General features: G+C 38.7%; 1 protein-coding gene and 1 long non-coding RNA gene across 2 annotated transcripts; one reads left to right on the forward strand and one right to left on the reverse strand.

The window, feature by feature from the left end:
* The first annotated feature begins 5,367 nt into the window (after positions 1-5,367).
* wdr44.S (WD repeat domain 44 S homeolog) lies at positions 5,368-48,295 on the forward strand. Its single transcript, XM_018233113.2, has 20 exons — positions 5,368-5,647; positions 16,843-16,876; positions 22,693-22,761; positions 23,831-24,497; positions 26,381-26,511; positions 28,432-28,530; positions 28,948-29,084; positions 29,303-29,386; positions 31,452-31,558; positions 31,688-31,839; positions 31,926-32,064; positions 35,266-35,330; positions 36,519-36,635; positions 38,539-38,661; positions 41,360-41,551; positions 41,987-42,088; positions 43,689-43,804; positions 44,115-44,242; positions 45,450-45,572; positions 47,375-48,295. Exons 1-20 carry the CDS (start codon positions 5,574-5,576, stop codon positions 47,467-47,469), a joined length of 2,754 nt encoding a protein of 917 aa, XP_018088602.1. The 5' UTR covers positions 5,368-5,573; the 3' UTR covers positions 47,470-48,295.
* LOC121397740 lies at positions 46,514-58,025 on the reverse strand. The gene is made up of 3 exons (XR_005963887.1): positions 57,774-58,025; positions 57,549-57,660; positions 46,514-46,599 (listed from the first exon to the last, which is right to left on the reverse strand). It is a non-coding gene; the product is annotated as an uncharacterized LOC121397740 (long non-coding RNA).
* Between the last annotated feature and the right edge of the window lie 14,064 nt (positions 58,026-72,089).

Below are 72,089 nucleotides of genomic sequence, written 5' to 3' on the forward strand. Positions count from 1 at the left end.
TGCACTTTCAAAATGTACCACCGATTATAATCGGTGCTCAGTGATTTTTTCATGAAATGGGTTTATTAGAAAAAAAATAATATTCCCCCTATTGTAAAATATACGGAAATTAGAAGTCCCCTCAGAGTTCCATGGCCTGTACAAAATTACTCAGACTTGACCCTCACTATGTATAACCCAAAGCTAATGTTAAATGGTTAGCAGTCTGGTGTATTGCAGCTAGGGGAAAAGCCCCTTCCATTGCTTCCATAGGCTGGAAATGGCTAAAAACACAAGAATTATCAATGTTTGGCCTAGAATGGTCCAGGTGAGCATTGACAGGATAACAGTAGACACACCTGCACTTCTGTTCAAGTGAAAGGGAGCCATGGTGGTGATGAATGGTGCTTTTCCTACTGCCTAAAATATGCCAGCGTTTATGTCTGACATTAAAGGACTAAACCCTAAAAATGAATGGGCTAAAAATACCATATTTTATATACTGAACTTATTGCACCAGCCTAAAGTTTCAGCTTGTCAATAGCAGCAATGATCCAGGACTTCAAACTTGTCACAGGGGGTCACCATCTTGGAAAGTGTCTGCAACACTCACATGCTCAGTGGGCTCTGAGCAGCTGTTGAGAAGCTAAGCTTAGGGGTTGTCACTAATTATCAAGCAGAAAATGAGGTTGTCTGTAATATAAGCTGATGCTACAGGGCTGATTATTACATTCTGATGCTAATTGCACTGGTTTCTGTGCTGCCATGTAGTAATTATCTGTATTAATGACTAATCAGCCTTATATTGTGACATTTCTATTCTATGTGTACTGTATATTTCTCAGTAAGTGACAGCAGCACAGAGCATGTGCAGTGAATCAGCAGAAAAGAAGATGGAGAGCTACTGGGGCATCTTTGGAGACACAGATCTTTACTGCTAAAGGGATTTGGTTGCCTTCATGAAACTGTGTCATAAATTCGGTGGCAAAAAATTTGCTGTGACAAAAAAAATTATCGTGTGTCAAAATTGTCATGTGCATAAAAATTGACGGTCATCAAAATTGTTACAATGCCTACTGACTTTAATGCATTTGGACAAAGTAGTCACGCATATAAAAATTGACGCTTGTGTCAAAACTGTTGCACGTCAAAATTATTTTGATGCCCATTGACTTCAATGCGTTTTGCGAATTCGCCCATCACTACATTTGAGCATTCTTTGACCAAGATCCACTGTCAATGCTAGTGTCAGATGGATTCCATTTAAGTATCACGGCCTGCATAGCCAGGTTTGGGTGCTTCTTTACTAGCTGAAATACACTAGCAGAATATATGCCTGTGAGTAATGGGGCTAAAACTCCAATGAGCACAACAGACTGCTTGGGGTGTGATTTAAGGAAGAGATAGAAGGTGACTGAGGACAAAAGAGCAAGAAGTTAAAGCAGGCAGTTATCATGCATTTGTTTATGGACATTTGGAATTCTTTGAGTTTGCCCTTGAAACCTAGAATTTGAAACAGAAAGCCCCTTTGTCAGGGCCTGTGGTCCCAATGCGTTATAAGTCAATGGGCGATTTTTCTTGAGGCGACTTTTTTTCTTTGCTACTTTTTCTCCAAATGCATTAGTCAATGGGAGTTTTTCCTCACTCCAAATGCATTAAAATCAATAGCCATTTTTCCTGTGGCAATTTTTTTTCATGTCGGCAAATGTTTTTTCCATGAAAGCACTTTCATTTTTTGGTGTTACTGTTTCTTTAAGCCTATTACGTTTTGAAACAATAGTCTTTTCTCTTCCCTGCATCCTCAACCATGCAGGGCAGGACTGCTTCTTTTAATGGGTGTCAGAGAGGAGCTGTGTCAATGTGGAAGAATGCTGCGTTATAAAAATAGCTATAATCTCAACCATAAAGCAAGGATGGGCTGCTGCTTTTAATGGTTATGATGAGAGAGGAGCTGTGCCAATGTGATAGAAGTCTGTGTTATAAACATAGCTAGAATCTCAGCCATAAAGTATGGTACACAGGCAGAGAAGGGCACACAGGTAGGATCAGTACAAGGTTTTACAGGTGTGACCAATATATGTCTGAGTCTGGGATGTGAACAATGCAGGGGTCAATTAATCCCAGTACTGATACTTTTTAAAGATTACATGAGATAAGCAGTCACAGCAGCCAAACTTTCATGTGGGGCCGACTGGGCCAGATGTACAATTCAAAATGTGTTTTTTTGCATTGCACAGTAAATATAGTTGCTAACCTTGGACCCAGGCTGTTCTGTTTTGCTGAATGATGCTTGTACTTTTCCACTAAGATCCAAGCTTTCATATTCAAGATTTCCTAGGGATTCCTTGCGAATGTCCAGGACTGTTCACATGCACAGTATTTTTATATTTACAATGGTAAATAAATACCCCAGAGAGGCCAATCCAAACTTAGGGCTTTCCTCTTTCCACTCAGGCGCGTGTAGGCGCCGAACGCAGGTTCAGACGCAACATGCTGCATTTTTCCTGCGTTCGGTGCCTACACGCGCCTGAGTGAGTACAGCCCCATTTCAAATAATGACTTGCGTCTATTCCTGCGCTCCCCTGTGGCTGAACGCAAAAAAACGGAACGCAGGGGAGCGCAGGTCAGAACGCTCATGTGTAAGAGCCCTAAAAGGGATCAAATCCGGCCCCGCTGGCAATCTGTGGATCCTGGAAAATGACAGAGGGGCTGCTGTAAGATGCCAAAGAGTCATTATTTAGTTAACTTGTGGGGGCTGTTTGAGTCGCTGTGTATTTGAAATGCCAGGGCCTATTTTGAATCCCATTCCAGACCACATCCAGGTACACTGCCCCTCACTAAATGTCCCATTTCCTCCTCAACTCTGCCCTAATCCCCCAGGCCATGTACCCCAATTGTGCCTACTGCTCTGGCTGCTTCAGAGGACATTGTGGGTAAGCAAATTACGGACATGGGGTGACTGGGCTTTCACAGCAGGGGACTGCGTGGAGGTTTCAATCGGTGTGACTCCCGGCCTCACCAGTTGAGTTGACATGCTTGGTACCTTTGGCTGCTGGATTTTGCAGTGAAGAGGATCCAGGATCCAAGGTTACAGATTATATGTGCAAAACAAATTGCCCTCTCCCCAATGAATTGCACTTTCCTTGTCCTTTCAGAATAATGTGGTGGTTTAAAAAAATTCTGAAACTGGTTTAAAGTTGTTTACGAATTTCATGTTAGTGGAATATGTGACACAAGTAAACATTTTACTTCAGTTGAACTCAAATTTCAGGCTCCCTTCTCTTTCTGGAATTGATCCCGCCTAGATCAGTCAATAAATCATTTATTGGAATAAAAGACAACAAATATCCAAATCAAAGCCATCCATAAATAACAGAGTTGCCAGGTTGGCATTTTTCCAGCCAAATTGGGCTACTAATTTAAAGCCCAGGCTGGTTTTGAAAGTACAAACTAGCCAAGATACGGATTTGGGCTACTGTTTGGGTCTTTGGCTGGTTTGTACTTTGGAAACCAGCCAAAGTTTTTTCTTACCCTAAAGTGCCAAGCCTAAAGGTGGCAATACATGGGCCGATAAAAGCTGCCGACAGACCGAGTCGGCAGCTTATTGGCCCGTGTATGAGGCCCCCCTACGGGCTTCCCCAATCGAGATCTGGCCGAAAGTCAGCCAGATCTCGATCGGATGGGACAAAAAATCCCGTCGGATCGCGGCCGCATCTGTTCGTTGATGCGGCCCCACGATCCGACCGCTTGTTCCCATTCGTTAGGACCCGATCGGATCAGCCCGATATTGCCCACCTCAAGGTGTGCATATCGGAGAGAGATCCGCTCGTTTGGCGACAATGCCAAAGGAGCAGATCTCTCCGTGTATGGCCACCTTAAGTTACATAGTTACATAGTTAAATCGGGTTGAAAAAGTCCATCAAGTTCAACCCCTCCAACTGAAAACCCAGCATCCATACACACACCCCTCCCTACTCTCAGATAAATTATATATACCCATATCTATACTAACTATAGAATTTATCACAATAGCCTTTGATATTATGTCTGTCCAAGAAATCATCCAAGCCATTTTTAAAGGCATTAACTGAATCAGCATCACAACATCACCCGGCAGTGCATTCCACAACCTCACTGTCCTGACTGTGAAGAACCACCTACGTTGCTTCAAATTAAAGTTCTTTTCCTCTAGTCTGAAAGTCTCCCAGTGCATGTTGGGTAATGTAGTCTTTGTTTAACAATTTCCCAACTGCCAAGTTTAATGTAAGACTACAATACCCAGGAGGCAATGGGACTGACTCATGTAGAAGTCGGGAGTTACCGGATTTTGGGCTCTGTACCCCATTCTCCCATCGCTCTTTTCATATTTTCCAGTGAGTTTTCTCAATTTCAGACAATTTTGGGGCAAAAATCAGCTGCCCACCAAAATGTCTATAGATTGAGCTGTTTTACCAATATTTAATGAAATTGTATATGTATTAGGGTCTTATGGGGTCCCTATTCATTCTAGGCCCCCCTTCTGTAGTTATGTCGCAGGCAGGGGCGCTTCGCCAATGTGGCGAGCTGAGATGCTCGCCTCAGGCGGCAGCGCCAGAGAGGATTCCAGGGGCGGCAAAAAGCCGCTCCTGCACCTTTAAGAGCAGAATTTCCGGATTTTAAACCGGAAAATCGGCTGTACTATTGCGAGAGAGCGCAATTGCAATAGTGTTCCTGCCTCCCCTCCCAACAGGTAAGCCGGCGAGGGGGGCGGCATTGCATAGTCAGAAACGGCGCTGGTCCCAGGTGACTGACAAATCTGTCCCATTTTGCTTCATGGAAAAAAAATTTGTATTTTCACATATATTCATTTATTTCATTTTTTTGACTTTTTTTTCACTGCACATATTGTGCTATTTATGGGCTACTTTTGAAGTGCCTCTTGGCTTGTTTTGTAGGCGACTTTGGCTGGTTTTGAAAATTAGACTTGGCAACCATGGTAAATACTCTCCTGAGAACTAGACAGTATGGAATATGTAACCATCCACTGCTGGTGTTGTTTTACCTACAAGTTAGAAGTCTCCGTCCGCCCCCACCTGGTCTGTACGACTCCTACGCAAACTGAGGAGCTGTAGGAACAGCTGACGCCTGAGCAGCAGATATGGAAGCGCCAGACCTCACATAGAAATATGTTCACACTTTGGCAACAGGCGCATCCTTCACACACACCTTATGTGCAATAGACCGATATCTTTACGCAGGATGGTTGTTCCCTCACTTACACTGGCTTAAATATACATCCCATACCTACTGCCTTCATTTTTTCTATTTGTACATAGATATTTCAAGGGAATTATTACTATTTTACCGCCTCTTTCTCTGAGCCGTCTAATAGAGCCGTCTAATAGCCCCGCCCTATTCTCGCCCTGTCAGTGTGTAGTCTCGCGAGACAGCCCTGTGTTTGTGTACGCGCTGGCCCTCCTATTCCTCTGCTTTGGCCTGTCAGCGGGAGCCTGTAGCCTGAATGCTGGGCCGGCCAGTGCCCCCGAGGAGCAGCGCCCATTGAGGCTTCTCAGCCCGGTACTAAGAGTAGGCCGGATCCCATCTGCCACTAGCTCATGGCGTCCGACAGCGACACGGAGGAATTTTTTGATGCCCCGGAGGATGTGAACCTATCCTGTTCTCCTGCGGTGTGAGTAGCGCCCTGTGTTCCCTACATTACTTCCTATTAGTCTGACGTGAATGAAGTCAACTCAGTGAACTGACAGTTTCCCATTCTCGTACTTCTTTATTGGCCACATTTTCTCTCTTGTTTAACTTCTCCTCATCTTTCTGTCAGCGTGTATTGTCTACATTGTCTACTTACCTCTGCCTTTATATACTGACCCCCTATTGCCTTGTACCATTTCTTCTCCATAAAGTTTCATTTGTTTTCCTCTTGCTCCAGACATGTTTCTCCTGAAGCCTTTGTAGCTTTAGCCTTCAATATTTTAGGCTTTCCTGTAATCATTCTGCTATTGCCATCTGCTTGCCATTCTGTTGTTAGTGAAGGCTTCTATGTCCTCACCTTGAAAACCTGCAAAACCTAAATATCTTGTGTCCCACCCACACGTGTGCTTCCTGGTTATACCCTGTCACCCCCACAACATTACTTCTCTACCACCCACACCTCCTGCCCCAACATTACTTCTCTACCACCCACACCTCCTGCCCCAACATTACTTCTCTGCCAATACCCTTCCACCCAACTCTTTCTTTTCTAGGCTCTAATCCTCCCCCCCCGTTTGCTTCTTTAACTCTACTCCTTCCAACCTCATAGCATTACTTTTCTGGCTCTAACTGCGCCCCTCAATGTAACTTATCTAGCTCTACCCCCTCACTCCACTAAGCTTGCTTAGCAAACCCCCCCCCCAACTTGCATCTCTAGCTCTAACACCCCCTGACATGCACCTCATTCTGGCGCAAACATTTCCCCAAGCTTGCTTTTCGGACTCCTCCCCCTCTTATGTGACTCCTCCCCTCTTATGTGACTCCTCCCCTCTTGTGTGACTCCTCCCCCTTTTGTGTGACTCCTCCAACCCTACTTATTCTACTTACCCCTACTTCTTGTTGGGGATGCACTGAATCCACTATTTTGGATTCGGCCGAACCCGCAAATCTTTCGGGAAAGATTTGGCCGAACCGTATCCGAATCCTAATCCACATATGCAAATTAGGGAAGGGGAAAACCTTTTTTACTTCCTCGTTTTGTTACAAAAAGTCATGTGATTTCCCTCCCTGCCCCTAATTTGCATATGCAAATTCGGATTCGGTTCAGCGGGGCAGAAGGATTTACCTGAATCCTGCTGAAAAAGGCAGAATCCTGTCCAAATCCCGAACCGAATCCTGGATTCGGTGCATCCCTACTTCTCGGACCCTACTCTCAACCCCACCCCAGGCTTACTTCTCTGACTTTACTTCTCATCAAGCTTTCTTTCCTGACTCTACCCTCCACCCCCAAGCTTGCATCTCTACTTCTGTCCCAGCCCCAAACTCCCCTGCCCTGCATGGTCTTCCTGTTGGTGCTTGCTTTCTATATTTGTTTTATCTTCTTTTCTCATCTTTTCCCATTACCTTTTAGCATCAGTCTCTTTATAGTCTTTATTGAAGTCGACTTGTAATTGCATCCACTTTAATCAGAGCCTCATTGTACATCTCTGTTTTTTGTCTCATGTCAATCCTTGCTCTCGTATGGTCAGCATGCAGCGTTAAGGACCCTTAAACTTACTGCACTGTGTTTTTCTCTCTTCTGTTCACCTCTTAACACACCCACAATTCTGTGTCTTCCTTGTCAGTGTAAACTCTGTCATTAGCATAACCACTTTTTTAATGATTTTTAGTGCTCCTTCCATCTTCTGTTTTTCTGCCTTTCTGTCTGAAGATATCTGTGGATCCTTTTTTTTCTGCTGTTCTTTCCAAAGCAGTTTTTTTTTTTTTAATGTCATTTTGTTATAGACATTCTTTGGCAGCAGTTAGTTACTTTTGTTTAGTTCCTGTATGGCTTCAGGTATGGGATCTGTTATCCAGAATGCTCAGAATTACAGGATGGCCATCTCCCACAGACTCCATTTTATCCAAATAATCCAAATTTTTTAAACAATTACTCTTTTCTCTTTAATGATAAAACCGTGCCTTATACTTGATCCCAATATGTATTTAATCATTTGGAGGCAAAACAATACTATTTGGTTTAATGAATGTTTAAAAGTTGTTTTGGTAGAGAGAAAGACCCAGGACCCAAGTTTCTGGATAACAGATCTTATAATGCCTTGCTATTGTGGCACAATAGAAATATGCATCCACTGGAAGAAATGTCTGATAGTCTCTGTGCCATTTAGATGAATGGGAAGAGCCTGTCAACAGACTCAGACATTTTTATTGAGGCATTTCTCTCTTAGAGTACTGCTGTGATCCAAGTAATTTAGTGATAAACTTCAAAATAATATATTGTGTTTTTTCCTAAGCAACTGCATGCATAATGCATGCAAGTAGAAATTCTTTTTTCCTGTTTTCTTTAGTGGGTGGGCTTTTTATTTTATATATACACACAGGAGGAACTCAGGCTGGGCTTTAGTGGTTGCTACTAAAAATTAGATTAGGGTGGTCATTTTAAGAGCAGTGGAAGATATTGGTTGAATTGTAGGATGAACATATCTGCCCTCTTGTGATTATTTTAACAAATTTTAGTCTTTCTTGCTGTTGGATTCAGAGTAACACCAGACTAAAAGAGGGGTTTCCTGTGGGCACGCTTTTCATCAGAACATTTTTATTTTAACTATGGGAAAATATAAAATCCTATAATATTTGCTATGGGAGTATACCCAGGGTGTAACATTCTCTGGTGAACCCTGTGAGTCTAACAGAGATTTGATTCTTGGCTTGTTAATAACAAGTTAGAGAGTTAAGAAAAGGGTTGTTTAATAAGAAAACGTATTAAACAAAGCCCTCCCTTTTATTTGTTGCTCAGAAAGTGCCTAATACTTGCAGTTGTTTCTACCATTGCATTTTAACACAGCTGACTCCAAAGTTTAATCTTGCTCAGGTTGGTGTGTACCCAAATGCCTTTATTTGTTGTTATGATTACAGTTCAAATACAAAGTGTAATCGGGATACACAAACTGCACCTTCCAGGTTTATTATCACTACATGTCCCAGCATTATTTGTCAGTTGTTAGAGTTCAGTGCTGCAGCTAGCTGTCCTGTGTTAATGAAATATCTTAAATTTAGATACAGTGTGTTCTTCTCCAAAATGTTATTGGAGTAGTACAGAATTATACTGGCATCTACGATGTTGTTAAAAATATGTGGTTATAGAATCTAGGTTTTATTATTAGTATGTATACTTTATTATTGAAAGATCTTGTATCAGTGAAATGAAAGAAACAATTCTGTGTAGGTGTAGTGCCTATCCCAGTGCTAATATGTCAACGTTATAGTAAGTAATATACATAGGAAATAAAGGCATTCTGTTTCAACAAAAAGCAGTTTGGTCACTCCCTTCTTAAAGAGGAATTAAACCCTAAAAATGATTATGGCTATAAATGCCATATTATATATACTGATCTTATTGAACCATCCTAAATATTCAGCATATCTATAGTAGTAATGATTTATAAAGTTGTCACGGGAGTTTCCCATATTGGATTTTGTAAATGCTCAGTGTGCTTTGAGCAGCAACTAAGCTTAGGGGTCTTCGCAAATCATAAAGCAGAAAATTGGAGGCATAGATCTTCACTGCTAAAGGGCAGTGATTGCCTTGTACTGTTATAAAAGCCCAAAACCTGGCCATCATTTCTGCCCTACTTCTTTAGTTTAGCTTTATTTCTCTTGCCTTGCAGCGCTGGGCTCATCAATTCAGATCTGGCGTGGTCATTATCTGCACTGAAGTTTGTATGTTCCCCCTGTGTATGCATGGGTCTCCGCTGGTTACTCTGTTTTTCTAAAAAAAAAAAAAGAATAAAAAAAAGGGGGATGTGGGAGCACTCCAAGGCTAAGTAAAAATATATTTAATAGGGATGCACCGAATCCAGGATTCTGCCTTTTTCAGCAGGATTCGGTCAAATCCTTCTGCCTAGACGAACAGAATCAGAATCCTAATTTGCATATGTAAATTAGGGGTGGGGAGGGAAATCGCATAACTTTTTGTCACAAAACAAGGAAGTAAAAAATGTTTTCCCCTTCCCACCCCTAATTTGCATATGCAAATGCGGATTCGGTTCGGTATTCAGCCGAATTTTTCAAGAAGGATTCGGGGGTTCGGCCGAATCCAAAATAGTGGAGTCGGTGCATCCCTAATATTTATATACAATGGAAGTGCTACCGATCTGACCAAATTAACTACAAACATAGAGAAAAAGAAGGGGGATTGATCAATGCACATTCCCTGGTCCCCTGTCTCATACAGTAAGTAATCTAATATTTATGCAAATGCATGTATGTACAAAAACAGGGGTTTTTAGTTACAAAATTATATTCATAAAATTGGAAAGCCACTCTGTTTTCCTCCCACACTCTAAACGCACACTGACAATTGGCTCCTGATATAAATTGACCATAGTTTACAGCCTTTTCGGCTGTAAACCCCACTGTGGTAGGGACTGATGTGAATGATGCAGTTCTGTAAAGCCTTGTGTAAATGTGTCAGTGCTATATTAATAAAACATAATAAGTAATAAATATATCATAATTTTCCTAGCCCCAGGCTATTTTACCAGACCTCTAGGGACAGCATGAATGAAGTGGGTCAGATTCAGTAAGATCTGTTCTTATGTGTTTCCTATCCCTTTCAACTTTGCGATTGCTTTTCACTTCTCAATTAGAGGATACTGATTACATGCACAGTTTTTAGTGCTGCCATATCCCAACAGTTTCAACTTGCTTTTTCTTCCTTATTTGAGAAATGAGTAAGTCAATTAAAGGGTTAACTTATTCATATACACTTTGGGGTCTGTTTATTTTGCTTTGTAAAATGAAATTCAGGAAAAAAATGGTGTAAAATAATAAAATAAATAACAAGGTGTGTTTCATTTTACACCATGCAGACACCAGATTTGCGGCTATTTTACACTGCTTCAGACCTTTGTAAGTACTGGCAGAAGTTGCTCAAAGAAAAGGCATTTAAAACACGACACCATTTTTTTACATGGTTATGTGTGGTGTGGCCATTTGTTACACCACATAATAAATCTGTCCCTTAGAAGAGAAATTCTTTTAAAAATAGCCTATGGATGAGGCTTTCTCTTTGGTGAAGGATCATCCTATTAAGTGTACTTCAGATGTAAAGCTAGACTTTCTGACCCAGTGATGAAATGCCTGGAGTTTAACCTTAAAAAAGAGTAGGTAACAACGACAGCAGCCATTAGACCAGCTGTAAATTTCCAGTGTAAGTGGAATGCAGGAATGTCTGTGTATGGCAATGGCCTTCCATGGCTTAGTTTATGACCCAACAGATTACTTGCCACATTTAATACCTTTACAGGTCAGGTTGTGGCCTGTTGCCATTTACTAATATATGTGTACTGTATTTAACTTTTCTGCCAATAATTAACAAGTCTGAAGGGCCAGCAAGTTGATACTTCATTCATAACCTCATTGTTCATTCAAATCAAATCTCTTTCCTACTATCAACAGAGAAGTACCTAATAATATTTTATTCTAGCTTCCTAGGGGCAAATTTACTAAAGGGTGAAGTGAATAACGCTGGCGAAAACTCCGTAATTTCGGGACTTCGCCGATTTGCTAACGGGCATTGGCTTAAATTCGCTACTTCGCACTCCAGGCGAATTTTCACTCTGGCAAACGGACGTAACTACGCAAATTCACTAATATGCAGATTTTACTGAACGTTACCTCTTGCACCAGACTTGCCTTCGCCACGTCAGACCAGGTGAAGTGCAATAGAGTAGATAGGACTTCCTCAAAAAAAATGTGAAAAACGCTGGCGACTTTTCAGTTTTTCAGGGTGATAGGCTGCAAAAGAACGTTAGCGCAACTTCGCTTTGCTTGCCGAATTAACGCTAGTGAAACTTCGCCATCGTACAGCGCCCTGGACGCAACTTTGCATTTTAGTGAATTAGCGTTGTCCTGGCGAATTTTCGCCTGGAGAAGTGTGGCGATGTGAGCGAAGCCGTCAATGGCGAATTTCCGCAGGTTAGTGAATTTGCCCCCTAGTGTTGCAGAGCATATATTTAAGTCATGTCTAAACAGAAGTAGCAACAGAAATGGTTAATGACTTGTTAAAAGAAGAAAACAAAGTAGGTATGGCTGCACAGGAATTAAATGTCAATCACTTGCAGATGCTGAGAGGTTTTTTCGTTGTTGTTCGCCTTGCATCAACCTGGCCAATAACTGATATTGCGTGCACATTTTTGTGTATTTTCTGTTTGGTAGGACAAATTAGCTAAGATTGAGTTTGATTCCCTGGTAATAAAGAAACAAGTTTGCTATGAAATACAGCTATGGGACCTAATGTTTAATGGTTGGGACCTGGGGGTTTCTGTAATTTGGATCTTCATACCTTAAGTCTACCAGAAAATCATGTAAACATTAAATAAACCCAATAGGCTGGTTTTGCTTCCAATAAGGACTAATTATATCATCGTTGGGATCAAGTGCAAGGTCCTGTTTTATTATTAGAGAAAAAGTAAATCATTTTTAAAAATTTGGATTATTTGATTATAATGGAGTCTGGGGGAGACGGCCTTTCTGTAATTTGGCGCTTTCTGCATAACGGGTTTCTGGATAATGGATCCCATACCGGTACATATATATTAAGCATTTGTAGTTATTGAACAAGTATTGCACATATTGTCCAGTGTTTACTTCATGCTTATGAAGTATATTAAAATGTGTCACAATGCTTGAGGAAAGTTTAAAATGGTGTATGTGTTTGCTATGAATAAAATTCAAATCTTAACTGGCTATAAATTCTGTGAACTGGATGTGAATACATTAATTTACAAATATGCCCTCTGTTGTGCTATTATTAATATTAATAATAAAAATCAACTATATACTATGGTATTGTAGTATTGGCATATGTAAATATTTGCCCTGTCTGCATAACTCAAGAATGTGTGTATGTTCTGTAGACAGATATCCGAAACAAGAACAGTTAAGCACAAAACATAGGCAGTTATTAGGATAATTCACCAAAGTAGATCAGTGGCCCAGGTGCTTCTGCCCCAGACCCTCAGCTTAAAGGAAAAGGAAACCCTTTGGCGCAAATGGCCCTTACTTGTTAGGCACCCCTCCGTGCAGGTCCTCTCTTGCCGAGTTCACGGGCGCCATCTTCGTCCGATCGCTCTTCTTCCTGTATTTGGCGGTGCATGTGCAGTAGGAGACATTTGCCGGTTGGATCTACTGTGCCTGCGCTGAAAGTCACAAAGTTTCCGAAAAAAGAAATCGGAAACTTTGTGAAATTCGGGTGCTTGCGCAGTAGATCCAACCTGCAAATGCCTCCTACTGTGCATGTGCCACCAAACGCTGATCAGTACAGGAAGAAGACCGCTCGGACAAAGATGGCGCCTGTGAACTCGGCAAGAGAGGACCTGCACGGAGGGGTGACTAATAAGTTAGTGGCATTTGCCCGGGGTGGGAGGTAGGCCGGGGCTGAGGAGAGAGGGGGGAGGGGTTTGACGCCAAAAGGGTTTCCTTATCCTTTAAGGGGATGGATAGCCCGTAAGCAAACAAACAAATGTTGGTGCAAGGCACTCCGGTATACCATGAATGGATCAGACCAAAAAATAAATAAAAATTGAAACCTTTATTGTACAAACAAATGTGCCCTGACGCGTTTCGTGTCACTGGGACACTTAATCAGGCAGGCGAAACGTGTCAGGAAAGAGATGTGTGTACAAGGTTTCAATTTTTATTTATTTTTTGGTCTGATCCATTCGTGGTATACCGGAGTGCCTTGCACCAACGTTTGTTTGCTGTAGACAGAGCTGCCCAGTGGCCAACAGAAATGCATGTTTAATTTTGAATGCTCGTCTATGCTATTAAATAACGTATTGCCAACCCCCCAGACAGAGTTATGATTGTTAGTTTCCACTCTAATGAAGAAAACAAGCACCTTAGAATTAAACTGCCAGAGAATTGATCATTGTGGCATGTACTTTTGAAAAAATCAGGAGCTGCAGTAGTTCCTTTTCAAGTGTACCCCAGAATAAGTACATTACTTCTCTAATTATTAGGATTACCTTTCCACAAGGCTTTAGTCAAGGTGGCTTTAAATATCCACTATTCATAAAATCCTGTTAGTATTAGCCTTATTAGAACAAAGACTTTTTTGTATTCACCAACAGCAGGAGGCTTTCTGTTATTTTGTATTACAGTAAGGAACTATGTTTCGCTGGAACATTAATAATAGCTATATTCAGCTGCTTAGAATTTGGTAGCAAATGAATACTTGCCTCAGAAGAAAGATTGTAAGCATCTAGAGCAGGGATCCCCAGCCATTTGAACCCGTGAGCAACATTCAGAAGTAAAAGGAGTTGGGGAGCAACACAAGCATGAGAAATGTACTTGAGGTGCCAAATAAGGGATGTGATTGGCCATTTGGTAGCCCCTATGTGGATTGTCAACCTACATTGAGGCTCTGGTTGGCAGTACACCTGGTTTTTATACAAATAAAACTTGCCTCCAAGCCTGGAATTCAAAAATAAGCACCTGCTTTGATGCCATAGGGAGCAACATCCAAGGGGTAGGAGAGCAGCATGTTGCTCACGAGCTACTGGTTGGGGATCACTGATCTAGAGTTTACAATGTTGGTATTTGCATGAAAAAACATCTGTATAGGATTTTACCACTATTGAGGCTCCTTAACAGTGCCCAAAACAGCCCATGTGTCCTTCGGCTATGGGCACACAAGCTGTTGGCGCCGGCTGTTGTCAGTCTGTGTATTTTTGCAGGCAGGCATTTTTTGAGAGAAGGGGATCTGCTCAGTGCCCCTGCTCCATTGATTTGAATCAGAATAGCCTGTGTGTGGTCATACACAGCGGAGCTGAAGCTGAGGTCAGTATTTGGGCTGATCTCAGACTGTGTGATTCAAATCAATGGAACAGGGGCACTGAGCAGATCTGCTTCTCTCAGCCTCAAAAATAAGCAGGCTGACGTGCTAAGTAAGTGCAACATGGCAGGGCCCTCCTTAAAGTTAACGCTTTGTGGTCCCTGTAATTGTATGGGGGGGGCTGGCCACAATTTTTTTCTTTGGACGTGCAAGGGGGGCCCTGGCCACCAATGTTTTTATAACATTGGCTGACCACCAATGTTTTTTTTATTATTGTGTGGGGGACCCTAGTCACCAATTGTTTTTTTTGTTTTTTTTTTACTGTGGGGTGGGGCAGAAGTGTGGGTGGGACTTGCGGTGGGGTCGGCGCAGCCCACGGGGCCCAGTATATTTTGTGTTATGGGGCCCTGGGATTTCTGATGGCAGTGCTGCTGACAACAGCCAGAGCCAACAGCCTGTGTGCCCATAGCCTAAAGCTATAATGCCTGCTGACACATGAATGAACTCCCCAATATATATTACCAGTCTTGCAAGTGTACAACATTAAACATATATTCACCAGATCACTCCTTTAACACCAGGAAATTAGAGTCCTGGTCCTGCGCGGAACCAATTTGCTAAACTAGAACCCAAAATCGGGACTTGGACCCACAACCCGCATTCTTACCCGCTTGGACCCGCTACTCAACCCGCAAGTACCTTATCCGCAACCCGATCTGCCACCTGCTGTCCATCAAGAATCAGGAAGTGCTGTCATTGTAAGCCGGAAGTGACATCGTCGGAAGTAGACGTGGTCAGAAAAAAGGAGTAAAACTTGCTATTGAGAAGACCTGCGGCCTGACCCATAAACCCGCAGAACCGCCGACCCACGTCTATACTTGTACCCAAAACTTCTACACCCAACCTGCAGGTTACCCGCTTTTTTTACCCAACCCGCTGCAGACTATACCAGGAATATCCAGAGAAATGTGTTGCAGGGAGGCCTGAATATAATTGCTGCAGGCAAGATCTATGTAGTATGTTGTTTTTTCCCTTTTTAAAAATAGATAAGCTTGTTGCAAATAAGTGATGCCATACATTGCATTTGTTTGGTACTGAAATAATATATTTTTCACATACGGTATAAGCATAAGCATTGATTATAGAGAGTTTCTACACAAGGAAAATGCTTGCAATCAGTCAGGGTATATTAAAGGATATGTACTGTTTACATTATAAAACCACAAATACACACACAGGCACGCCTTATAATAATAATCTCTAAATGTATTTATTAAGTGTAGCGAATTCTCACTTTAAAAGGTCACACTCAACATTTAAAATAAAACCTGTTCTACTTTTTTTTCTGGCAGCTGTTCTTTTTGTGTTCTAATCTAAGTGCACTAGCCCCAAGTACAGCAATTGTATTTTAGAGCCAGTGATGCTCTTGCAGCACTTTTATTCTGTTCATTGCACCAACCTATTCTACAGAGCTGTACAGAGGTTACAGATCATTGAAATCAGGGCACGATACTTTGGAAAATAAAGAAGTGCCAAAGATGCTCCGCATTTGATAGGCTTCTGTGTGTCTGCAGTGAAAAATACAGCTTCTGTCTGGAGTGCAGGTACGAGGAACAAAGGTCGATTGAAAATGCCAGTTTTTTAGTTTTCCGGTCCGAGCTCTGCTCTATGTACCTGTATTCGGGTTTAAGGTGTACTTTTTAGTGCAGATACATGAGAATGCGGAAGAGAGCAGATCTGCTTCTTTCAGTGTGTCCTTAGCCTTAAAATGAAAGGGGGAAAAAATCACCTTCACAAACTTGTTTTCTTTTTAAAGCTTTTTTTTGAAAAAAATTAATTTGCATTAAAAATTCTGTTTGATACCTTTTAGCATGGGAACCTTTGATGCAATACGTTATGTCAGTGACATCAGAAATCTGATTTTTTTTTTTATTTGTGACGGGGTAGTTTATCTTTCAGTGAAATTCAATATGATTTAGAATTATTTCTGCGACGGTCTGCAGTTGGTCTGTTTTGGAGCCTTTTTCTTCAGCAGCTCTGCAGTTTAGAATTTCAGCAGAAATTTAGTTAATATGGTCAAATTTACACTAGGGACCAGGCAGTGATTTGAATGAGAGACAAAAAACCAAAACAATACAAATTAATAATAACCAAACCTTAAAGCTAAAAATAGCAAAGATGGAAAAGAAAGAAGGGAAATAAGGAAAAAAATTGACTAATTGAAAAGTTGCTAAGCACGGGGCATCCTATAACTTAATAAAAATGTCTATAACATACTAAAAGTTAATCTAGGTTTGTTGTGAGTTGTAATTACTTTCTAATATTGTGCTTTGTTGCAGATCTCCTCTGAAATCTGAAATATTTACCCTGAAGGTAAGCCTAATTTTTGTTTCCACCCAACACAAAATATTTTGGTCATTTTTCTTTTTAAGTAGTCCTGTACTATTCGTGTGTGTAATGTTTTCTATGGGGGTGTGTTCCATTTACAGATCACTACTGTAAAGGATGAGGTAGAGTGTATCCAAAAGAAAAAACAATGAACATTAGCCCATTAACATAGGTGATAAAATTGTTTGCCTACCCTGTGCCCATTGGCTGATAAAGTCTAGCATATCTGTCTGCCCTTGGTTTGTGTGTTTGTGAGCACAGTGTCTCTAAGGAGGTAGATGAAGGGACTCTAGTTTATATATAATGTCAGCATTTCATTTTGGTATAATCCAGTTCTACATAGCACAACAGAAGCAGAATATTAGAAAAGACACAACCTTCTGAAGCTTGTGGCAGTGAAAGAGATCTTTATTTCAGTAATCTGTAAATGAGGGGCAACTAAGCAAATGCTTCCACTCTAGATCAAGCAAGGCGGAATCTTACTGGTGAAGTTACCCACAATACATTTTTGTTAAGACAATGAATGTACAATGAGGGGAAAACTACGTTAATCTGACGTTGTAAACTGCCATACTTGAAAATGTTGTAACGTTTGAAACCAGGATTTATAAACCTCCCAGTCCATGTTATCATTGCTTTATACCCACCAACTTTTATATTCTGCATATTTCTTTGGATACAACTTTTCTTGTTGCAAAATGTTTTGTGCTGGTTCAAAGATGCATCATCTGACTTCACATTCCAAGCATTCCCGATCTATTATACGGAATGCTTAGGCCCAAAGGCTTTCCAGATTAGGATCTTTCTGTACTTTAAGGGTTTAATTCTGCTTAATGCCCAAATGCTATCCCCAACATGGATTTATGCAAAGCTGCTATCAAATACAATGTACCCTTTTATTATGATATATATAAAAAAAAAACTATATAAAATTTTTAAAAATAGCATTGTTTGTTTAAAGGTGATGGTGGCAGCAATCCTATTTATTATATCAGTGTGCAATATCCTGCTTGTACCATTGAAAAGGCTGATAAAGCTAATTGTCCTTAAAGGAGAAGTAAACCGCCCCTAAAGTTAAAAGCCCTCATTCCCTCAAGTATAGATCATTACTACTAAAGAGCTATAGTTGCCTTGGGCCAGTACAGAAGATCTAAACATAATGTACAACATTTAGTTCTCCTTTAATAACATTGTTACCAATGTTATGTTGTAAAATACCACATGCTTTCAGAACCTTTCACAAACAATATTGTTTGTATATTTGTTTGATGCTAATTTTGCATGAATTAATGTATGGTTTAGCTTAAAAATTTGGAAACCATTAAAATATTCCATGCCGTAAACTTGTTAAAAATATGATTCAACTCAACATTTCCACAGTCCTCCCTCCATCTCCTCTCAAAAACCTATTTTCCTCACATTCTAGTACTGACCTGTACACCATATGTTTTTTCCTAAATACTAGTTCAGGTTTTTATAAACTTTAAAGGGGAACTCCACAAAAACATAACCAGCTTTTAAAAAAGTAACCCCAATTTCAAGCAACTTTGCAATATACATCAATTAAAAAATATGCAGACTTTTCATGATTTGTAATGGTTTGGAACAGTTCCCTAAGCCTAGCCCCCTGCTCACCTTCTGACCTCTCTGACTACTTTGCTTAGCTGGCTGAATACTGTTACTTTGTATCAACAGCCATCTGTCCTCAGCCTGCATCCTCCAAACCCCACAATTCCCTGCACACGTGATTTCAATAAGGAACAGAACATCATATTGCAATGCATTGTGGGTTATGTAGTCCCTGCATGCTGTCTGTAAGCTGTGGAGAAGTTTTTACAATTTGTAACAAGTGTTTTAGTCCCTCCTTCCCTGCCAGAATTTGAAATGATGCAGTAAGAAAATAGCTGTTAAACAGCTGGACTTAGAAAATGACATTTATTCATACTTTTTGAAGAAACTGATAACGGTGATGGGTATATTAGGGGTTTCTGTGTTATGTGGGCCTCTTTATCAAATTTTGGTTGGAAGCCGGAGTTCCCCTTTAAACAACGTTTAAAACATTTCCTGATTGCAGCCTTGAGAAGGTAAGCATGCAGATGTCATGGTTTGCAGTGGAGATGTCACATCATTCTGTTCTGAACAATGGAATGTCTGGTCTGTCCATATGGAGGACTGCCAATTAGTTTGTTTGTGACCCATTTAAATATCTGTTAAACTTTGTACTTTCTGGTAGACTGACACATGTGGAATTGTAGTACTAGGTGGAGAATTGTTTGCATTTCTTTTCGAAGGGGAGTGGTTCTTATGTGAAAAGCCTTTAATTGCGATTTATAAAATGAGCAAAAGGTTCCTGATCTTGCACAATGAATCCAGTGTCATTATCTAACCACAGCTCTGTGATCTGTTAATTTGCCATCAACATTCCTGTAATAATTTACAGGTAAAGCCCCTTTGCAGGAGAATAACTGATATCACATTGTTACAGACTCTCATACTTTGTGTCAGTGTAAAGTTCCCTGTTTGCTTGCACTTTGTTCAAGCTACATTTTTTCAAATTACTATTTATATGAAATTGAGCAAGTTTTGATCTAGGTATGGGAATTATGATCCAAAAACCAGTTAGCCAGAAAGTCCCAAATTTCAGTTCTACTGTTTCCCCTAGAGTCCTATAAACAAGGAATTCCTTACTTACTTTTTGGATTTGATTTATATCTATAATAGCTGAGCTATTAAACTATACCATATTGATGGTAAAATCATCTTGTTTTTGTTTTGGGGTGCCAACATTTTATACATGCTTATTATTATATGGGTGACCATATCACCCCACATATCAACTTCACAGGTTCTCCCTGGAGTAATCCAGCTTTAGAGCCATCCCTCCACACGCCCATCATTTTTAGCTGTTGGGTTAGTTTTAGATGTGTGCATGCACAGCTATATTGTGGTAGGCCATGCCCAAACTAAATAGACCACACATACTTTTCCTGAGGGCATGCCTAAGATTTTCTAGAACCATACTTCTCCAAGTTGATATCTCTGTTTAGCAGGATCTCCCAAAACCATACTTCTCCAAGTTGATATCTCTGTTTAGCAGGATCTCCCAAAACCATAATTTTGCAAGTTGATATCTCTGTTTAACAAGGTCTCCCAGAACCATACTTCTCCAAGTTGATATATCTGTTTAGCAGTATCTCCCAGAACCATACTTCTTCAAGTTGATATCTCTGTTTAGCAAGATCTCTCAGAACCATACTTCTCCAAGTTGATATCTTTGTTTAGAAGGATCTCCCAGAACCATACTTCTCCAAGTTGATATCTCTGTTTAGCAAAATCTCCCAGAACCATACTTCTCCAAGTTGATATCTCTGTTTAGCAAGATCTCCCAGAACCATACTTCTCCAAGTTGATATATCTGTTTAGCAGTAGCTCCCAGAACCATACGTCTCCAAGTTGATATCTCTGTTTAGCAGGATCTCCCAGAACCATACTTCTCCAAGTTGATATCTCTGTTTAGCAGGATCTCCCAGAACCATTCTTCTCCAAGTTGATATCTCTGTTTAGCAAGATCTCCCAGAACTATACTTCTCCAAGTTGATATCTCTGTTTAGCAAAATCTCCAAGAACCATACTTCTCAAAGTTGATATCTCTGTTTAGATCGATCTCCCAGAACCATACTTCTCCAAGTTGATATCTCTGTTTAGATCGATCTCCCAGAACCATACTTCTCCAAGTTGATATCTCTGTTTAGCAAGTATTTTATGGGGATGCTTCCTGTACAGGAATGAACATTGTATAAGTGCCAGAAAGATTGTGAATCGCTATGAGTGAATCTGGCCCAAAAAAAATTGCCAAAATGCATTAAAGTCTATGGGCGACAAATTGTTTTTGATGACGACCAATCTTTTCACCTGTTAGAATCTATGGGTGTCATTTTTGTGGTGAAACTTGGTCCAAAATTTCACTAATCATGAACAGATAAAATGCATCCGCTAAGATTTATCATTGACTTGACTATCATTGACCATGGAAGAGCAAGTAAGCCTACAAGGAAGATGTATAAGGGGATTACTACTGGTAGGTACTCAGCACCTACCTACAGGGTTATGCCACCTATTCTGCTTAAATTAAATTGCTATTACTGAAAGCTAACTCACAGCAGTCTGGCTTTAGAACTGCGCCAGGTCCCACTCACATGGAGGCACCGATAAGTAATAAACTCAAATTAAAAAACATGCACATTATATTTGCTTTGTTTTTATTAAAATACAAATAAAAGAAAGTATGCATGCACAGTGTTACATATTGTCATACATATTTAAGATGTGGAAAATATTTTAGTACTGCATATAACCTGTCCCTATTGAAATAATATCTCATTAGATTTAACTAGGGAATATCTGTTTGGGCAGTGGGAAAATTCAGGATGAGAGTTTCATAACTAGGGCTTAAAAACATGATATCCAAAAAAAATGAAACTTTACCGTTTCTGTCCATGGCCATTTCTGAAAGTTTACCTGTAGTCACGATATTCACTAGTGGCAGAGAATAGGAGGGTGTTAGCAGTATACAGAGCTTTTTTGTCCTCTGTGCTCACCAAATCACTGCTGGAGAAACATATCTGGTGCAGCTACTTTGAGAAGAATCCTAAGTTTCCCCAATGGGGAACTATTGTGCTGCCTATGTTTCCGCAGTAGCAATTGTTATGTTAGCTGCTGGGAAAGCATTTGGAGGATGTTAGTCTCCCGCACTAGAGGAGAATAATTGTGGGCCAAATAATCTCCTCGTGTCATTTCCGTAGAGGAGTGCTGGAACTTCTATGTAACCTTTTAAAACTTGTAAAATTCAAAGTGAGACTTTTTTGGGGATTTTATTTAAATTGCTACTTGCCAAAGTAACACTGTAGTTTCAATGGATAAACAGGCACTTAAACAGAGAGGCTGTTATCACAGCAGTGACACATCCACACATAAAACAGATGTAAACTGTAGGCATTTGAGAGGATGCCAACTAATCAGATCTACTGAATGTATTTTTTGGCCATCCACTATACTGCATTATGGGTGGGTGTTTTTTTTGGCAGCCATGTTGGGTATGACCCCATGTAATTTGTCGGAATGGGCTGCAGAGTTGGGACGTAAACCTCATCTAAATTGAAGATATGTTACAAGTACCGAGTACTTCAGGGGCATGATGTAGTATGTAAAGTGTTTTTTTTTTCTTTCTTTCTAGCCATCATTATTGTCAAGCAGAGCTAAGGATAACTCTAAAGACAAATGTGTCCTTGTTTTCTCGGTTCCATTGCCCTATGCCCTTCTCAGAAGGAATTTTTTTTTTTCAATAAATATTTAGTGACTGTATAATCATTGTATTATAGTAGAAAGCAGGACAAATCCAAGGCAGTAGCTATGACTGCAAAGTGCTTTTATTTGGGAAAAATGCTCCACAACATGTTTCGGGCGTGGGACCTTTATCAAGTGTGATATGTCACACTTTATAATGCTCCACAACATGTTTCGGGCGTTGGACCTTTATCAAGTGTGATATGTCACACTTTATAAAGGATCAACGCCCAAAACATGTTGTGGAGCATTTTTCCCCAATAAAAGCACTTTGCAGTCATAGCTACTGCCTTGGATTTGTCCTGCTTTCTACTATAATACTGACTGTATCAATTTGGGTGTGGACACAGGACACCTTGCAGGAGAATCCACCTACATGTACTAAAGGTGAGCTACAGCCTATTTATAATCGATTGTATAATCATTGTGTTTGTGTAACTCTTTGCTGACTTTCACAGGAAGAGGTCATACATTCCAAGAATGCTGAAACTAGAAACATAGTACTGAAGCAAGATGACTCAAAGGAGGTATGTTTCAGGTTAAAAGCACTGAATAATATAATAGCACACACAACTGAATGTCTTCAAGTTTTTGGTTTTTTTTTTGCATGCACAATATATGTGATGTATTATCACTGTCATAAATATGTCTACTTGACACTTGTCTAGCATTATAGATTTGTTAAATAAAGAATAGAAACCTTTCAGGAAAAAAAACAAACTACTCACTAAGAATTTAATTCTCTCATGTTTTGGGGCTTATCAGTTTTTGCAGTTGCATGAGTGAAGTATAGCTGCAGAATATGCTGCCTGTCATTTTAATGACTGGAAACCACCAGTGACAGGAAGACTTGTTTTGCGTGCATTTTATTTCCTAGCCAAAACCACATGTAATAGGTGTTATTGGTGATTTCCATTGATCTAAATAACAAGCCTATGTGGAGGCATCGGGTGTTTCTCTGCCACCTGAGAAACATGTGCCAATAGAACTTATCAACCTGAAATGATTGAGTGGCAGAAGGTCGAACTTCACCTAGAATGACTTGAACTGTCTGTGTATATCATTACATTAATCTGATTCCTAAGCCAGATAATATTTAAAAGTCCTGGTTTGATAAATAATATAAACGACTAACAAAAACATAGATTGAAGGCGAATTGCAAAGTTCTGTCATTTGAAGGAAGCCTTTGTGATTGGGATATAAGAATATGCCTCATACAGGCTACTGAAATACTGCCTTTGTATTTTTTTTAATTGGTCACCCACTAATGTGAGTGTCAAATAATTTGTTCACCTGTAAGTTAACTTTCAAAATGCTATAGAATATCTTATTTTAGCAACCTTTCAGTAGAATTATTTACATTCTGCTACTTTACAACATTCTGCTACTTTACAAGCAATTTAAATGAGCAGTTCAGTGTACAAATAAAAACTGGGTAAACAGATACGCTGTGCTAATCAAACAGGAATATGTATAATGTCTATGTTTGTATATTTTACTTATAGGCCCATGGTTTTATTTCTGTAGTTACAAGAATGTTTTGTGTATGCCAGATCAATAAAATGGCTGTATGTTATTTTTATTTCCATTTCTAGATTATTGACCGCATTATAGAGGAAAGCCAGAAGTGCAGTAACACAGAAAATGGGCATCCAGTTGTAGAGGAGAAGCCTGAAATATTACATGAAACTTTAACAGTGGACTCGGTAAAAACTAAGCAAGATCTTCTGAGCAATATTCCTGAACTGGTAGTTACAGAGTCTACCTTCCATGATGGTGTGGAAGATCATTTACAGCAACAGATCAGTGAATATACAGAGCCAGACCTTAGTAGGACTCAAAAGGCAGGTCCTTCAGCTGAACCTTTATACATACAGTATGCAATAGAAAATATTGTTGATTTAACTGAAGATCTTAAAATAACTGAAGACCTTAAAATAAATGAAGACCTTAAAATAGAAAAGGAATCCGAAATTCTACTTATTCAAGAGGAGACTAAAGACCCATCAAAACATATTGTGGAAGATGTATTATCTAAATTACCAACATCTGATATCATAGAAGAATTACCACCGACAAAACCTCCCAGGCAGATTTGTGTGGAACCTGACATAGTAGCAAGCACCAAAAAATCTGGACCAACTCGGCCTCCACTGCCAATAAATGTTCCCCCACCACGGCCCCCACCACCAGCACGCCCAGCACCACCTCCACGTAAGAAGAAAAGTGACACTGATTTTGACAGATCTTCTGGTTTTGAGTGTAGGTATAATGAGAATGCGACTTTTATAAAAAAAAACAAACAGTGTTTGTTTGCAAATCTAGATCTTAAAAGTAAATTACTGCAGTACTCTGAAACAACTACCTCCTGATTTTTCTGCTTATATGTAGATTTTTCTCCTAATTCAATTCCAGTTTTTTTCCACAGACTTCAATAGAGTTTTCACGTGATAAGCTAGGGGGTACGTTTTTCTAAATTGAATTGCATCTCAGATTGAATTCTGCCCAAGAGTTTTTACATGATAAACCTTTTTCTCACGGAATCGAATCTGGCCCTTTATGTGCTTTGTTCCACATTCTCAGTAGCCATTTTTAGATGTTGTCTAAGTCCGTGAATTTCCCCTTTTCGTTACATTATGCCATATAAAAATAATGCACTGTGAGCATAATAATAACTTTGCAAAAAAAATATATTTGAATATATGAACCAATGAGTGTATAGCTTCAGTAGTCCACTGCTTTGCTTACGGAATTTTGCTTTATGTCCATACTGCTATAGGTAATTCAGAATTAGTCTAGTGCACATGCAATATGTATTTGTGAGTCATGTTTATAAAATAACATGAAAGCAATAAAACCGATCAGTAATTATGCTTTATTATTACGATTAACTATACTGGTAATGAATGGAGTGTTGGTGAGAGCTCTGCACACAATCAGCATTCCAAAAATAGGATCTTCTATGCAGTACACACTTCATGCCCTTTGTTTTTCTGGTCATTAACATCCTCATAAAAAATGTTTATCGAATAAGCTGCTGCACCTTGTACAATGTATCCGTATCATCTGCTCTTTTTAAATACACATACAAAGTCGTGATCTATTTTCCCTCTGCAAATGTGTATTGCTTGCAATATTCCTATTTTTTATATAACTGCTACTTTGCAGTAGGAATGCTAGCACACCATGAACAACTCCTTTCTAATTTCTAAAAAAAATAACATTGTTAAATGGGAAAACGGAAGAATGTGCATGGTTCATGGAAAGAAAAGCTGTGACATAAAGTAAAACAAGATATTGGTTGCCAGATACGTTGCACCAGTAGTATTCTAATCACTACTACTCTTTAAATAAATGAGTGAGGGGCTGGGGAGATAAAGTAACTTTCTAATAGAAGCTTTCTATGTTGTATCTTTCTGAACTAATCCTGTTACTAAACCTGTATATGTGCAGGTTATGTTAGAGTTGCTTTTTCTTGATTAAAGTTCATATATATTTAGGATGTAGGGATGCACCGAATCCAGGATTCTGCCTTTTTCAGCAGGATTCGGCCGAATCCTTCTGTCCGGCCGAACCGAATCCTAAATTGCATATGCACATTAAGGGCGGGGAGGGAAATGGCGTGACTTTTTGTCAGAAAACAAGGGAGTAAAAAAGGTTTTCCCCTTCCCACCCCTAATTTGCATATGCAAATAGATTTGGGGATTCAGCCGAATCCAAAATAGTGGATTCGGTGCATCTCTACTAGGATGCACCAATCAAAGAACAAACCTGGTGCAAAGCCTGCATGTAGAGTGACATATAGGGGATAGGGAAGAGTGGCATGATTGTTTTAGAAACTCTACTGAACTTTTAATCTATATATAGCGAGTTTCTTATTTCCATTAAGGAGTAATATTTTGTTTTTTAATGATAGTTCTCCTTTTAAATTAGCCTTTAGTCAACAATTTTATTGCTGAATTGGGGCAATTTGACAGCCTTGATTATATAAATACATTCAATTTCCTTTTATATCAAAATATAAAAGTGGAGTTTTCTATTGACTTTCGCATCATTCTTGTACATAAGTTTTGTTTTAAAAATTCCATTTTATACCCCTGGTATCTGCTTTTGGTAATGAAATGCTTTTTTAATGTGACTTACAGATCAGAAGGATGGATTCTTGGCTGGAGGACTTTTATCCCCAAACACATTAACAGAAAATATGAACAGGGATTCACAGCCATCCTTGGATTTAGCTAGTGCTACAAGTGGGGAAAAAATAGTCACGGCGCAGGTTAGTTCATCATAATTGTTTAGCTTTTAATATGTAGCCTGTAACCTAGCCTGTATCTCCTAACATAGCAACGTATGCAATTTAAATGCCAGACAGTATTATTGTGTTGATTAAAATGGACCTGCCACCCCGATATAAAAAGCTTTATAATAAAAGTCCTTTTCAAATTAAACATGAAATCCAAATTCTTTTTTTATTTTATTAAAGCATTCATAACTGTTGTAAACACATTTAAAAATCTAGAGGCGGGCAGACAATTTTTTTCACTTTCCATTCAGCACTTCCTAGATGTCTCTGCTCTCCCTACACTTCCCCGTTCTCTTTTTTTAATGGTGTAACCAGTGCATGGGGATGGACATCAGGTCCCCCATTCTGGTGCATAAACAAGATTTTGAGATGATGCAAGGCTTATATTAATGACAGTGTCCACAAAATGGCGCTTGTCTGCTTGCTATAATTATGAGTTCCCAGACCGAATAAAACAAGATTCAAATAATTTATACAGTGTAATTAAAGTTTATTTTGCTTGACTAATGTCATAAAATAGTATTTGGAATATATTTTTTGGGCGACAGGTCCCCTTTAATCAGCATATTTTCAGGATTCATATTCTCCTCTGTTTCAAACAGACTGGTATAGAAGATGCACAAATCCATAGCATGTTTAATTTGATGACCCTCATTAGTAATAGGTTTAATCAGTGTGGCCCTCACGTGAAAGTCTGCCGGCTGTGACTGCTTACCTTGTGTAGGCTTTAATAGGTATCAGTACAGAGATTAACTGGCCCCTGCATTGTTTACATCTCAGATTCACAATGTAAACTCCTGCATTGTTCACATCTGTACTACAGCCCCCGCATTATTCACACTTGTAACACTATTGTTCACACTTCTAAAGCCTTGTACTGTTCACACCTCAGAGCCACACTGAAAGTGTCCACATTGTTCACTTGCTCACACCTTATACAAACTGCTGGAAGGGCACCAGCATTGTGTAGCTGTATGTAGCATAGTATGAACTGTTCATCTTAGAGTGGTCCTGATAGGTTCCTATGTCTATTCTGGCTGTCCTATGCTCCCTGTGTGTGCCATACTCTGCCTTCCCTATGCTTCATGTGTGTGCCATACTCTGCCTTCCCTATGCTCCCTGTGTGTGCCATACTCTGCCTTCTCTATGCTCCCTGTGTGTGCCATACTCTGCCTTCTCTATGCTCCCTGTGTGTGCCATACTCTGCCTTTTCTAGGCTCCCTGTGTGTGCCATACTCTGCCTTCCCTATGCTCCCTGTGTGTGCCATACTCTGCCTTCTCTATGCTCCCTGTGTGTGCCATACTCTGCCTTCTCTATGCTCCCTGTGTGTGCCATACTCTGCCTTTTCTAGGCTCCCTGTGTGTGCCATACTCTGCCTTCCCTATGCTCCCTGTGTGTGCCACACTCTGCCTGCCCTATGCTCCCTGTGTATGCCATACTCTGCCTTCTCTATGCTCCCTGTGTGTGCCATACTCTGCCTTTTCTAGGCTCCCTGTGTGTGCCATACTCTGCCTTCCCTATGTTCCCTGTTTGTGCCATACTCAGCCTTCCCTATGCTCCCTGTGTGTGCCATACTCTGCCTGCCTTATGCTCCATATGTGTACCATACTCTGCTCTCCCTAAAAATAGGGAGTGGTCAACACTGGCTTCCATCATCAGCCCTCCATCACATAGGCCAGAAAATTCTGGCCCTCAGTACCACAGAAGTTGGACAGCACTTTCATCGTAGGATGTACATGGTCCATTAGTTATAACAACAAAGATTTTGAATGTTGTTGACAATTTCATAGAAATACTCAAAGTAGGAGCAAAGACATGCAAATTATAGATGTTCTAAACCTACCTTGTATGATGGAAGCTTCATAACTAAATCTTTCAATGTCTGTATATAGGAAAATGGGAAAGCAGCAGATGGACAACTGTCCAGTCAAAGTGAAAGTCTTGGCCCACAGAGACCTCGCTCGAACTCGGGAAGAGAGCTTACGGATGAGGTAATTCATGTTTTTCTTACCATTCAGAACTTTGTTGTTTTATATTGTTACGTAGGGTTTAGAGCTGTACTGTAATTGAGTTGTATACTGTATGGGAAATCCTGGGGCACCTCCCATGCATGTATGTATTTAAATATACACAAATGGCATGGTCTCTGGATATTGTTTCTCCCACTTTTTTTAAATATAAAAAATTCTATCATATTAACCCATACCATGGAATAAATATTTAATCATGTTTGTATGGTTACGAAACAAAAAAGTAAACAATGCCTCAGACTGTAGATGCCTCTGACCTTAAATATAATATAATTTTATTTTTAAAGTATGTTGCCTATTCCAAGGAAACTTCCACAGTGTCAGCTGAAAAGTCCCTGTTCAGGGATACACATCATTAATCACATTTTGCCACTGCAGGAAATTTTAGCTAGTGTGATGATTAAGAACCTGGATACAGGGGAGGAAATACCTTTGATCCTGGCTGAGGAGAAACTGCCTACTGGTATCAATCCTCTGACCTTACATATCATGAGAAGAACAAAGGAGTATGTAAGGTAAGAATATGTGTTGTTTACTGCAGAATGACGGGTGTAAATTTTGTTTAGACATACAAGTGGTCCAGAGTTCATTTTTTTTTCTGAAGTTCGCTTGCTACAAATTTTGTAAAGTTGTACAGATGCCTTTTAGTAGAATAGTAGTGTGTTAGTTTTTGGGTAGTCAGAATTTATTACAAATCTAGTAAACCAAGGGATTTTAACCTTGTCTTTTACAGCAATGATGCGGAACAGTCAGATGATGAGGATAAGCCGCAATCCCATCCCTCTGAAACTGATGGAGGAAAACTAAAGCAGAAAACGTAATGTATTAATATTTTGATGATATTTTTTTTTAGAGTTTTTGCAGTTTTCCTTAAATAGTACATGTGTGGGCTTTCATTGCATGCTTTACAATATACAGTTTTATAGTGACCCTTTATAATACTCTTTTAAAATTCTGCTTTGTGTTATTGTCTCTCTTTGGTTCAATAGCTGTCAAACAGTTCAAGTCTCCTAGAAGGTCCAACTGTTGGCCAGGGTACCATTGAAAGTCCACCCTTTGGTTATGAAATGGGAGAGAGAATATCAGTTACTAAAATATCTAGGACAGAATTTACATATTTCACCCTAATTGTCATTTATGTTGAACTAGTATATGTAGGAGAGCAAATGATTGTTTCATCCATTTCTTACCTTAAAGGAGAACTAAAGCTTAACTAAAGAAGTAGGTACAAATGTTGTACATTATGTTTTGTGCTTCTGTATCAGCCCAAGGCAACCACATCCCTTTAGCAGTAAAGATCTGTGTCTCCAAAGATGCCCCAGTAGCTCCTCATCTTCTTTTCTGCTGATTCACTGCACATGCTCTGTGCTGCTGTCACTTACTGAGCTTAGGGACCCACTCACAATATACAGTACACATAGAATAGAAATGTCACAATATAAGGCTGATTAGTAATTAATACAGATAATTACTACATGGCAGCACAGAAACCAGTGCAATTAGCATCATAATTTAATAATCAGCCCTGTAGCATCATCTTATATTACAGACAAACCTCATTATCTGCTGGATAATTTGAATGCTAAGCTTAGCTTCTCAACAGCTGCTTAGAGCCCACTGACCATGTGAGTGTCACAGACATTTTCCAAGATGGTGACCCCCTGTGACAAGTCCTGGATCATTGTTGCTATTAAGAAGCTGAAACTTTAGGCTGGTGCAATAAATTCTGCATATAAAATATGACATTTTTAGGGTTTAGTTCTCATTTAGAGGAGAACTAACCCCCCCTAGCATAAGCCCCACCCCTAAGCTTCCAGGCATTGCCCCCCTCCCCGCTCACTTTTAACATTTCAGATGGGAGGGGCAATGTCTGGAAGCTTAGGGGGGTTTTATGGTAAGGGGGGTTTAGTTCTCCTTAAAATTGATTTTTAGGATGGGCACCCCCACCTCTGCTCCTAGAATCTGACAGTTGCTTGCTTATGATACATGCTTTGCTTAGTAGTGTATATGGATGATTAGTTGTGTTTGTGTGTTCCAGAGTTGTTCTGTCTTGTCTTTTTATAGTGCCCCAGTAATTATACAGTAAACTACACTACCAAAGTCATGTTTACAGTAGCATTTTATATGAAAGCTAGATGCATAAATATATATGCAGATATAGGATCCCTTATCCAGAAACCCGATATCCAGAAAGCTCCGAATTACGGAATAGCTGTCATTTTAACCAAATAATCCATATTTTAAAAATAATTTCCTTTTTCTCTGTAATAATAAAACAGTAGCTTTTACTTGATCCCAACTAAGATATAATTAATCCTTATTGGAAGCAAAACCAGCCTATTGGGTTTATTTAATGTTTAAATGAATTTCTAGTAGACTTAAGGCATGAAGACCCAAATTACGGAAAGATCCGTTATCCGGAAAACCCCAGGTCCGGAGCATTCTGGATAACAGGTCCCATACCTGTACTTATAGTTAATATGTTTAGAAATGTTAATAATTTGATTTTATTGGTGTGGCATGTATGTGGAATAATGCACTTTTGAACTGTGTGGTATTAAAAACCAGTGAAATATTGAATTTTTAAATCCATTGACTTGGTTTGGATTGACTCATATCCAATGAAGCATAATTCTGTTTTGTAATCATTTTATTCTGTTATTTGTGAGATTTAAATGGTTAGACAGTAGAAAAATGTGGATTTATGCATTTGTAGCATATTTTATATTGAACTGAATATACAATGTTGTACAGTAGCAGTGTGTGTGGTATATAGTATAGTAGGTGCTATGACTAAATAATACAATTTTTAGGGAACTTAAACTAGTACACTGTATTTATTCAATATACTACATTGGCTCTCTTTTGTTCTTCATTTCAAGGACACAGCTGAAGAAATTTTTAGGAAAATCTGTCAAAAGAGCGAAACATCTCGCTGAAGAATATGGAGAGCGTGCAGTAAATAAAGTAAAAAGTGTTAGAGATGAAGGTGAGAATTTCCTGTTTTGGAACCTTGGCTCATAAACAACAGAGTTAAGAGATCTTGGAACGTTTCTGATGTATTTATATTTTCCAGTTTTAACATTCTAAGCAGCACATTTTTGTTATTTTTTCTTAGTTTTCCATACGGATCAAGATGACCCATCTTCCAGTGATGATGAAGGGATGCCCTACACAAGACCTGTTAAATTTAAAGCTGCACATGGGTTCAAGGGACCTTATGACTTTGAGCAAGTCAAAGTAGTACAGGATCTGAGTGGAGAGCATGTGGTAATCTTTGCTTTTATGCTGAAAAGTGCCTTGCTGTTTAGATGCCAAGATTGTGACTTATTTTACTTTTTTCACCCCTTTTCTAGGGTGCTGTATGGACAATGAAATTTTCTCACTGTGGCCGATTGCTTGCCTCAGCTGGCCAAGACAATGTAGTGAGAATATGGGTTCTTAAAAATGCCTTTGATTATTTCAATAACATGCGAATCAAGTACAACACAGAAGGTACAGCTTTCTTGGTTGGTTTCTTATTTATTGCTAAAAATAATCTTTTAAATATTAAGATGACATCAGCCTGGATGTGCACTTTTCCTGTTCCCGCCTCTCTTCTATAGCAGGAGAATATTTGTTCTGTAAATGTTAAAAGGAAGTGAGCTGTTAAATTGTATCCCCACAGTCTTTGGTAAAATAGTGCATCCCAATGTTAAAATCTGATTTATTACACAACTACGTTTTGGATGTGTCATGTACAGTAAGGGCCAGATTTATCAAGGGTCGACTTTCAAGTTCATGTTATTTTAAACACCCATGAACTTGAAATCCTACCAACTGCAATTTATAAAAAAAAAAAAAAAAAAAAATCGACTTTTTGGTACTCTGGTGAATAGGAACGACCCGAAAAAAACGTATATGTCAAGAAGGCTGTAAACAACTACAAATTGATCCTAGGATGTCCTCCATAGGTTAAAACAGCAATTCGGCAGGTTAAAGGTGGCAAATAGTCAAATTTTTCGAAACTAAAATGGAATTTTAACAATTTTGACAGTTTTGGCCATAGAAAAACTTGAAAATTCGAATTTTCACTTCGACCCTTGATAAATCTGCCTCTAAATGTTTTGTATCACATTTCTGAAGATCGGCATTAAAGGGGTTCACCTTCAAAACACCTTTTTCAGTTCAGTTGTTTTCAGATTGTACATCAGAAATATATGTCTTTCAATTGCTTTACATATTTAATTTTTTTTTTTTTTTTTTTTTTTTTTTTTTACAGTTTTTGTTGTTCACCTTCAAACACTTTTTCCTTTCAGTTGGTTTCAGATTGTAAACCAGAAATAAAGGCTTTTTCCAATCACTTTCTATCTGTGACCGTTTTCCTAATATTAAAGTCTAAAGTTTAATTTTTCACCTTTTAAAGCAGCTCTAGGAGGGGTTGTCAACTCTTTAACTGCTCTAAATTCATATATTTAGTTGATAAATTTGTTCTCTTTAGCCCTGTTAAGCAGAATCTCTGAGTTTCATTAAAGGCATCTGTTAGAATTGCTACAATAGTTGCTAATATTTCCCAGATACTGCTGAGAAATCTATCAACTAATTGTAGCAACATGTAACTGTTCAGAATCTGCTCCTGGATCACTGAGCTGCCAGACTGAAACACTAGAGCCAAGAACAATATGAAAACAACTAATCAGAAAAAAGTGTTTGGAAGGTGAACAACCACTTTAAGTTTAATGTCCCTGTCTCTGGTGTTTTAGTCTGGCAGCTCAGTAATTCAGGTGCAGACGCTGAACTGTTACAATTTGCTACACTTAGTTGATACATTTCTCAGTAGCATCTGTGGAATATTAGCAACTATTGTATCAGTTGTACCCAGGGATTTTGTTAAGTAGGTAAAAGATAACGAAATGTATCAACTAAATGTAACAATTTAAAACTGTATATAGAGTTGGTGACCCCGGCCCAGAGCTGTTTTAGAAAGACATACGAAAAATGAAACTTGAAAATTTTAAATTTATACTTCAGTATTAGAAAAAAGTCAGAAATACAAAGTAATAATAGAAAGTAATTGGAAAAAGTCTATGTAAGTTTACCTGGTGGTTCTGTAGGGCAGCGAAGAGGGATGGCTGTCAATGCCATTGAGGGGACGCCCGCAGTCTGTTGATTCATGCCAAACGCATGCAAGAATGCACGTTTCTTCTATACATTTGTGCGTAGGTGGTGTCATTGAGAAGGAAAGGCTTCGTGCACTTGGGTGGGCCAAATGTTAGACACCCCCCAAGTTATTGTATTGACTTACCTGAAACCCCGGGTCGGTGCTCCTATCAGCAGAAAACTGCACGGCCCGGAGTTATTCCAGTGAGCACCACGGAACGATCCTCTTCTGGCTTCTTCTTTCTCCAAATTTCCCTAGGTAGACACATGTGCAGTTGAACGAAATAGCAGACTTTTTTTGTTAAAGTTGTTTTTTTTCGCTCTACTGCACATGCACAGCTGCGCGAAGAAAGAGGAAGACGGCAGAGGATCACTCCGTGGTGCTCACTGGTATAACCCCGGACCGGTACAGTTTTCTGCTGATAAGAGCACCGGCCCGGGGTTTTAGGTAAGTCAATACAATAACTTGGGGGTGCCTAACATTTGGCAGCCTCAAGTGCACAAAGCCTTTTCTTCTCCTTTAAGTCCTGGCAGAATCTAAGTAGCTGAAGGCTCCTCCCGAAGCTAAAGGCGGCTGCTATAGGCAGAAGGGTGAGCAGAGACCAGGAACTTGACTTTATTTCTGAGTTTAGGGTGCCAATCATGACAGTCTACATCTGAAAGCAACTGAACTCAAAAAGGTGTGGGAAGGTGAACAACCCATTTAAAGGAGAACTAAAGCTTAACTAAAGAAGTAGCTAGAAATGTTGTACATTATTTTTGGGCTTCTGTGCCAGCGCAAGGCAACCACAGCCCTTTAGCAGAGAAGATCTGTGTCTCCAAAGATGCCCCAGTAGCTCCCCATCGTCTTTTCTGCTGATTCACTGCACATGCTCTGTGCTGCTGTCACTTACTGAGCTTAGGGACCCACTCACAATATACAGTACACATAGAATAGAAATGTCACAATATAAGGCTGATTAGTAATTAATACAGATAATAACTACATGGCAGCACAGAAACCAGTGCAACTAGCATCAAAATTTAATAATTAGTCCTGTAGCATCAGCTTATATTACAGACCTACCTCATTTTCTGATGGATAATTTGCAACAACCCCTAAGCTTAGCTTCTCAACAGCTGCTCAGAGCCCTTTGAGCATGTGAGTGTCACAGACACTTTCCAAGATGGTGACCCCCTGTGACAAGTTTGAAGTCCTAGAGCATTGCTGCTATTGACAAGCTGAAACTTTAGGCTGGTGCAATAAGTTCAATATATAAAATATGGCATTTTTAGCCATATTAATTTTTAGGGTTTAGTTTTATTTAAATATTTTGAAATATGGTTCTCAAACTGTGGGCTAGATGTGACCCTCTAGTCTAGTGGATTTTATGGACCCCTGCTGTTTAATGTTTCCATAAACTTCTTTGTTCTTCTAAACTTAATCATTTAAATATAATTCCACTTATGAAGTCTGCTAATTTGAACAGTGATGTTTTAGGGTATAGTTTGGTATATTACTGCAAAAAATATAAAAGATCACTTATACAAACTACAGATCTCTGTTTTTCTTTACAGGAAAGGTTTCCCCCTCCCCATCTCAGGAAAGTCTTAATTCTTCCAAGTCTGACACAGATGGAGGGGTATGTATTTCACGTAGATGGCTGTAGTGACTGAAAAAAATAAATAAAAACTGTTATTTTCTGCTTGTCAGATGAATGTTTGCCGACATAAAACATACTTTATATATAATATAGGCTACTCCAGTCACAAAAATTCCACCAAGCTATTTTATTTAAGCTATTTTAATTCTGAGAGTCAGAATTTGCATTACTTTTTTCCTATGTAATCTTGTAAACAAGATCATTCATATTTTTCTCATCAAATAAATATATTAAAGGAGTTGTTCACCTTTGAGATACATTTTAGTATGCCGAAGAGAGCGATATTCTGAGAAAATTTGCAATTGGTTTTCATTTTAGATTATTTGTGGTTTTTGAGCTATTTAGCTTTTTATTCAGCAGCTCTCCAGTTTGCAATTTCATCTGGTTGCTAGGGTCCAAATTACCCTAGCATGCATCAATCTGAATAAGACCCTGGAATATAAATACTACAAGGCCTAGAAAGATGAGTAATAAAAATTATAATAATAATAAATATGTAGCCTTACAGAGCAATTTGCTTTTTAGAAGAGGTTAGTGACGCCCATTTGAAAGCTGCAAAGAGTCAGAAGTAGAAGGCAAATAATTATAAACCTATAAAAAATAAATAATGAAGCTTAGAATTCGGCATCCTATAACATACTAAAAGTTACATTAAAGGTCAACCACCCCTTTAATGTTGACTTGTTGTTTTTTTTTGGTAACCTTTAATGGTAAAAAAAAAAGATATAAAAAAATAAATATATAATCTATTATACAGAATGCTCGGGACCTGGGGTTTTCCAGATAAGGGATCTTTCTGTAATTTGGATCTCCATTCCTGAAGTCTGCTAAAAAAAACAAACAAACAACAAAATAATTGTTTTTCCACTGATATGGACACATGCAGCTTAGTTAAGATCATGTACAAGGTACAGTTTTATTATTACAGAGAAAAAGGAAATTTGAGTATTAGAATTATTTACTTAAAATAGGTAATGGAAGATGGCCTTCCAATCATTTGGATTTTTCTGGTAACTGGTGCGGTTGGTTTTTCCTAACACTTTCCTTATATGTATGTGATGTGATGTGATTCATTCTATCCAGTACAGTGTAAATATAATAACATCAGTTGAAAAACAGTTTATTTTATTATTTGTATACATGTATTTGTATCCTTATATATTCTAGGTCTACAGTGGAACAGACGACATGGACCCTGATGATAAAAATGCCCCCTTTCGACAGGTGCCATTTTGTAAATACAAAGGACACACAGCTGACCTTCTGGACTTGTCCTGGTCTAAAGTAAGGATGACTGAAACAACATTTGCTTCTTATAACATTTTTTTAATGCAAAATAATCACAGCTGCCAATAATTGCATTAAAGAAATCTTTTTATGGCCACATTCTGGCATCAAACATGCTTTTATCAAGCAGTGTATCTAAATGACGGTTACTATTTATGGATTAAGAAATGTTGAGTACACAGAAGTCTTGATGGAAATATTCCACCTTTGGCTTTGTTTAAAATCCCTTTTCATTCTGCACCATTAAAATATTTGTATTATAGAAATCACTGATTTTATTTTGTAGTAACACACATTGACCATACCTATGCTTGTCCTGGGTTACAAACGGCACAATTGACATCACACAAAGAGCTTTCATTTATGAGGAATGTTAAGTTTATATTTTTATGTAAAATTTATTGTAAATATGTTTTTCTAAAGGCCACTGAGAATATTAATTATTGGATTTCTTTTAATATACAGTTCTTCATTAAAAGTACTTCATTAAAAGAAGTCACCTAAAAAAATTTCATGCATGAATTCTATTAAAGGGGATGTAAAGACAAAAAATAAAATACAATTTTTACTTCCTTTAATTAAAAATAAACCTATCTACAATATACTTGAATTAAAAAATATCTACAGTTTTTATAAGAAACTGGACTGTATGCAGTAAAATTCCCCCTTCATTTATTTGCTCTGACTGCTGAGGATAGGACACTTCAGAGGGTCCCTAGCTGCTCAGTAGGGAAACAATGATACTTTCAAACAGCAGGGGGTGCCCCTCCTACCTTACTTCCCAAAATCAAGTAGCTTTATTTGTTTCCATGTAGAGTAGTCGGCTACTGTGTAGAGATCCATATTGGATTTTATTTTTGCCTTTACATCCCCTGTAATTTTTTCCAACTCCTTTGGCAGGGACAAAGATCATGGAGCCAGATTTAAACAGATAAACTGGGATAATATTTGGAGGATTATTTTGCTGCAGCCACTGGTTCTGCAGAGTTGGAGAAAGTTTGTATTAAACAATACAAAAACTATAAAATTCATATTAGATTACATGACATCACAGGACCCAGTGCAGTCTGTATATTCTGATTATTAATCAGTCTTGCTATATCTGCTTCTATGGCAGGTATTACTTGACTGTTTTGATCATTTATATCGATCCCTAAGCACCAACCCAGACCACACTGATCATGTGCATGGTCTTGGTCATACAAAGATGTTTAACATAGTTACAAGATGGCGACCCACAGTGGCCAACTTTGAAAGCATAAATCATTTGTTTAATTAGGCTTGTGGTGCAGTAAATTCATGTTTATGTTTAGTATACAAAATACAGCATTTCTAGCATTATTCTATTTTACACTTTATTTTCCCATTAACAAAAAGTTTTTAGATTGTAGCATTGGGTGAAGACTGCACTTTTCCAAATGTTGTTGATAATCATTTACTAGAACCTGAGTTTTACAGACAATAGACACGCAATGCACCAATCCCATGCAGAACCTCATCTTGAGCATTTGCGGTTCTGATATTATTATCCTTTATTTTTGACATATTCTACTTTCACAGTTGTATATAGAGATTATACATCATTCACATCAGTCTTGCATCAGTCCTCCAAAAAAATCCTCAAATGTCAGGAAGGCTAATAACATCTCCAAATTGGTCCCTAGACCTCTTCCATTGACTTCTACGTGAACTCGGCAGGTTTTTAGGTGGCAAATAGTCAAATTTTAGTTGTTCCCAGGGTAAAGGTTTGTCGAATTTCGAATCGAGTCTGGATTATTCCCAATTCGAATTTGAATTTACTATTCGACCCTTAATAAATCTGCCCCATAGTGTATCTCTATGTCAAGAAGAACAAATATTTCAAAGAGTTCTTACCGTGATCTTTCAAATGCTCCTACAGAATTATTTCTTACTCTCATCATCAATGGACAAGACAGTGCGTCTATGGCATATATCCAGGAGGGAATGTCTTTGTTGCTTCCAGCATATTGATTTTGTTACAGCAATAGCCTTCCATCCAAGGGTGAGTCATGTTTCTATGGTGTTAAAGAAATTGCTTTAAATTTCAACCCTAAACATGGGGGGAGGGGGGTCTATGTAGGGTAGGGTTTTTTCTAAGTTTAGGGTTGAGTTCTCCTTTAAAGCCAGACTGCTTTATTTTGCTTAAACCTAGTTATTTTAGGCTTATGTGTCATTTCTTCTGGAAAAAACTTTGCAAACTATCCCAGGAGTAAGTCCATGATTAATTTGTATAGTTGACGGAAGCAGTTATCTTTCCAAAACATTTTGGTAATATTATTACACTACTATTTTATATGGAGCAATTCTCATCACTTTGTTATGGCAACCAACAATACAGTTTGTGCATTAAATGCAAAGGTCATTTACAGAGTCCAACACCAAATACTTACATTTTCTTACCTAAAAAATAAAAAAAAACTATATATAGTTGATACTTATTTTAAAAGGTAACTTAAGAAATGGTAGAAATCAAGGGGTATGTGGATTTTTCATATTTATAAAATGTCTGGCTATTTCGATAGTAATGTGTGCTTCTAATAGTGTGAAGTTGCATTTCTTTAATGATTCTGGAAAGTTACTAAATTAAAGGAATTGTTCAGTATAAAAATAAAAACTGGGTATATAAATAGACTGTGCAAAATAAAAAATGTTTCTAATATAGTTAGTTAGGCAAAAATGTAATGTATAAAGGCTGGAGTGACTGGATGTCTAACATAATAGCCAGAACACTACTTCCTGCTTTTCAGCTCTCTTGGTTTACACAGACTGGTTACCTTGGTTACCAGGCAGTAACCAATCAGAGACTTGAGGGGGGGCCACATGAGTCATATCTGTTGCTTTTGAATCTGAGCTGAATGCTGAGGATCAATTGCAAATTCACTGAACAGAAATGTACCATGTGGCCCCCCTTCAAGTCACTGACTAGCTCAGTTAGAGAGCTGAAAAGCAGGAAGTAGTGTTCTGGCTATTATGTTACACACCAGTCACTCCAGCCTTTATACATTACATTTCTGCCTAACTAACTATATTAGAAACATTTGTTATTTTGCACATCCTATCTATTTACACAGTTTTTATTTTCACACTGAACTGTTCCTTTAATATGTTCATCCAAGTGTTATTGTCACTATAAATTGGCCTTTTGAGAGAAATAAGAACAAGATTTTCATACACCAAGCCATTTATATGTAAAGCATGACCAGGCAGACCTAAAGTGACCATCATGTATACTTATGCATACCCTGCTTTCATGATTCAAAAGCAGCTAAACAAAAGTACAGCCAAAAAGGTTTGTTTGAATGTGGCCTTCAGTCCCCAATCCATTTCAACAACAAAAGTATGAACCTGGGCAAAACAATACACACATATTTGTATTGCAGGCTTGGCAGAAACTCTTGTTTATAGATGAATCAAAATATAAAGTGTACTGTTGTAATTAGAGAGCTCATACGAAGAAACAGACATTTATCAAACACAGTGGTGAAAATGTTCAGGTGTTGTTTTGCCTGTTCTGAAGATGGTGGCTTCCACAGGATCACTTGCACATTTACCACAGAGAATAAACACTAGACAAAATTTGCACCATGGATAGTAAATGACAACAAACTAGTTGTAAGAAAACTGTTGAGAATCCTTCTGCTCTGTTGATGTATAAAAGGACTCCTGGATTGTTAATTTTTAAACAATGTTGCAAAAGTATTAATTTCCCAGCAAAGACAGGTCTGTTAATCCGCTGCCTTGTCTTACATTGTATCAACAGTCTGAGCCATCAGGGCAGAAAAGAAAGAGCCAGACGAACTGCTTTCAATTACAATACATATAGAAATAACGGAAAAACCATAAGAAATGTGTAATGTTTACCAATTATTAGCGAAAAAATATATATATTTTTGGGTTGACATTCCCTTTAATTATGTTTTGTCAGTATTAGGGTGTATAAGCCTTTGTGTTGGTGATTCTGTCTTCCCCACGGTACATGGAAAACAAAGTATATTTAACAATGTTATTTCATCTGTCTCTTCTATATTTAACTTGGCGCTAAGCATTCCTAAGGCGTATGGGTCATTTATAAACAGTGGGCAGATTTGTCCTGGGCTGTAACTCATTGCAATCAGATAATTCCTTTCAGTGCTCAACCTGCAGATGGCTGAAAGAAAACGAATTACTGATAGGTTGCTATGGGTTACTGCCCTGGTGCAAATTTGCTCAGTGTTTTTAAATGGGTCCTCCATGATTTTCTGTAATTCACTGGTATCTCTGACTATATCTTGTATTCATTTTGTTTCCTTTCACTCTAAATTCATATTTAGTTCCAACCTTAGGCTCCCCTGAGTGGGATTCATTCGCCATTGTGTCTGTACTAAGGCGAATTCATTTTTGTAGAGCAAACCATTACACATTTCACGAGTTTGAAATACGCATAAAATATTTGTATCTACATATATTGTTATGAGAGCCAACTGTACATTTTATTTAACTGTTTAAGCATCTTGGAAATAAGTTTTTATTGTGCAACAAACAGGGTAGAGGATTTCAGTCAGATAAGTTTTTAAAATACTCTTGCTTTATACTTTTAATTTAAACACAGTCTTTTGTTTACCTATCATCTTTTATTTAATGGTGGGGATTTTTTTTTGTATTTAATTCCACTTATGGTGAGTTAAAAAAGTAACTATGGCGCTCTCTCTCTCTCTCGCTAGGATGATCGGTATTTCCTAAGTGGTTCTCTTGATGGCAAACTCAGGCTTTGGAATATTCCTGACAAGAAAGTTGCTTTGTGGAATGAAATTGATGGACAAACTAAACTTATTACAGCTGCTAACTTTTGTCAGAATGGAAAACATGCAGTTATTGGCACATATGATGGAAGGTGCATTTTTTATGATACTGAGGTAATGTTCCCCTTCTTTTGCCTATTAACAGACACACAACAGCTTCATGCATAATGTTATACGGTTTTAGAAAAGTCAGTGCCAATTAAAAATGACTAACATTACTGTTAAAAGTACATAAAATGCTTTCTTTTCTAAAAATCTCATTCAGTTATAATATAGCAGTGTTCTTATTTATTTTTTGCTGCCATATTTATTGAAGAAGATAGAATACTTATGAATAAGCATGTTAGGCTCAAGGGTTGCAACAGTGCAAAGAATGGCTTTAGTTTGCACAACCTACCAGGTACCAAAAAAAGCATTCCCACAAAATTAATATATAAAAGCAATAATATGTAACTTGATAAAGAAGTATCAAGATAAAATGAATTATAGAATGGATTTCCTTGCAAAATGGTATTGTCTACAAGTGAATTTTTGTGTTTCAATCTTTAGCACTTAAAATACCATACTCAAATTCATGTACGCTCTACGAGAGGGAGAAACAGGGTAGGAAGAAAAATTACTGGAATAGAGCCATTACCAGGTGAAAATAAGGTAAGGTTTGGATTACTTTAATTGATAACTTATGCAAAATATATTCTAGCAGAAATAGCACCCCGTAGCTGATTATATCTAAATCACATATACACATACATAAATGCTATATGTTTCTGCAATTAATATGACCAGTACTTAGATTGTAAACCTTCAGCAGGGAGGTTGTTTTTACACTTCACTTTGCTCACATGGCCTAATTCTGCTCCATACTAATTTTAGAATACAAATATTGGCAACAAAACACAATTAAAGGTCCTCCAGTTCATGCAGTGGTGAAATGCTAATTATCATGCACCTCTCAATAAATATTTATAATTCCATTTATCAGAGCACACTAAGAGCCACATTCAAAGCTACATGAAAACATGAACTAATAATTACTATTAACTTTTTTTTGTGTATTTAAGTCTTATGAAAAGTTATACAAGCATAACTACATAACAGTAAGTATACATCTCATATGTATATATATATATATATATATATATACATATGAGATGTATACTTACTGTTATGTAGTTATGCTTATATAACTTTCCATAAGACTTAAATACACAAAAAAAGTTAATATATATATAAACAAGGGAAAGTTGTGCTCACCACTAATTTTTAAAACCATTAGGCGGGGGTGCAATGAGGCTGTGACCACAAAATAGATATAGACAAATACAAGATTCCTCTGCACTCAACCCATTATCAATATATTTAAGACAGACATTTTGTGCATACTGCTATTGAAAAATGCCTTACCCTATAAACAACACAGGGATTGTTTGTCCATATATTGCAATATATTTAAGCTGGCCAACTACGTCAAAGTAGTTGGCCCATTATTATATTGATAATGGGTTGAGTGCAGAGGACTTGTATATGTGTGTATATATATATATATATATATATATATATATATATATACATATATATATATATATATATATAATGTGTTACAATATTTACCCTGCACCCGAGGCACCAGAGGAGTGCTGCCCACACGAAGAGATGCAGGGTAAAAAAACGAAATATTGTAACAATGACCAGCAACTCCGAGATATTGGTGAATTATTAAAAGGTGTATTAAAGAATCACATGACAAGCCTCTTTAATACACCTGGTCATTGTTACAATATTACCCTGCATCTGAGGCAAACTTCACAAGAAGAGTGCTGCCCACACGAAGATATATATATATATATATATATATATATATATATATATATATATATATATATATATATATATATATATACACATATACACTATTAGATAACCTGTTGAACAGAAGCAAAGACATATAATCCCTATTTGCTTTTATAGCATGTTTTACAAGCATTTTTTTCTTCTATTTATCAACATCTTTTCTAGATAGTTATCAAAATAATGTTTTTGTAGTTATAAGGCATTGCTATTTTTTAACCCAGTACAATATAATGTGGGGGTTATACATTTAAAATAGCAAAGGTTTGAAGAAAAAAAACACTTTGATTTTGAGTACTTAATTTAATGTATTAAGCTGTAATGCTATTTATGTTAGTAGTGTTATTTATTTTTATGAATGTTTTCGTTTTCTAGATTTTTCTATGTGTTTGTTTTTCCTCAGATCTTGGTGACATCTAACGACTCCAGAATAAGGCTGTATGACTTGAGAGATCTATCCTTATCAATGAAATACAAAGGTTGTGTGAATAGTAGCAGCCAGATAAAAGCAAGCTTCAGGTAAAAGCAGGAATCTTGCCCATGAAGGAAATTATCATGCAGTTAGATAATTATAGTTCAATAGATCCATACATCCTCCTAAATATATATTGATTAGCATACCCAATGGCAGTTATGTATTGCATGTATGTACATAATTTTCCATTCATTTGATAGAACATGAAAACGTTGAATCTTTCGAGTTAGCATCCTGGTACTTCCCTGTCAAAGTGGTGGTTGCTACAGTCTGTGACACTAAAAGGGTAGACAGAGTAATAAATAAAGGCAATTGGGTGACATGATATTTTACATACTGTATTCTTATTTCTAGTCATGATTTTACATACATTGTAAGTGGCTCTGAAGATAAATATGTTTATATCTGGAGTACATACCATGATCTAAGCAAGTTCACATCTGTTAGAAGAGACCGCAATGATTTCTGGGAAGGAATTAAAGGTATGTCATCATAAGACTAAAAAAACAATAAATTGTTCTCTTTTGATTATCGTTCAAACACCTGAATCTACATTTTCTACTTGTATTCGGTTATGTTGTCTTTAGGTTATCAGATATTGCCTGCAGATTTGGTCTTGGTCCATGATTACATCTGCTTATTACCCCCTTTCTTAATATATGCCCAGCTTCAGTCAGATATCACATTGGCTAGGTAAAAAAAACCTGGCTAGCTGTCCCTTTAACACATTTAATCTCTGGAGCTTCTTTTCCATTTAGGGTAGTGACAAGCAGGGAGATTTGCTGCCCGAAATTTTTAAAAAGAGAGTTTGGGCGACAAGGCAATAGTCTTTTTGCAAACAAAGATTTCAGACTGCTTCGGTTTTCTCTGCCCATACTAGGGATGCACCGAATCCAGGATTTGGTTCGGGATTTGGCCTTTTTCAGCAGGATTCGGCCGAATCCTTGTGTCTGGCTGAACCGAATCCTAATTTACATATGTAAATTAGGGGCGGGTAGGGAAATCACGTGACTTTTCGGTTCAGTATTCGGCCGAATCTTTCACCAAGGATTCGGGGATTCAGCTGAATCACAAATAGTGGATTCGGTGCATCCCCAGCCCATACGGGCTGGACGTTCTTCAACAAGGTCAATGAGCCTATCTGTGTCAAAGAAATGCTTTAAAAAAGGCATTTTCTGCAGCGTATTGTTGCACGAGTATTGTGAGTATCTCTGTATGCGAATGATGAGTGAGCTTGTAGTCGCTGGAAAAAAGAATGTTAAATTGCCACCCTAGAAATTACGTCCATATGTACTTACGACTTTACGCGCACACAAGAATTTGCATACTATCGTCGCCGCTACTAAGCTCCTTGTGTGTTTTGCTAGCGCATATTTTCTCTACTTCTGAATAGCCATACTATTTCTGATAAATCACTCCAAAAAGGGTCTCTGTTCGTTTTGGGACTACAGGCAATTTCAAATAGCATTGTGTGTGTAGTAGCTGCCAATTTACATGTTTCTCTATGGCAAGACCAAACAAACGACTTGGCGACAAATCTCCCCGTGTGTCACTACCCTTAGTCATTCTGATATATAACTTGCTAGGCTTTCTCCAGTCATTTTAACTACTAATGGTAACACTGGACATATGTGGAACTATTCCTGTTTCAAAATATATATGTAATATTGCTATTGTTTTCCCTTTCAGCACACAATGCAGTTGTTACATCTGCCATCTTTGCACCAAACCCAGGCCTAATGGTATCAGCAGAAGCACCTTCTGAAAGACAAGAAAGTGATCAAGCAGAACCAGCAGAAAATATACCATCAGGTGAATTTCAGATTAAAGTTTTTTGGAGTAGGGTCTCTGAATACTTTTTATTTAATAGGATTTTTCTGTCGACGTTGTAAAGTCAAACACAACACAGAATCCATTTCAAATCTTTACTTCAGTTTGTGACATCAGTTAAAAAATATAATATTTCCTGTTTTAAAAATAGAACTAGCCATTACTTTACGGTGTTGTTGCCTACCTGGCGGGTTTCTTTTACTAGTTATGAAAACATACTGTGGTTCGAAAGTCTCTGTTCTTCCTTCTCAGTGCCCTTTAGGGTAGTTCTTTAACTTTCTGTACTTAGTGATTTTCTTCATTTGACATGACAGTATAAAAGCATTGTGGAACAGGACAGTGACTGTAGTAACTGTGTAAATATAGAGATCGTCACATGCCGCTAAGATCATGTGTCACGCTATTTCTTGGATCAACCTATTTTCTTGTCATGGTACAGGTATTATAACAGTTTATGAACCACAAACTTTCAGTTGTGTTCTGAATAATAGTAAGTTTAAAAAAGCGAGTAAAGCTCAAAATCCTTATAATAGCTTTTATTTCCAGACACATAAATGCATTGGAAACACTGCACATTCTATTCCAAATCAAAACATGAAAAATTTATCAGATTTGTGTTATTCCAGAAAATGAAGAAAAGGGAATATTGAGCTGTTCCAAAAAAATAGCAGTGTCTGTATTCTTCTTTACAAACTCAAACATTCACTGTATAATCTGCAAAAAATTTCAAGATTTTGCTTTTCTTTGAATCACTGAACTAATATTTAGTTGTATAACCACTGCTTCTGAGAACTGCTGCACATCTGTGTTGCATGGAGTCCACCAACTTCTGGTCCCTGTTCCATTCTACGATTCTTCTGTATTTCTTGGTTTTGCCTCAGAAACAGCATTTTTTATGTCACCCCACAAGTTTTCTATTGGATTAAGGTCCAGGGATTTGGCTGGCGACTCCATAACGTCAATCTTGTTGGTCTGGAACCAAGATGTACGCTATTCTGCTGAACAATGCCTGCAGAGAGAAATGCACTATAAGCAGCATGCACAGCATTTGCTGCTTTCCTTCCTTAAATAAGGGCCATAATTGACACCCGTTTTTTCACAGAATGAATGACCTTACTAATTGAACCCCACACTGCTAGTATTTGGAACAAGCCTCAATTAATAATTCAATTACACAGAATCAGCAGCATGCATGTCATGACTGTCGGGTCTGTTGGTTTTCTATTACTCTACTACACCTGCTAGTAAATTATTTGATATAATTTCTACCAAAAACAGTGATTGATCAGGTTAGTGATGTTAGACTGCTATTATTCTGAACACAGCTGTACTTGATCCATCTATGCTGCTTGTTGATATCTAGGTGGTATGCTTTGATACATTCAGAAGACGGCTTCAAAGGTGTATGCCATGTAGCAATAGGAGAAGAACAGACTGATTTTTTTGTTTGACTCTAAAATTGTGCCAGAACCAGGTTCACAGCCCATGTAATAATACAGGGTGTCCACACATTCGCAAACAAAATGGATCTACAGTATTAAATCTGCATTTACTATTACTGCAGCTCTGAGATCTCCTGCAGCTATACAGGCCATCAACAGAAATCTGTAGCTCGGTTCAACTAACTCCAGCTCTATAACAATAGAGGCATTGACTGCTGCTGCTGGCAGCTGATAATAGCATTTGTCTGTAAAACCATGGCATTTTGTATACGGATGATTTACAAAACATTGTAATAAACTAAAAGGATACATAATGTTCTTGGTTTTTTTTTTTTTCCATAGGTGCATTGAAATCTGACCATGCAGAAGTTCTTCTCTCCGCTGATTTTACAGGAGCTATTAAAGTATTCATTAACAAAAAGAAGAATATATCTTGAACTGAAACACAAAGTACTATTAGGAAATTGTGCCAAGAGTGCTTAATACATGCTGGTGACACATAACTTGGCACATCCTTAGTAGATCCCTCAAACATTGGTCACCAAAGGAAACTAACTCATGAAACTGAAGATACAGATTAATACCATTCCCTCCACCTAATCCATCAACACTGCAGATTCGTTCCTTTAATAATATTAGTCTAAGCTTCTGAAATTGGGAATTGGATGTCATCGATATCTACAATGTTCATTACAGAATTCATTTTGGCAATGAGCAAGGTTTGTTCAGCAAATGATACAAGTGTGATCTTTAGCCTGATGTGCCATTTTGCTTCTGCTTCCAGTGCAGTTATGCAGTTTTTTCCCCTCTGATCTGATAACAACCTGCGTTATTAAGAGGGAGTAACCTTGATCTGTATCTTCAGTTCCACCCTGTAAAAACCAGTGACTACATGTGAAGAATGCCATTGCAACAAGGATGGGGATCCTTTGTAAGCGGTACCCAATAATTTAAATATAGGGCAACTAAAGTCCATAAGAAACAGTTGCTCCATAGATTGTACTTTGTTGTGCAGGACTCCTTAGTACAGAAGGTTACTTAACTTTCAGTCTTCAGTTTAATACCTGGAACATGCATACAGTAGTCTTTTATAGAAAGTACTAACTGGACTTTTAACCCTACTCACTGGGTACAAGGGGAAGGATAAGATGATGTGCAATACTTTATATCACAGGACTTCTGTGCCTCCAGATCCATATTAAAAAAAAGAAAAATTAGTTGCACCTTCTGAGAATTACTTTGCCTTAAAGGAGATGGAAAGCTACTAAGGCAGTTTATTACCAATATATTTCCCACAATAGTGCAAGCTAGAAGGCAATTTTTATTCTTTAGATTGCTTTTCCATACCTGAGCAAACAGCTCTAGACACTCTTTTTGTTTAGGATAGCAGCTGCCATATTAGCTGGCTGTAAGGAAAAAAAGGCAATGGCACACTGGGCACGATCAAGCAGGGAAAACCCTTGCAAAGATTTATTTGCAAGGGTTTTCCCTGCTTGATCGTGCCCAGTGTGCCATTGCCTTTTTTTCCTTACTACTGGTTGAGGAGGGTGCCGATCCCTCCTGGTATTTGAGCACCTGGCAGAGTTGCTGAAGGCCAGGGTGTGCGAGGTGACTCTTCTTTTCCATATTAGCTGGCTGTGACATCACTTCCTGCCTGAGTCTCTCCCTACTTACTCTGAGCTCAGATTACAGCAGGGATGGGAGGAGGCAGAGGGATAGAGGAGCAAACTGAGCATGCTCAAGCCCTAGCCTTGGGGGTTTAAGCAGAAACAGGAAGTCTGATACAGAAGCCCATGAGTACACACAATATATGGAAAGAAATGTGGTTTCTTTTGACAGGACTCAGAGCAGCATTACTTTGAGGGTTTACTGGTGTATTTATATAGACCTTTCTGATAAAGCTTAGTTTTAACCTTTTCCTTTAAAGTATGTGGCCCTCATTCTGTACTGGTTGTCATTGGTACAGTGGAAATCCATTTATTATATTGAATTCCTGATTTGATATTTGAGCATGTCATCATAAATACAGGTCTAAAGAAACCCTTAGTGAAGTTAAAGATAGTAAGGCTACCTTCTGGTCAGATTGATGCTCTATGCTGGCTGCACTGAACATTTTCTATAACATTCTCAGAGGGAATATTTATCAAATCTAAGGGATTAGTCAAAGACAGTATGTATCACTCTGAGTTAAACCAACACCTGTTTATTATGTTTCTTTTTCTTTGAATGCACAAGCCAACATACATTTGTGGAAGTGAAAAGCTCATTATTGGCCTATAAAGTAATAAGATTTGTTCCTGCCATGTGCTGGTTGGTGGCTTATGGTTTTAGATGGTCTGTTATTTGCTACTGCAGGTACAGTATAAATGATTTGCATTGCTACATTGCTACATTGTTTCCATGTATGACACTACTAGAGAGCAGTATATCTGTCTCAAAAAGTACTAGCTTAATATTGTTTCCTTAGTAGTAGGGATGCAACGAATCCAGGATTCGGCCTTTTTCAGCAGGATTCAGCCAGGCCGATATGCATATGAAAATTAGGGGCGGGGAGGGAAATTGCATGACTTTTTGTCACAAAACAAGGTAAAAAATGTTTCCCCCTTCCCATCCCTAATTTGCATATGCAAATTTGGTTTGGTATTCAGCTGAATTTTCATGAAGGATTTCAATCCAATCCAAAATAGTGGATTCAGTGCATCCCTAGTTAGTAGACTACAGAACTTTTATCTTTTGCCTATCACCACAATGGCTAAATATAGAATTTTTGCAGAAAAAGACGCAATGGATAAGGGTAGGACTACTTGGACGTTTCCGTCACATGCGATTTGACGCCGGCATATTGTTGCAGCGCATCTGATCGTGCCGAAAACGTCCATGTAGTCCTACCCTTAAGGCACAGGTATTGATGATTAGCTGGACACGCTGTAGGCTGAACATTTCATACTGGTCTTTGCACAAATACAATCACGGAAGACTAATCTTTGAACCTTTCAGAAGTGAACTCCAGATTTCCCTGTTGTGCACAACATGAAATGGTTAAATGATCTTAAGCCAAACAAAATATGTAACCCCAATTGATTTAGGGGGCAGTGCAGTATTTACCACCATACACTTATTTATTAGCCATTCTGAAAAAAAGAATATTTGTTCCTTTTATGTGAAAGGGGAAACTAGAATATTTTGCTTTTCTGTTGCACAAAATTACATTCTCAGATTATCTATGTTGGTGGTACCTATTAATAGAATAAAATAAATGTCTTATGGGTCAGACAATTTTAAAGTAGAATACTTCTGGGATTTGCTTGCTACCTTTGCTTCTGTATTCATGTTGTAAATTATACATTGATTTGTGTCGCTTGCTTTGCACTCTGGGGCACATTAATTCTGCATTAAACTCATTCCTTTTGCACCGGCCCATTAGAGCCCAGAGAGCCCCTATTCTATGTTGGGTTAAAATGCGTTCTCTTGCACCTATGATGTTTTTGATGTCCTAAAGCATTAAAGGGTTGTTCTGAACAATGATAGGGGGTTTTCCAAACTGTGTAAAATGATAATTGTTTACATTTTTTTAACTCTTGTAGTTTCAGTAAAAGCTTCATTTCTGTTTAGGTAATCTGGGGAAAGAAATATGTATATAAATATAAGCTCACTGTGCACCAATGAAATAACTTTCTGAGTTATTGATGGTTAAAAGTGGACAAATTGAAAAAAAAAAACTGTCATTAAAAGCTGATCACAGAAAAGCTGCTGAATTTATACTTGGTCTTTATTTGCGGGTGGAGGGGAAGAGTGATATTCAGTCATTTGCCGCATGTATGGGTGCAGATAATCAACTGGTTGGAGTAACAATATGTCCATAAACTTGTTGTTTTTTAAGGACATTGTCCGGCACTGGTAGCAACATGGCTGAGCAGTGAGTATGTCTATAGTGGAGCACTTTTATTAGTAACATTATTAAAAGTTACATTTTAGCTACTTTGTGTATGCCGCTTTCTGAACTAGTTTGCTTTGAAGTAAAGATTGGATGCAAAGCCAGTCAAGTATCTAATCATCTGTTACTTTGCTACAGATAATAATTGTTACAATGAATACAAACCTGCGGATTATGGCATACTTAATAATAGTTTGGTTGTGCTCAAATCTAAGATGTAGATCAGGGGTGCCCAGGAGGTCGATCGCTGTCTACCAGTAGATCCCCATCATGTTCCTGGTAAACCGCAACCTGGGGCCCCAGAGTCATAGCAAGAGATGGCTGGCTGGGCTCAGAGGAGGGCGGAAGTGCGGGCTCAGAGCAGAGGATGGCGGAAGGGCGGGCTGAGGAGAAGGGACATGGAGGGGAATGAAGGGCGGGCTACAGGCACATGAAGGAAGGAATGGAGGGCGCACTTCAACAAGCACAGACACAGAGGGGAAGGCTACAGGCACTTGACACCGAATGGAGGGCAGAATACAGGCACGGACACGGGAAGGAAGGGAGGGAAGACTACAGGCATGGAGGGGAAGGGAGGGCTGCAACAAGCAAAGGGGAAGAAAGGGAGGGCAGGCTACAAGCACGGACACAGAGGAGAAGGGAGGGAGTACAGGCACGGACACAGAGGGGAAGGAAGGGAGGGCTGCAACAAGCACGGACACGGGATGAAAGGGAGGGCAGACTAAAGGCACGGACACGGGAAGGGAGGGCTGCAACAAGCTCAGAAACGGGAAGGAAAAGCTGCAACAAGCACGGACATCGTGAGAAAGGGAGGGAAGTCTACAGACACGAATACAGTGGGGAAGGGAGGGCAGGCTACAGGCAGGGACACAGTGGGGAAAGGAGAGCTGAGAGCAGCAAACAGAGGATAAGGGAGTGTGTTCAAACTTTCATAACCTGCCAAATTTAGTAAAATGGACATGGTAATTAGGGGGTGTGGCCACAAAAATGACCATGATTTTAAAAATTGCCGCTTGTTATCAAGGTAGATCTCCTGACGGGGGCCAGATGTCAAGCGTAGAGCCCAGTGTAACATAGCCTGGGCACCCCTGATGTAGAGACACGGCTGAGTCCCGAGTAACATGAATGCAGTGCCCAGTGCAGTGAGGAGTGTTCTGATTTGTATGTGGGAGAAACCAAACAGTTACACCAGCGTATGGCGCAGCACAGAAGAGCCATCTCCTCTGAGCAATGGCCATTGTGCTAAATAGTGTTACATACAGTATAAAAGTGCCAAAGGACTAACTGTTAAGCAAAGTGCTATGGAACTGTTATCAGCTAGTTTTACTCAATACTGAAGTAAAAAGAAAAACACATTTATATGCATCCTCTACACTCTTATCTTGAAGCTATGGAAGGGTTAAACAAAAATATGTGTCAAGCCCGGCTAAACAGTAAGCATTAGACACAAAACTAAATTAAAACAGATCTTTAATTATATTTCACATCAGACTTTCAGTTTGAGCTGTGATTGGCTTCAGTGCAGGCCCAGACTCGCAATCTGTGGGTTCTGGCAAATGCCAGAGGGGCTGCTGTATGGTTCCATAGAAAGTTACCATATAGTGGGCTGGTAGGGGGCTGTTTGGGCCTCTGTGTACTTGGAATAGCAGGGCCTATTTTGACTCCCAGTCAAGGCCTGCTTCAGTGTTACCCATATCTACTACTGCTAGTTTTAAAGCTTTCATAATACATTTTACTATTCGTGGCCTTTCATCATGTGAGTGTTCAGTAAAAGAGCTGCCAATAGAGACTCTTTCTTTAAACCCAGAAATCTGCTACTTATGAGAGCAATGGCAAAATATATCTGATACGGGTAATCACTGGAGTGCTAATAATATATCTTACCACAAGATGGTGCTGTAGACTTGTACTGCTGTTTCCTTATAGCAGGGTTCCCCAACCTTTTTTTTAAAAATGAGCAACATTCAGATGTAAGAAGTGTTGGGGAGCAACGCAAGCATGAAAAATGTTACTGGGTGGTGTTAACTGCCTTTAGTTAGTGATATCATTATAGACTCTATGACTCACACAAAATGCACATTAGAGCTGATTTGATATTAAACAATAGAATTATAATAAGTAAAGTCTTGTTGCAGCTCATTGAGCAAATCTCTGCCTGTCTCATGTTCTACACTTGCAGCTTCACTGATGCTCGACAATACAATATCCCATATATCTGCTGCCTGTACATAAAATCGAACCGTCCTGACCTCTTACTGTAATAGTGTGACACACAGTTTAGTCTTTAGGAATTACTCACAAACTCATAACCTATGTGTTAGAAAGTATATGATAGTGTGATGCAGGGGGCTTGCATCAGGTGTAAAATACTAGGGAAAATATAGAAACTATCTGGTTGTAAAAACTGGTGCTAGAGTCCTGCATTGGGTCAGGTACCCACTGAATACCAACAAGGTGGTCTGGTTTTGGGCAGAAATATCTAACAGCCTGATTGTGCAGATAGTGTGCAGGTACCCAGCTAAGTTGCAGGACAGGGCCCTCCATGCCCTCTCAACATTTTTATCCATACTTATCAGAATTGGATTTCACATGACATCAGTTCTGGTTTTGCGGGCGCCAGGTCAGAATATAAGTGAAGTATTTGCAGGCCGGGGCAGGTATCAGGTCTAGGTAGGGGAGCATAGTGGGTGGCGGGTGTAGGTTGCAAGACAGCAGGACTGGTTCAGGCACGGCTCTGTCAGACTGGGCCACACAGGCCTCTAGCTGGTGCAACTAAACCTCCCAGGAGGACAACAATCCTAAACAGCAGGACCTAAAGGCCCTGATCTCAATCCAACTGGGGCATTGTTTAAAAATTGATGCTGTATTAACAAACTAACCCAAACAACTGCCTGGCAGAATGGGTGAATATTACCCCCAAAGAGTGTGCAAACTGACACTGAATAATTAAAACCTCTTTTTGCCCCATACTCATGTAAACAGCACACAGTAAAACCTCAATTTTAGCATAAAATGTGTATTCTACTCAGGTATTGGATTTACATATCAGGCGCCCCTAGGTCTGCTAATGTTCGTCGCCCCGTCACCTCCCTTTTATTTGCGCAAATATTCAGAGCAATGGGGATTGGCGCACGGGAAGTTTAAAAATGATCGGATCTCCTGCGCATCACCAGTGTTTCTAAACCAATGTGGGTGTGGTTGGACAGCACACCGCCCCCTAAAATCCTGCCGCCCTAGGCCTGGGCCTTGGCGGCCTTTCCATAAATCCGGGCCTGATTCTACTGTATTGCAGAGCAAAGAATGTCCTGTGAATTGTATCCTTAGAAATTGTGCATAATGATGTGTGATATATACTTGTATATTATAATTATGGGCGTCTTGCCCCCGCCTGGACTTGTACTTTATAATAAAAGGTATTCTCTTGCCATGTGTATGTATATTGTTTTGTTATTTTTTTATTTGAACACTTCTTAAAATAAGCTTATAAAAGGCTTACATCTTATGACCAGCACCCCTTCAAATAATGAACCATCCCAATGCCTATTCTAGTGCTCAGAGCAGCAGTCTGGATTTAGCTCCGCCGCTTCTCTGTGTGAGACGCTGTGTGTATGTCTTTGTGTGTATCTATGTCTGTGTGTGAAATGAAGTGTTAGCGTAAATGTGTGTAAGGGCATCTGTGTTTAAAGGGAAAGTAAAGTCTAAAATAGAATAAGGCTAGATATGCTGTATTTTGTATACTAAACATAAACATGAAGTTACTGCACCACAAGCCTAATCAAACAAATGATTTATGCTTTCAAAGTTGGCCACAGGGGGTCACCATCTGGTCTGGGCTGCTTAGGGATCGTCATAAATGATCAAAACAGGGAAACAAACAAAGCTGCTTGAGTTCAGCATGGCTGGGAAGTAAGACATGGGTTCCCCCTGCTGTTCATAAGTATGATTGTTTCCCTGCAGACCAGTTAGGGACCATCTGACAATTCCTATCCACAGCAGTAAATGAAGGGAGAATTTCACTGCATAAACGTCAGGTTTTTTATAAAAATGGTGCACATTTTTTAATTAAAGTATATTGGAGATAGGTTTCTTTTTATTTAAAGAAAGTAAAAATGGGATTTTATTTTATTGCCTTTACATGCCCTTTAAAGGATAAGTAAACCTTAGAAATAAGTAAATGTAAACTTGATGAGAGTGCTTTTCTAAGAACTTTTGCAATTTACATTCATTATTTATTTTCTTTTTTTCCCCAAGATATTATTGGAAATATGTCCTGTTAATATGAATGAATTTTGTTACAACAGCACCACCTGCTGGTCAGTTACCCACCAGTCTGACCAATAAGTACTCAAGGAAGTTGTCAAGAGAAAGAAAGAGGCTGCTCTGATGTTCTTCTGCTTAGGAAAGATTTGAGAAAGGTTTATACTTTTTTTCCCTAAGCAGAAGAACATCAGAGCAGCCTCTTTCTCCTTTTTTTTGGACGCACGCCGCCATACGTCATTACGCCATATGGGCGTCATTTCCGCGGCAAAACAAGGTGAAAAAATTCGCCCATCCCTATTCATTTACAGTTTTCAATATGCTAGTCTTATTTTGCCTCTTTCTAGACCCATTATAATTCTCTTAAGCAGTATATCGGTGAATCAGAAGAAGAGGGATAGGACTAAACTAGACTAAACATTGACTGGGGCCATGTTATGACAACAGTGGTTAGTAATAAGAATAAAACAAATCTTATGTTGCTAGAGCTGCAATCAGTACACTTTGTTTCCGGTTGTCACAGGCTGGTGTCCATCTATTGTGCACTTTTTCAATCACATTTTTAATTAGATGTGCTAAAGTAGACAAATATAATATATTCTGTACATATTTGTTAGTTGGCTCTCAAGCACAGTTAAAATGATGTTCTTCTAATACTTTCTTTACAAAGTAACCACATTTATAATGCTAATTATACTTAGTGCTTATCTGGGAGGGAAGCACTGCAACAATATTTTTAATTTCACTAATCTGGTCAAGTCAGACTTAAAGGCAACATGATTTTTTTCATAAACCAAATACTCCTAAAGAGAGATTTGTGTTAATGGACTCCCACAATAATTGAATACGTCCCGTTTACTAATTGTAAGTTTGCATTCTTTGAAATACTATACAAAAACAGCTTGCTCCTAGTCTATACAGTGTCAATACTTCAACTAGTTGGCCAAAAAACATTTAGGATAGGACTACACGGACGTTTTCGATGCGATCTGGTGCACTGCAACAAGATGTCTGCTTCAAATCTAATGCGACAGAAATAAGGTAAGTGAATACATTGTCGGATGAAGTCACAACGTTGATCCGACGTGATGCAACTGTCGGATGCAGACGCTGCAGCTGCATCCGACAGTCATGTTGCGTTGGATCAACACTGCGACTTCATCTGATATTTCTATCTCTTACCTAATTTCTGTCGCATGCGATTTGACGCAGCGCGTCGGATCGCACCGCAAAACGTCCGTGTAGTCCTACCGTTAGGGTTCTTTGCTCACTATAGCAACAGGTTTTTGGCAAAAACCTGTGGTCATGGTCTATCTGCATCACACAATGCCATGGATGTTCACCGCAACACTTATTTAACATGTTATAATTTTTTCCATTTTGCCCCATTGGTGAATGAACCATTATATAGTGAATAAAGTACCCCCTCTTGTAAAATATAAGGATATTATAAGTTACTGAGGAGTTTCATGACCATATAAAAGTACGAGGCCAAAGGCCGAGTGTTTTTATACAGGTCATGGAACTCCGAGGTAACTTCTAATATCCTTATATTTTGCAACTGGGGGTACTTTATTTATTATAATACACAAATTTAAGTGAGTCATGTGACAGAAATGACATCAGAACTCACCGTTTTTAACTGATGACATCAGAACTCACCGTTTATAAGGATATAATTTACAGGATATTCATGGCTTTTGTGTATTATAACTCATTTCTTGCTAATACTTTGCAGACCTAGTGCTCTCAGCCACAACTTACTTTATCTGCTAAAATATGGCCTGGCTACATTAGATAACTCAAGTGTAGATAGACTGGCAAGGCAGAATGGTCCACTATAGGAAGAGAATCTCTTAAGCTTCAGTGGGAAATAATAACAAGTATTTTTACTGCTGTCGTTGAAATATTGATGGGACTGTGCAGGGCCGGGCCAAGCCAACCGGGCACCCTAGGCAACCTGGCTGGCCAGCCCAATACCTGACCGTGACTGTGCAGGTGAATGAGGCAGGCGGGTAAAGGAGGGGAGGGAAGGAGGTGAGAGTGAACGAGTGGAGGGGGGCTACTAGAATGGACAGCGAACATGGACTAGGGGTAAGCAGAATATTATTAATAGGTATCTGCCAAGTATCCCCTTATCGTGGCCCCCTAGGCCGGTGCCTCCTTTGCCCAGTCCTGGCCCTGAGACTGTGTTGTGTTCCTGTGCTGTGGTCGAAAATTCTGATTACGTTATTTGTTTACACATTATGCATTTTTGTCAAATTTTGTTAAAACTGTTACTAATTCACACACATGTATATATTGTGCTTTTCAGAGATGCCTTACCTTCGTGGACAGAGATTTGTCTTTAATCTTGTCAATGACTGCATGTCAGGATTCTCTCTTAAAGATCCAAAGGTAATACAAGAATTAACTGAAATAGCTGCAGTTGAACTAGCTGTAATAGAGAAATAAAATAAATCTCAATGCAGGGAGAAAGGTATGATATTCTGGGGAATGTTTTGAGTCATTTTAAGGGATTTAAAAATGAAAGGAGTACTTCATTTTTACCTCTTTCACAAAGGAGATGCCTTCCTTTACTTGCCAAGAAAACCCATAAACATGTACAGTATATCCATTACTGCCAAGTAGTGATGAGCAAATGTATTTATTTATTCATTTCGCCACGTGCAAATTTTTCCTGTGAAACTAAGGAGAAAATCCACAAAGAAAATCTGCATCCCCTGCCTTCTTGTCGGCTAAAATGCAAATCGCCGACGGGATGGCACTCGGAGCGATTTGTTTTCCGATCTGAAAAAAAGCATGAATACCTCTAAAGCGTCTTAAAATTTGAGTTTTTCTGACAATTCCCAGGGACAAAAAGAGAAAACCTGAATTGATTATAAAAAGGTCCTTCAGGATCAGAGCAATTCCCAATAACTTCTATAGGACCTTGACAACTATTCATTAGGGATGCACCGAATCCACTATTTTGGATTCGGCCGAACCCCCGAATCCTTCGTAAAAGATTCGGCCGAATACCGAACCAAATCCGAACCCTAATTTGCATATGCAAATTAGGGGTTGAAAGGGGAAAATATTTTTTATTTCCTTGTTTTGTGACAAAAAGTCACGCGATTTCCCTCCCCGCCCCTAATTTGCATATGCAAATTAGGGTTCGGTTCGGCCAGGCAGAAGGATTTGGCCGAATCCGAATCCTGCTGAAAAAGGCCGAATCCTGGCTGAATCCCGAACCGAATCCTGGATTCGGTGCATCCCTACTATTCATATTTTTTTCAGATCATTCAACACTTTTTTTCATTCGTGCTTTAAAAACTTTTAGTATGAGTTTAGTAGTTGTTTCAAAAACCCCGAAAACCACTGAAATGAGACTTATGATAAACAGGCGTCCAAGTCCAATAATGATTATTTAGTCCATCTGTGGACTGTGTTACCTCTGCTGTTGGTAGTTTACTGCTATTATTTACCACCTTACATATTATAAATAAGTAATATGTACTTAAAGTGCTGGGTGGCATGAAGAAAGAGTAAATAATAAGAAAGACATTTTGTGGTCTTGGGGGTTAGAATGCTTTGGGGAAGTAGAGCTATTGCAAGAGCAACCCAATATGAATCTGAGACAGAAACGCAACACAAAATATGAAAAGAAGAAGCAACTGTGATGTAAGACTAGAGAAGGGACATAACAAGTAAAATTATCTCACTGTTTATCACATGAAAACTTTGTTAAAGTCTCCTATTGAAGTAGTACATTCAGAGTGCCCATTAAGAGGGGTGGTACCTTAAATAAAGCATGTCCCATGTCTAATAGCTGGGCATTCTCCCAGTCTGCTCTATGCTCCCAGTAAAGCTTTCTTAGGAAAACAGATAGATAGGACAATCACCAAATCCTGGGCAGTAGCCAGAGTTGTTTTATAACTGGCCAGTCCCTAACTAAAAGCCACCAGGTGCGACTAAGATACTTTGTAACAATTTCGAGATACGCAGTTAAGGAATTGTAACAATTTAGATAAGGAGGTCCCTTGGGAGAAGTTACAACTACTGCAGATAATGGATAGCACACCCGATTTGAAAAGCAAAATTAATTTATTACAAAATAAGAAGAAAAAAATAAGCAAAGAAAATACACAAAACATAATCAAATTCAAAAATGAGCCCAACGCGTTTCGAACTTAAGGGTCTTCATCAGGGGCACAAAATAGACAAGAAATCAAAAAGGCAGGAGAAGTTAGACTCACAGCTTAAAGGGCAATTCACCTTCATTAGCAAAATTGTAATAACTGAAAAAAAACACAGAAATATGTTCAAACTTTCTTAACCTGACAATTTTTTTTACGTTTTTTTATCCCTTTTTTTATTTCCAAAATGTTGGAAAGTATGATATACTATGGAGTTTATATTATTATCAAATTCCAGCTGTGGAATCCCAGAGTAGGAGCTCGTTTAACGGGTTATACATAACACTTTTTGTAAACTATAAATTATTTTATAATCGGGAGTCCATACACATGATTTCCGTACATCTTTAGATTTAGCCAGAGGGACATGCCCCGGTTCCAAAGGCAATCAGCACACAAAAAAATTATTTATAATTATTTATATCAAAATATATATGTCCCAAGGCTTATTGTCAGTAAAAATAAATTATTTATCAGTATTCACATTTTAAAAAGGTTTTTGATACATACTTACCCCTCATGGCCCACCTTACGCGTTTCATACCCTCCGGCACTTAGTCATAGGTGTCTCTGAGGCGTCTCTGGGCCATGTGGGGTCAGTATGTATCAAAAACCTTTTTAAAATGTGAATACTAATAAATAATTTATTTTTTAAGCCTTGGGACATATATCTTTTGATGTAAATAACTTTTTGTAAACTGGCTTATTTTGCAAGCTAATACCCCTGTGCAGTTTCTAATGTCAGTGAGTTCTACATTTTATTAACTGCCTCAGGGATCTGCATAGAAAAGGGGAATATATATATTCAGGTTACAGTATGTTTGCACTGATTGCACTCAGCAGTTCCATACTTGCTGGAATTGGTATGACTAAAAACATCCACAATATATTTAGCTTTATGCTGACCCTAAGCTCATGATTGAAAAAGTAAATATTTTCTCTTCCACAAACAGTATTAATCACCCTAGAGCCATCTGCCCTACACAGCTTGTTCAACTCCTGTTCCCAGCCCACTGAAAGTATACTGTAATAGCACAGCAGTCGGAAGGCCAGAGTTCGTATACTGTGATTCATGCATTAAATATATTACAGTTTACGGCTTTCTAGCTTAAAAATTAGCACATATTAACGGAACAGTTCAGTGTAAAATTAAAAACTAGGTAAATAGATAGGCTGTGCAAAATAAAAATGTTTCTAATATAGTTAGCCAAAAATGTAATGTATAAAGGCTGGAGTGACTGGATGTCTAACATAACAGAACACTACTTCCTGCTTTTCATTCAATGGAAACCAAGAGAGCTGCAAAGCAGGAAGTAGTGTGCTGGCTATTATGTTAGACATCCAGTCACTCCAGCCTTTATACATTACATTTTTGGCTAACTGTGGGGGGATCAGACAAATCCTTCCCCTGTTTTTCTGTCTGTGACATCATCCAGCCCAGTTACAGGCTGGAGAGCCATCCGATTGGCTGGGCGCCCCAGTGCATCCTTGGGAGAGAGGGAGTGCATACCTTTGGAGCCAAATGTACAGGGTTTCCCACAGAGCTTAGAAAGGAAAATCCCTGCTGCAGCAGCTAGAGAGAATCAGATCTGTGGAGAGTGACATGGCTGCTAAAAACGAGTTTCATGAAGAATTAGAAGGAAAGACTGTGTTTTGCTCTGCTGGAGAAAGTATTTGAGCATTAGGGAAAGCCAGTTTCTATCTCCTGGCTTTCTGGATACTTTCGCTACTGTGTGTTACCCCAAGGTGAGGACAGGTATTGCTCGTGTACCTGCCACGTGGGAGCAGCTACTACTTTCAAGGGAAAGGTACCTTGGGTCAGGTAGCGCTACCTGGGGACATACAAGCTCTTGGGGAAGGGACATTGAACTGACGGGAGTGATTCTGCATTTATCCAACCAGTGTTGGACTGTGACATTGAGAGACTGTGCCAGGGGTTGATAGTCCACACAGGTTCCCCAGAGTAAAAGCTATATTGTGTGATTTGCATTTACAGTTACTAAATACAGTTTACATAAAGTTTATATTTGTTTTATTGCAAACTCTGTGTGTTTTATTTTTCCTAGTGGAAATCCCCTGAGGTGTGCTCTTCAGTGTTCCCTAGGTGGAGGCACTGTACTGTAAATCCCAGTTCCCGATACTTTTCATACGCAAAAGGGACTCAGGGCCCCGGATTATCATGGGTTAATTGCTATTTAAAGAGACAGTAACCAAATTAGGGTTATATAACTATATTAGATTTTTTTTTATTTTGCACAGCCTATCTACAGTATTTACCCAATTTTTTATGTTTACACTGAACAATTCCTTTCATTTTCAAATAAACAGAAAATTTGTTGTTTCTGAATCGGCATATTTTGACCCACTTCTCATTTGTTTTAATAGCAGCCAAGCCATTACATATAAAACTAGAGTATTAAATACTGTGACAGTTGAATGGAGTCTTATCCCGAGGATCTAATCATCATCCTCACTGTCTTCTGACAGTTTTATTTTATGACACAGGAAGCACCCTGTGTGGAAGAAGTAGTCCCAAGCTGAATCTAAATGGGACAGTTCTAGAGACATGGGTAGGTTAGACTTCACTGGACAAATTGCTCTAATCCAGCTAAGTTTGTGTATCATATCTGTGCAGTAAAGTAGAGCACAAACATTTCCAAGTTTGTCAATCCCATGCCTGTTAATGCAGTCATCAACCAAATTATAAGGGCCAATCACATCAGAGTTAGATTATTGAGTCACTCAATTGGGTGGGTCCAGAGGTGCAAATAAATCTATGTTTTTTTATCATCTATATATGTGCTTAGAATATAGATAAATGATATTCCTTTAAAAGATATCAACCTGTAGCAACAATTTAGAAGATTTCAGTTTAGTAAGCACCCTAGATATCCATATAATGCTATTCTTTTACTTTATTCTAAAAAAGATAGACATTGGAACAAAAAATGGGGAGTCTGTGCTCCACCCACAGTAAGTGGGAGCAATTAAATTCTTCTCAAATGAGACCTGAGAAGAATTATTGCCTTTATCTGTTTTGCCGTGTAGCTGAACATGCAAGCACAGACCACAATCTGTAGCTGGTACATTACTTTCTGAATTTCCTTTTGAACTCTGTGGTAGTTCTTATCTTCCATCTGGCACAATTTGTAATCTGCAATTTGTCTGCTGCTACAAACCCTCCACAGGAATAAGCTTCTCTGAGCAATGCGTCCCACGCCTGCAGAGCAAATGTTGTTATACCTGTATGATTACAGCTTATCAAGAATAAAATGAGGGGGTAAGGATCAGTCTTTTTGCAGTGTGTTATAGTTTGATTAACACAAACAGTATGTAAGTACAAAACTTACATGAGTAAACCTGTATTTTTATTATCTGTTATTTATATCTGTTTACAGTGCAAGGTCCCTGTCACATCCATTATCATTAATTAACAAATCTATCCATCCATTATCACAAATTAAAACCATATAGTCTAGTCTAGGACCAACCAACATGGAATCCACTGCTTCTCTTCTGCTGCGTTGCCTGAACCTGGAGTCATGACCTCTTCTTAGGTGCAGACAGATTCAGTGGATTTCGGTATGCCTGCAGTGCAGAATTGGAAGAGAAGAGGAGCAGTGGGTCAGCAATTCACCAGAAAATTCACCAGTGTGACGTAATTTCGGTACTTTGCCGATTTACTAATGGGCGCATTTGTAACTTCGCTAGCGAAAGAGACTGACGCTGTCGCTCATTCACACTTAATCGGCAGGCGAAGTTGCGCTCTGGCGAAGAGACGTAACTGCGCAAATTCATTAAGATGCGGATTTTACTGAACGTTACCACTTGCGCCAGACTTGCGAAAATTCGGCAGCGTGACGTCATTTCGGTACTTTGCAGATTTACTAGTGGGCGCAGGTGTAACTTTGCTAGCGAAAGAGACTGACGCTGTCACTCAATTGCACTCAATCGCCAGCCGAAGTTGCGCTCTGGCGAAGGGCCGTAACAAACTGCAAATTCACTAAAATGCGGATTTTACTGAACATTACCTTTTGCGCCACCTCAGACCAGGTGAAGTGCAATAGAGTAGATAGGACTTCCTCAAAATTTTTCTAAGTCCCAAAAAAACGCTGGCGTCTTTTCCTTTTTCAGGGTGATAGGCTGCAAAAGAGCGTAACATTTTTTTGGGGTAACTGGCTTCCCACTACATTTCCTAACATATGTCACATAAACTATACACTGGGCTCATGTGTTGGGCAATATAACAACTTTATTTTATTAAGCTTCCCTGGACTTGTGTAGTGTAATGTATTTGCTGCAACATATATGTCACTTTAACGTTAACTTCACGCCGTATGCAAATTAGACAATGCTAGCGCAACTTCGCTCTGCTTGGCAATTAACTTTGCCAGCGTTCGGCGCCCTGGACGTAACTTCGCATGTTAGTGAATTAGCGTTGTCTGATCGAATTCTGTTGCGCTGCCTGCAATGCAACAGTAAATTTGCCCCTTCGTTTTAAGTGTGGATCTGCTGGCTGCTCTGTCAACAAAACGTTAAACTCTACTAGGGCTGAGTTCTTAAATCAGACTGACTGGCTGGTGACCCTAGTCACTATGAGCCTACTGTTGAGAACTTGCACTGGTGTGGCATTGCAATCTGAAAAATACATGGTGGGAGTGTTGGGTGGAACATACAATGTGCATTTTCTACTTTGCTCAGGTATTTCAAAGCTTATTTTTTGCCATTTTGCATTTAGGACAGGAAAAGCAGAGGTGGGATAAGAGTTTTTGCAGCAATAATGTAAAAAACCCAGAAATAAATTTTTTTAAAGGAGAAGAAATACCATTTTACTTACCTGACACCCTGGGCCGATCCTCCTGTCTGCAGAAAACTGCACCGACCCGGGGGTTCTTTGCAGTAGATCTTTATGTGTATAACGCTACCAAAATTCTTTTTTGTTTTCTATTATTTCTATGAGTTCAGGATGTGTGGATGTCAAACATTTTGCAGGAGACAGGAAGTCTCAGACCATGCCTGATCCCTTACCCTTAACCTCAGTGAGTCAAAATGGCCTACACAGCGTATATAGTAGTTATCTTGATGTTTAGTCTGAATTAGCGATGGGTGAATTTTCTCAGAAAATTCACGAAACTCTAATTCTGACGCCGGCGCCCAAGTCAATTTTGACGCTTGCGTTAATTTTGGTGGCGTCAGTAAAGTCAATGGGTGTCCGAATAGTCCGCGCAAATTTGCCGGCAAATTTTCACGAGTTTCAGGAGTTTCGCAAATTTATTTGCTGGCGGTGTGTATGATTTAATGTCCCACTAATCTTCTCAAATAACAGATTCTTCAATATTACTGCTGCTAGCAGCCTGTTCTTATGAGCTCTTGCAAGGGCTAAGCTAGGTAGCACAGTTTCTTAAAGGAACAGTGACATCAAAAATAAAATTGTTTTAAAGTAATAAAAATATAATGCAGTGTTGCCCTGCACTGCTAAAACTGCTGTGTTTGCTTCATATATAAATAAGCTGCTGTGTAGCGATGGGGGCAGCCATTCAGAGGAGAAAAGGCTCAATTTACACAGCAGATAATCTCTGTAGAACATAATGCTATCTGTTATCCATTATTTATCCTGTGCCATATAGCAGTTTTTCAATTTCCGCCATTGCTACTCAGCAGCTTGTTTATATGAACTATAGTAGTGTTTCTGAAGCAAAAAGATCAGTTTTACCAGTGCAGGGCAACACTACATGATATTTTCATTACTTTAAAACACTTTCAGTTTTTGGTGTTACTGTTCCTTTAAAGTGAAAGTGGCTTGATGAAGGGAGAAGTCCCTGAGACATTCACTGGGAGCTGATTAAAAATTCTTACTTTAGCTCAGTGTGAATTTGTTGCTGCTTGTTAAATATTGATTTATTGGTGAGTCATGTTCTCCACCCAAAGGAACTATGCTATGTAATTACTGGAAACCACAAAGAACCAAACCCTGTTCTCCAGGTTCCTGGTTAGAAGAGTACAATATATCTTTCAGTAAGTGCTTTGTGAGTGGAGTTACAAACACAGGAGTTTCAAACTAAAGGAGGTTCAAACTAGGTCAAAAGTTTGTTCTACAACCCTAATTTTTTCATTCCTGTTTTGATCTGTAACTGGGATAATGAGTGCTAGCAAGATTGAAGGTCAGACCCAGTGCACAGTCTGCCATTTGTATGCAGATTTGGAACAAGAGATCCAAAATGCTTACCTCTGTGGTGGTTGTGAGCAAATTGCCACTTTGGAGGCTCAAGTTCGAGCACTAGAGCAACAAATTGCAACACTGCGGTCGATTGACAATCTTGAAAGGAGTCTTTTGCTCACTGAGCAGGACCTAGCGGGGTCAGATAGCTTGGGGGGAACAGAACAGCAGCAGGATGTTGAGGCAGCTAGCTGGGTGACAGTTTGAAAATCTAAGGTGGGCAAAAGGAAAATGGAGGCTGATCCGGAGTTTACACAGCTCATCAAATTGGCCAGATTGTTTGAAGAAGATGGGAGTATGAACTCTGGATTGGCAATTCTAGATGGGGTCTGGGAGACCAGTTTCTCTAATAGTGGTCGGGAGGAGAGTAGAGTCAGGCCTAAGAAGATTGTGGTTGTAGGAGATTAAATTATTAGGAAAGTGAATAGGGTAATCTGTCATCCGGATCGCTACAACCAAACAGTTTGCTGTCTACCTGGACTGCGCCTTTAAGATACAAGGAGGCACGCCGCGCACGCCCTAGGAACCGGCGCAGATCATCATGGCGGGCGTCCCCTCTTGGAGTGTGGCGGGCGTCCCCGCCGACCCACACCGGGGTAAGACTTCGTTACATAGGCTCTAAGATCAAGGGAAGGTCTTCCAATGTAATTTTTTCTGAAATTTTGCCAGTGCCAAGTGCAAGTCTCCCACGTGCGTGGCTCAAGTCTGGGTGTAGGAAGGAAGGGTTTGGGTTCCTAGAGCACTGGCCTGATTTTTCCTTGGGGTACAACCTATACAGTCGTGATGGTTTGCACCTTAATGGAAGGGGATCCACGGTGCTAGGGGAAAGAATGGCTAAGAGGTTGGAGGAGTATTTAAACTAGGCAAGGGGGGTGAGATAAAGAATTATGGGGAAGCTAGGGTAGATAGGGCAGTGGAATTAGTAAGGGGTCATAGGGGAGGAGTGAGGGGGGCATACAGTTTACCAGCTAAGGAGGTCCCTCTGTTACAAGGAAAACAAAATAATGCTAACGTAACATATAATTCTCCACTAAACAATGCAAATTTCAAAAGTAAAAGTAGTAACCTCCGCTGTATGCTGGCAAATGCACGGAGTTTGTCAGGTAAAATGGGAGACCTAGAATTAATTGCATGCTCTAAAAATTATGATATAATTGGTATCACTGAGACCTGGTGGGATGAAACATGTGACTGGACTGTAAATTTAAATGCTTGATATGCTTGATAAAGGGACCTGACCCCAAAACATTGCACTGCTGTTCCGCAATAAACGTGCAAGGTGTTCCTTGCTTGCATCAGTTCTGTGTGCCTCTGGATTGTTTGACTTCTAGATTGGATTTGGGGTTGCCTGACCTCTACCATTGTGCACCAGACAGCATTGTAATTACCTCTTACAAGGGTGTGCGAGAGCCAGATTTCTTTTGAAGCCTGAATTAAAGCCATGCACTAAAGTAATAACCATTACTGGCACTGGTGAGGGTATAGAATCCCTCTGGGTAGAGATTTTGACTGGGAAAATGGTTACAAAGAGAATTATCATTGGTGTATGCTATAAACCACTTTGTATAAGTGTCGAGTATGAAGCCCAGCTACTCTTGCAGATACAAGCCGCTTCAAAGCTGGGTCAATTTGTTGCTATGGTGACTTCAATTATCCAGACATTGACTGGGGTAATGGGGTTGCTAAGACAGAAAAAGTTAGTAGGTTTGTAAATATGCTGAATGACAACTTTTTATTCCAGCTCGTTCAAGAACCTACTAGGAATAACTCTCTTTTGGACCTTGTAACAACTAACAATACTGAACTCATCTCTAACATTTGTGTGGGTGAGCATTTAGGGAATAGTGATCTTAACATGGTCTCCTTTGAGATTCTGTTGCAGAAGCAATTCTATAAGGAAGTAACTGAAACAATATTTATCAAAGGTCGAAGATCGAAGTTAAAAAAACTTCGAACTTCGAATTCAAAAAGACCAACCGAATGGAGGTCGAAGTTTCTTACTTCGAAAATTCACTTCGACCTTTGATAAATCTGCCCCTAATTGTCGAAGTGAATTCTCGAAGTAAAAAACTTTGAATTTCGAAGTAATTTTGGGGTACTTTAACTAGGTAATAGTCCGATTAGAATTTGAAAAAACTTCTAAATTCGAAGATCGATTTTTTTAAGTACTGTCTCTTTAAAACTATGACTTCGTCCATTCGCCACCTAAAAGCTGCTGAAGTGCTGTTTTAGCCTATGGGGGACCTCCTAGAACCTGCATGGAGGCAATTGGGGGAGTTTGGGAGATCAAAGTTCGAAGTTAAAAAAACGTTGAATCGCAGTAGATCGAAGTAGCGCTACTTCGAATCATATGATTCGAAATAGGCTGAATTCGGGCCACTTCGACCCCAAAAAACTTCCATTCGGTTGGTCTTTTTGAATTTGAAGTTGAAAGTTTTTTTAACTTCGAACTTTGCAAAGCAAAACCTTTTTGGTTCAATAGAAGCGTTGGTGTTGAGGTGGGTAAGAAAATATGTTCTTTTAAGGCTTTCAAGTTAGCTGGTACAGCCGAATCATTTATAAGGTACAAGGAGGCCAATAAATCATGCAAAGAAGCTATAAGGCAAGCTAAAATTGCTATAGAAAAGAATATTGCAGCAAGCAGTAAAAAAAATCCAAAATTATTTTTTAAATATGTTAATAATAAAAAAATGAAGCAGAAAGGGGTGGGACCTTTAATATAAGATTGGGGTCAGCTGGTTGATGAAAACAAACAAAAAGCGCAGATTCTGAACTCATATTTTTTGTTTGTCTACACAAATGAGAAACCAGTTAATGAAGGTTTCCTTCTTCATAGTCCCAATTCTAGTAATACAACTAATGATGCATGAGGAAATTCAAAAGAGACTAGAACATGTCCCAGGGTACTTAGCGAGCTTAGCTCTGTGATTGCCAAACCTCTTTACTTAATTTTTCAGGATTCTTTGAGGTCTGGCACAGTCCCGAGAGACTGGCGAATTGCTAATGTGGTGCTGCTATTCAAAAAGATATATATATATATATATATATATATATATATGACCTGGAGGTGGGCATTGAAAGTAGTGTTTCTATTTTTGCAGATGATACTAAATTGTGCAGAACTATAGGTTCTATGCAGGATGCTGCCACTTTGCAAAGTGATCTGTCTAAACTGGAAAACTGGGCAGCAAACTGGAAAATGAGGTTCAATGTTGATAAATGCAAGGTTATGCACTTTGGCAAAAATAATATAAGTTATACACTAAATGGCAGTGTTTCGGAGTTTCCTTAAATGAGAAGGATCTTGGGGTTTTTGTAGATAAAAGGGATGAAAACAAGGGATGAAAACATAATTATGCCTCTTTATAGGTCCCTGGTGAGGCCTCATCTGGAGTATGCAGTGCAGTTTTGGACTCCAGTCCTTAAGAGGGATATAAATGAGCTGGAGAGAGTGCAGAGACTAAGTGCAACTAAATTGGTTAGAGGGACGGAAGACTTAAATTATGAGGGTAGACTGTCAAGGTTGGGGTTGTTTTCTCTGGAAAAAAGGACCTTGCGAAGGGGACATGATTACACTTTACAAGTACATTAGAGGACATTATAGACAAATAGCTGGGGACCTTTTTACCCATAAAAAGGGTTCACCGTACCAGAGGCCACCCCTTTAGACTAGAAGAAAAGAACTTTCATTTGAAGCAACGTAGGTGGTTCTTCACAGTCAGGACAGTGAGGTTGTGGAATGCACTGCCGGGTGATGTTGGGATGGCTGATTCAGTTAATGACTATAAGAATGACTTGGATGATTTCTTGGACAGACATAATATCAAAGGCTATTGTGATACTAAACTCTATAGTTAGTATAGGTATGGGTATATAGAATTTAATTAAAAGTAGGGAGGGGTGTGTGTATGGATGCTGGGTTTTCATTTGGAGGGGTTGAACTTGATGGACTTTGTCTTTTTTAAATCCGATTTGACTATGAAATTATGTAACTATGTTCCCCAGCAGTGGCAGTGTATGCACAATAGTTTGATAACAAAAGAAAAAGCTAAATAACAATATAGATTCTTAATATGCTAGCTTCAGGCAGGAGTAATATTTTAAAGCCAGGTCCACAACAGAACAATAACAAGATGGAGAGTAACCTTTTAAACAAATCTGGTCTGATGTAGGAGAGCAGACAGCTGATCATCTGGCGTGTAAAACCACAAGGCTGAAGCAAGCTCCATGAGATGATCCTGGAGGGTCTTCAGAACAACAGGTAGTTTCTATAGTAAACTGTATTGCTACACAGAAACAGGTGTTAGGGAAGCCCCACAGCTCCTGTTTTCACATATAAATCTAAATCATAGTATGTATCAATAAAACACATAATTACACAAACTAAAATATTTTAAATGAATAACACATTTATGGCAGAGTCATGATCAGATATCTTTTGGGGAACCTATGGTTTTGGACCCATTCACAGGCCACAGCCCAACTTCCAAACACATAACTCTTCTGTGATAGAGCAAGGCTGAACCAATTATATGTGAGAGCCTCAGAGACTAGAGCATCTTTGGTTCTGGTAGAGAACAAGAACAAGAGAATAGTTGTTATGGTTCATTTTAATCCCTTGAAATGTGCCCATGGTATTACCAAATAATGGTATAAGCATTGCTGACAAATGTACATATCCAAACACAAAACAAGTACCATTACATTACATTTTAATTTTTATAATTTAAAGACTCTGTATTCTTAAACCAATAAGATAGTAAGCATATTCCTCTGCTATATAATAGTATATAATTGCATATACTGTATTAACTTTTTGATAACAGAAAAACATGAAAAACACTAAAATGAGAAGAATATGAGACTCGGGCAAATTTACTAAAGGGTGAAGTAGCTAACGCTGGTACTTAGCCGATTTACTAACGGTCACTGGCATAATTTCTCTAGCGAAGGAAATAGACTCTGGCGCAACTTCGCACTCTAACGCCAGGTGAATTTTTCGCTCTGTCGAGAGAGCATTACTACGCAAATTCAAGTTTTTGATTTTACTGGCCGTTACCTCTATTGCCAGACTTGCCATCGCCACCTCAGACCAGGCGAAGTGCAATGGAGTGCATAGAACTTACTTGAAATTTTATTGAAAATGTTTCTAAGTCCCAAAAAACGCTGGCATCTTTTCCTTTTTTCAGGGTGATAGTCTGCAAAAGCCCTTACATTTTTTTTTACGGTACCCGGCTTCCCCTCTACATTTCCTAACATATGGAACATAAACTATATATAAACTAGACGAGACGCGCCAGGAGGTAAGAGAGCGCTGAACTCTCCTGGTGCGTCTTACAACATGTAACTCATGTAGCACCTGTTTCACTGAGTTTAATTGCATCCTTGTTAATCAAGGTGATCTTATTAATATATTTGGCATGATAATGTGCAGTGTAGCCCAATGTCAACTTTATGTAAGAATAAGGAAGACACTGAGAATATTCATCGGTCAGGTCAGATCTGCAATCAGTATTGCACATATTGCTCCTATTGGAATAGCATTTAATATCAATGTTAAAATTATAACGTTTTTTTGTAAAAAAACACGAATTACTTTGAGAAATTGAGTGTGGATTATAGTTCAAGTTGGAAATGTACCATTTGATACAGTATAAGATACACTTTTAGTAGTTTAAAATAGTGTATGAATTAATAGACCACTTGGAAATGATTGTAGGTCACTTGCACAATATGTCGCTTTTAGGCTTTTTTCAGATCTAGAATAATAGAAATGGAAGGGAATGGCACAATAGGAGATACTGATGGTATTTTTATCTTTGCACAGACTTTAGTGGATTAAATTTTGAATTATTATAAATGTGTATAGATTATTAACAAAGTAAAAGTTGTTCACAGAATAGGAATATTCACTGGGGCATGGATTTTGAATTTGTAGCTGTTTTTTCCCTTGACCCCCCTCCTCCTTTGGGTGGATGGAATAAAACAAATAGGAAATTAAGAATTATACTTTCTTTTCTGGGTTGATTAATTGTTGGAAGGCACTGTTATGTATTTTATTGTAAATGTTTTAAAATGTATTTATTTTATGGAGGAGTCTAGGTGAGACGTAATTTCAATACACTGTACCAAGTTATAGTCTGACATTAATATATCCTTGTTGTAAATTAACTCAAAACTAGTTCATGAGTTACGTCTAATTAAGCTAAACCTTGTGACAGGCAACTTCCTTCCCGTCAGAAGCCAAGGACCTGACAAAAAAAATCCATACTGTAATTATGGCTACAGCTCAAATAGAGGAACATGAGAAGGATCCAGAAATGCTGATTGATCTACAATACAGTTTGCCATGTCTTACGCAAGTACTCCTGAGCTGGTTGAAAAATGGAATTACTAAGAGGGTTTCAATTCAGTACACACCTAACAAGCAGTATTTCATGAGCACACAACCTGTTATTACATTACATTGCT

This window comes from Xenopus laevis, chromosome 8S (assembly GCF_017654675.1).
Source record: "Xenopus laevis strain J_2021 chromosome 8S, Xenopus_laevis_v10.1, whole genome shotgun sequence".
Taxonomy (NCBI): Eukaryota; Metazoa; Chordata; class Amphibia; order Anura; family Pipidae; genus Xenopus; species Xenopus laevis.

Bases quoted from the DNA above. Each gene is read 5' to 3' on its own strand.
- wdr44.S (XM_018233113.2), top strand. From the start codon at position 5,574: ATGGCGTCCGACAGCGACACGGAGGAATTTTTTGATGCCCCGGAGGAT. The intron at 28,531-28,947 runs GTAATTCATGTT...TTGCCACTGCAG, and splicing joins GAAGAGAGCTTACGGATGAG to GAAATTTTAGCTAGTGTGAT. The intron at 31,840-31,925 runs GTAATCTTTGCT...CCCCTTTTCTAG, and splicing joins ATCTGAGTGGAGAGCATGTG to GGTGCTGTATGGACAATGAA.